This window comes from Ascaphus truei, chromosome 5 (assembly GCF_040206685.1).
Source record: "Ascaphus truei isolate aAscTru1 chromosome 5, aAscTru1.hap1, whole genome shotgun sequence".
In the NCBI taxonomy this organism is placed as follows: Eukaryota; Metazoa; Chordata; class Amphibia; order Anura; family Ascaphidae; genus Ascaphus; species Ascaphus truei.
In genome coordinates, this window is record NC_134487.1 from 135757567 (window position 1) to 135829655 (window position 72089).

General features: G+C 42.2%; 1 protein-coding gene across 1 annotated transcript; it reads left to right on the forward strand.

Moving 5' to 3' along the window:
• The first annotated feature begins 26707 nt into the window (after positions 1 to 26707).
• On the forward strand, positions 26708 to 40198 carry LOC142495425 (uncharacterized). The gene is made up of 12 exons (XM_075600914.1): positions 26708 to 26857; positions 27099 to 27331; positions 27994 to 28056; positions 29179 to 29235; positions 31943 to 31987; positions 33292 to 33357; positions 33937 to 33969; positions 34740 to 34769; positions 35894 to 35944; positions 37119 to 37151; positions 39151 to 39240; positions 40029 to 40198. Exons 1-11 carry the CDS (start codon positions 26782 to 26784, stop codon positions 39202 to 39204), a joined length of 741 nt encoding a protein of 246 aa, XP_075457029.1. The 5' UTR covers positions 26708 to 26781; the 3' UTR covers positions 39205 to 39240; positions 40029 to 40198.
• The last annotated feature ends 31891 nt before the right edge of the window (positions 40199 to 72089 follow it).

The following is a 72089-nucleotide window of genomic DNA, read 5'->3' on the forward strand; positions in this document are numbered from 1 at the left end:
CTGTGCTTGTCCTTCCCCCGGTGTGGATGTGTTTTATGGCTAGAGGTGTCAAAGGGTAACTGAAAGCAAGTGAAGAAAGTGTGTGTATGTGTATCAGTGTGAATAAAAATGAATGGAGAGCCCACAGTATAAACAGTGCTCTACACAAGGTGTGTGTGGAGTGAGAGGGATATAAATGGTGTGGGTGGGTGTGGAAATGTGAGAGTTTGTAGCACAACTAAAAGTGTGTGTGGATACTATGTGGTTCCTATTGGTGTATATGGATGGAGAAATAAGGAGTATTAGTATGTGTGAGAGACAGCTGTGTGTGCATACATATAGCACAGTATGTACAGACATGGCCTTTAGCGCTCATGGGAAGAGAGTTCGCTAGTGTCAGTAATGACTCATAAAATTTCGATCTCTGTTTAGGCCACTGCTAAGTGTCCCGAACAGTTGCATAAATTTGTATTCATGCAACCGTCTCTCTTTCGGGGTTTTAAGATTACCTTTGAGTATGGCAACCCTCAGATCATTCATCTTATGGCCAGAGTCAGAACATTTTTAGTGATTTGTCGACCACTGTATATATATATATATAAATATATATATATATATATATATATATATATATATATATATATATAGTTGCATGATGAAGCCACTGTACAAATTCATGGGTGAAGTGTGGGTATCGGGCCAGTGTGGCTTAACCCCTTAATCACCTTTGCGGTTATTATCTGATAAGGTGTTTAAGGGGTTTATTGATATCTGAATGTAATTGCAATGTATTGGCTTTGTATTGGCTATGTATTTTGTGGGCAAGACAAGGATGTTGCTGGCGACGGACACTTCGTATTGATGAGGTGAGTAGTACTTTATTTATTTTATTATGCTTGTTAATGTTTTTAATAATGGGCAATTAATCTATTATCCATATCTGGATAATAGTTATTTTGCACATTATTGTACTGTAGGTGTTGGGGGGGACTCGTGTGGGGCTGCGTTATGAACCCTGTATGAAAAAGAATAAATCATGTATTTATGGGGGGGCACAGGGGGTGGGTAATGTATTTAATAAATGGAATGATGTTTATTGTGGTCACTGTATTGTTTTTATTGTGGGTACTGGGGGTGGGGGGGTGGTGTTTCCCCAATGGTATGTGGGTAGGCCTCCCTTGTGGGTACTGGGTGAGGTTGGTTAGGCCTCACGGGGGGGGTTTAGTGTTGGAGGGTATGTAGGCATCCCAAGTGGTGGGTGAGGGTGGGTTAACCCCTTAATGACTGTAGCGGTTAATAACCGCTATGGTGATTAAGGGGTTAGGGGACATAACTTGTATGCTTTAATTTTTGTCTCTGTTTTGCAGCAGCAGAGGGGCCATGTGCAGGTGGGTAGTGGGTAGTGGGTGTGGGTGTGGTTATTTACACGGGATCCCCCTCCCCACATTTACATACAGTACACTGCACTCACAGAAACACAGGCCAGGGAGATTTACCCGACACAATAGGGGAAGGGGGGCTTACACAGATTAGTCAAAGCAGGGAAGTTTAGCAGACACAATAGGGGGAGGGTTTTTTACATAGATTACAGTGAAGGCAGGGAAGTTTAACACACACAATAGGGGGAGTTTTTTTTACATAGATTACAGTGAAGGCAGGGAAGTTTAACACACACATTAAAAATATTTATTTAATGTATTTATTGTTTATTCTGCCTTAAACCTTCATTGCCATAGCGGCTATACGCTATGGTAATGAAGCAGCATTTCTGTATTTTTAATAATATTGTGCAGGAGCAGGGGGTCCCCTGAGCATTAATTTCTGGCTCAGGGAACCCCCTGCTCACTGTACAATATTATTAAAAATACAGAAATGCTGCTTCATTACTGTAGCACATAGCCGCTAAGGTAAGGAGTGTTTATTTATATATGTGTTTTTTTCATACTGTACATGTGCAGAGGGTCTCCGGAGCAGAAACGTTTTGGTTTTAGGTCCGGGGACCCCCTGCTCCCTGAGATACAGGCCCCTTTAGGGGGTGCCGGTATCCCTCTGCTTGGTTTACAGGCCACGGTCACGTGATCGGGACCTTTAAATGCAGAGGGATACCGGCACCTCATAAAGGGGGCTGTATCTCGGGGAGCAGGGGGTCCCCGGACCTGAAACCAACGCGGTTCAGCTCCCGAGACCCCCTGCACATGTACACTATGAATACAAATGTACAGTACTGTATGTTAGGGGTTATAGGGGATGGCTTCAAAGACAACAGCTCGCAAAACGCCCCCATGTGTTTTTACACGGCATTGCAGTATTGCAGCCAGCGGGAATAAAATGCTTAAATCACAGCCGGGAAAATAGCGCAATACACTCCGGCCGAAAACGATACAAAACCTCACATCACCGGGATTTCCTGAAATTTGCGGAACTAGCCGAGTTAGAATAAAGTTGGTCGCCTCTGTAGATGTGTGTTAAATGTATTTTATTATTAGATAGATGTAAATTTTGGGCTTCTATGCTGTACTTTAGGTCATGGTGAGGATTGCTTTTGTATATTTTAATTTTTGGTGTTCTATTTTGTATGATGGTAACTTGTTCTATTTAACGGTTGCTATAGTTAATTGTGCAATTGGTATGGATGGTATTTTAATTGTTTTTGGATGAATTAATGTATGTAAATTGATTGATGGTGAATTTATTGGATTACATAGTATACTTCTTTTGATTTAATGGTATTTTCTTTGGAATATTGTATTGTTAACATTGATTTGCTGCGTCTACATGTTGCTTACATTTAATGCAGCATGTATACAATGTAAATGCTATGTTTTAAGTGGCATTTGAGGCTTTGGATTGGAATTTGATGCTTTAGATTGGATGATTACATTTGATTTGTTTAGGAAATAGCATTGTATTTCATTGAGGATGTTAGGGATAAGTGGTATTTATATTGGAGCATGTTTTTGTTAACCCTGATACATTTATTTGTATATTGGTTCATCATGTGTGTATATATATATATATTATTTTATTTTATTATTTTATTGTAATTTTTTTTTCATGATGAAGCCACTGTACAAAGGAATGCGTGAAAGGTGGGTATGTGGCCATGATGGCTTAACCCCTTAATTACATTTGCGGTTAGTATCCGATAAGGTGATTAAGGGGTTCATTGATATGTGAATGTCATTGCAATGTATTGGCAATGTAAATGTATTGGCTATGTTTTATTTTGGCAACGGACCACAAGGATGATGCTGGCGACGGGGCCTTCTTATTGATGAGGTCAGTAGAATTTTATTGATTTTACTATGCTAGTTAATGTGTTTAATAATGGCCAAATAATGTATTATCCCTATCTGGACAAGATTTATTTGGCACATTATTGTACTGTATGTGTTGGGGTGGGGGGAGTGGGTATTGGCCCCAAGGGAATGTGGGTAGGCCTCCCTTGTGGGTAGTGGGTGAGGGTGGTTAGGCCTCATGGGGTGGGGGGGGGGGTAGTGGGGTAGGGTATGTGGGTGAGGGTGGGTTAACCCCTTAATGACTGTAGCGGTTATTAACCGCTACGGTGATTAAGGGGTTAGGGGACATTACATTGGATGTTTTTATTCTTGTTTCTGTTTTGCAGAAGCGGATGGGACATGGGCAGGATGAAGATGAGGATGGCCTTCCTCGTGGCTGCCGGACATGGGTGAATGCTATACTGCACCGACACACTTTATTCAAGCAAATGCCCGATTTGTACCTGGCAGATACCTGGAATCCGCCGCTGCTCACCTCTTGCATGCTGCGTTGCGTTTGCCTTCCCAGCCATGGTTCATGCCTGGCTGACGGGGGCCTGATATGTTAAATGATAACGAGAAGAATTTACTAGGCTGCAATGTTTCGTTTGTCCACCAGATGGCATAAACTCATGACTTAAGTAATGTGTGGGCTTTGCAAGTTGTTTCGTTTACAAAAAAAGTTACTTTATCCCAGTACAGTATGCTACAGTATTGTAACTTGTCCTTGAGACTGAAGGAAGAGTTGCAAAAAATGTATCAATTTAGGCTTTACATACAGTACTGTATTAAATAAAGACAAAGATCATTTTCGCTTACACTATTCTACAGAGACATGAGTGTTCAAGTGGAGCCCGCTTTCCAAAAACCTGACAGAAGTTATGCTTATTTGATATGGGCCGCTATTAATGCAACAGAGGATAAGATGGCAACAGTTGTTCAAATTTATCAGTATTTTATCGAAAACTATGACTTTTACAGATTTTCGCCAACTCCTCATTTGTGGAAGCGGGCAATAAGGAAAAGGTTATGTAGTGACCCCTGTTTTCACCGTATTGAGCCCCAATTTGTTGGAGGGTATTGGTGTGTGTCACAGGGTTTTTCCCGTATCTATGATAATGGAGGCGGCAAAAGGCGAAGGGTCGTGTTAAAACGAAATAAGAAGCGACAGTCCCTGCCAAGCAATGCGCCAGAACAAGAACCAGAACCAGAACCAGCAGCAGCACCAGCTTATCATGATGCCCCCGCCGTCGGTGACAACTCTGAGATGGATTTCGCAGCCAGTTTTGATGAAGCTTGCATGTACCTAAGCGATTTCCCGCTGACTACAGGTGGGCTAGTCCCTCTGCAAACTATCGACGTGGGTGATGATGAAAGCTGGACTGGAAGTGGGCCGGCGCCGGCGCAAGCTGAATGGGAAATTTAGTAATACAGTATGGTGAGTACTGTATTTTTGCCGTATTATTTTGGTGGGGCTGGCTGGGTACTTCTTTAGGGGGCTGACCATTACTGTACATTAAAACTTTTCATTTTGTTTTTCCTCAGAAAAGAAAACGGCTAATGGGGGGATTTCGATGGATACAGTAATATTGTGCTGTACAGTATGCTGATGTTTTCCAGCCGAACAGTATACTGTGTAATAAACCCGAATAAATAAAACTATGCATTTATTCTACAGTACATGTTCAGTAAATTACTGCACATACTGGGGGCGAGATGTGTTTGCAGCAGAGAGAGATTTAATAATATTGTACAGTGAGCAGGGGGTTCCCTGAGCCAGAAATTAATGCTCAGGGAACCCCCCCCCCCTGCTCCTGATCAATATTATTAAAATACGGAAAATGATGCGTCATTACCATAGCGGATAGCCGCTAAGGCAATGAAGGGGTTAACCCACCGTGCCCGCTTTATTGTGTGTAGTGGGGATGGGTGAGGGGGGTATTTGGCCCTTGGTGTGAGTTTAGGACTTGCGGGAGGGGGGGGTTGCGGGTGCACTTAACCCCTTCACGACCGTAGCAGTTAATACCGCTACGGTCATGAAGGGGTTAAGCCCTCCCGCTACCCCCCCCCCCCGCAAGTCCTAAACTCACACCAAGGGCCAAATACCCCCCTCACCCTCCCGCAACCCACAACAATAAAATACACACAGCAGCCGCCAAAAAATAAATAAATAAATGACAATAAATACATTTGAAATACATTTTTATTGATAGTGTAGATGTGCAGGGGGTCTCCGGAGCTGAACCGCGTTGGTTTTAGGTCTGGGGACCCCGTGCCCCCCGAGATACAGGCCCCTTTAGGGGGTGCCGGTATCCCTCTGCGTTTAAAGGTCCCGATCACGTGACCGCGGCCTGTAAACCAAGCAGAGCAGAGGGATACAGGCACCCCCTAAAGGGGCCTGTATCTCGGGGGGCACGGGGTCCCTAGACCTGAAACCTGTGCGCTTCTGCTCTGGAGACCCTCTGCACATGTACAGTATCGGATAGCCGCTAAGGCAATGAAGGGGTTAAGGCATAATAAACAATTAATACATTCAATACATATTTTTCACGTCTGTGTTAAAACTCCCTGCCTTCTCTCTAATCTATGTAAAACCCCCTCCCCCTATTCTCGCTTTTAAAACGCCCTGCCTTCTCTCTAATCTATGTAAAAACCCCTCCCCCTATCCCCCTATTGTGTGTGTGCGTTAAGCTTCCCTGCAAGCTATGTAAAAAAACCTCCCCCTATTGTGTGTGTGTGTTAAATCTGCCTGGCCTGTGTTTCTGAGTGCTGAGTGCTCTGCGTTAAAGGCCCCGATCACGTGATCGCGGCCTGTACACCAAGCAGAGCAGAGGGATACCGGCACCCCCTAAAGGGGCCTGTATCTCGGGGGGCACGGGGGCCCCAGACCTGAAACCTGTGCGCTTCAGCTCCGGAGACCCCCTGCACATCTACACTATCAATTAAAATGTATTTCAAATGTATTTATTGTCATTTATTTATTTATTTATTTATTTAGATTTATTTATTAATTGTGCTGCTGCTGCAAGTCGTAAACTCACACCAAGGGCCAAACACCCCCCTCACCCCCAATAAAAAAAATTCACGCACAGCAGCCCCACAATTAATAAATAAATCTAAAAAAATAAATAAATAAATAAATACATGAAGAGAAATAAATATATACTGTACAGTATACACTGTGTATATATATATATATATATATATATATATATATATATATATATATATATATATATATATATATATATACATACTGTACATACATATGTGAGTGAAAAGAGAAAAAAGTTACCCGTATGGGAGCACTCAGGTATGCAATTGATATATTTGTTTATTTATTTGACACAGTGCAAAAAGGGATGAATAAACAGTACATGATTTAAAAACACTTAAAAAAGAGGCATGGACCCCTGTCACGGGTGTTACCCTTAAACACTAATGAACAGCACTAGGGAACGACACACACTGTCAACCCTAAACATGAAAAGGATAGTGACTCAAAAAACACTAGGGAGAATCAAAGTGAATCACAATAGGTTACTGGGTTCAAAGGCACCTATATAACGCTAAGGATAATGCACACTACACACCAAAAGGTAGACTTGTCAAAGTATAAATGACAGTCTCAAAGCATCACACATCTGCATTAGCATACAGTAATATAACCAATGCCTACAGCACAAATCATGTGTAGGAAAGGTGGTAAGGTGGAATGAAATCCCTAGATGTGTAGAGCAATGAAGTTAATGAATAGCATACAGTGTATAGGAAAATACCTAATGAACGCCTATTGAATAACCTACAGTAGTGTTTGTTATCAGTGTCCCTAGTGAAAAAATAAATGAAAGGTCACAGTCCAGAAAAATAGTTTGCATAAGTGCTGGGTAGCATAGTTATATACATGTATATACATACAGTATACAGTATATATACACACATGATGAACCAATAGTACAAATACATGTACTGTAGAATGGTTATCAAAATCATACTGTCCTACAGATAACGCTTCTCTATACAGACAATAATAATAATCCATTTAATAATCCTAACTTATTTTACAATATAAAACATAACATTACAATCCACACAGTACATTGCATTTACATTGTATACTCTAAATTATGCATAGCATTAAATCTATGCACCATATACAGTACTGTACAATCTGCAAATGAATGTTAACAATATGTTAATTAATATACGTAGAGTTAATAAAATTGTATTATTTTCCGATATCCGCAGTGATTCTGGTCAACCTGACAGATTTGTAGTAATACAGTATACTGCAAGACCATGTGTTGTCTACCCTTTACTACAGTATACAGTACTGTATGAATGACAATAGAGTGCTGTATACTTTATAAGGGGAATCCTTCTGATCAACTCTCTTTGATCAACACTGATAAATATCATATTTATACCCCTTTAGCATCCTACTGTATGCACCCATTTACTGTACAATGGTGATTGCGGTCGTATTCACGTACTTTATGTGAGATAAATTAACCAGTTCTTTTATTGCTGAAGTCGCCACAAAATACTTTTATTTACAAATACAGTACAATACAATGGTGAAACATTTCAAGTTAACAGCAATTCAAAACATCAACACACAATAATACATACTGTACAGTACTGTATGATTATTTATTTATAATACAGTATACAGCTCTGTACTGTATACAGTATGCAGTATACAGTACTATATTTGGGCCTTGTCTTTGGGGGTTTATTCATGCAATTATTAGGGTGACCTGCCGTTGGAAATACTGACACAGTACAATCCTACAGCTACACCACCCACCCCCTCCCTTAGAGTTTTTAATCCCTCCCTGGCCAAGCATCAATCGTCTGGCTAATCCAATCAAAGCCATTGTTTTGTTAATCTGGCCCTGGGCTGTTCAGAACAGCCACTGCTTCTAAATTACTGAAAATATACAGGATAAATATACAGTAATGTGAAATAATCCTTTCTGTGGGTCTGAGAGGGTTGAAAGTCACCAGGTCCTCATACAGTACAGTACATTCTCGAATACCTTTAGAATAAAAATACAGTATATATAAATATACAGTATAAATATTGCACAGTATACTGTAATGTTAAATAACCCATCCTGTTCTTTTTCCCTTCATACTGTAACAGTATCCTCATTGTGTCTGCGGTACAGTAGTTCATTGAGAGAGGAGAGGTTTTTTTTACATCATTACTGCTGTTTATATACTGTACATTTGACTGCACAAGCAGATTTGACGAACACAAGGCCCCCCCTCCCCCTTGGGCACCCTTTTCCTGGAACGACAAGAAAACAAAAACTTTGTTCAGTTACTGTACTGTACTGTACTGTATGTGCGTACTGTATTATGGTAGAACTACTGTACAGTAGGTGGCTGGTGCAGCTTTCTCTGGAAAGAAAAAAATGGAGCAGTTAGTAGGCAGTTACTGTAGTACTGTCAAACTAGTCTACTGTACTGTATACTGGAACTACTGTATACTCTGACTATTGGGAAAGCTAAAATCTGTGCCATACTTACCTGTATCATACTGTACTGTACAATACTACAGCACTGTACTACTTTCCTGATGCTTGTCCATTGCGCGCGATGACAATGGACAACACAGTGGCAATATGGTCTATATATTTATTGCATCGTTCCACGGTGAGTACATCGTTCCAAAAACTCATTATGGCTTTATACAACTCGTCCTTCTTGGAGGGTTTCGCCACTTTACGGATGTGGTCCTTCAGCTGATGCCAGACCATTTCGATCGGATTGAAGTCTGGCGATCTGTGATTGGAAAGAAAGGACAATTAGTTTAAGAGATACAGTACACAGTACAAACAGTGGGGAACATAAATGGGACACGGTCTACTGCACTTACTCCGCTGGCGTCTTCACCCAGTTGATGCCGCGCTCAAGGATATGCGCCGTCGACGCGGTGTGCTTGGGATCATTGTCCTGGTAAAAGCGATGACCATTGGGAAAGTCTTGTGTGATGTATCGCACTATCACGGGCACAATGTTGTCTTGGAAGAAATCTTTATCCATGATTCCTATAGCAAGAAAAGAAAAGTGCTCAATAGTACAGTACAGTGCATACGGTAAGGCAACACTAGTCAAGTACAGTGCATTAGGCGGCATTATATTTGAGAAATTGTACCTTCAAAGACGACAATGCATCCCGGTCCACGCCTAGAGATGGCACCCCACACATGCAGCTTCACAGGGTGTTTTGGCCGTGGCTTCAAAGTTATGCGGCCTTTTTTGTGGAACGCAAATCTTGCAAATCTCTCCAGCGACACAGTAGACTCATCAGTGAAGATGCAATCCTGGAAAGTCTCACCGCTGTCGATCCATGCCTAGGCCTGGAGCACTCTTTTGATTTTGTTTGCGTCCCGTATCATGGGGTACGCTCTGTAATGACAATGAATAAAAAATGTTAGCGTCACAGCGCAGTACAGTTTGCAAAACAACACTTTTACTTTAAAGTACAGTACCTCCTGTACTGTCCAGTACTAACCTCACACGTCCATATTTCCATCCAATTCTGCGTCTCATCTTCTTTATGCTGCTCTCGGATACAGTCAGATTGTGGTTTTCCTGAAGAGTGTTTTTAACCCTTAATGCGCTCCTCTCATCATTCTCCTCACTTATTCTGTCCACCAGAAGAGTAGTCTCCCTACAATGCAAAGAAATTATATTGTGTTATTAATATGCAGCAATATAAAATGTATACTGTATACTGTACATGTAATGTTGTAATATACAGTAAATATAAATATACAAAAAATGTATACTGCTGTACTATAAATATAAATAGACAAAATATACAGTATACAGTACTGTTGTAATATAAATATACTATATAAATATACTGTTGTTATATCATAATAAATACACATCATATACTGTATATTCTGTTGTCAGATGAATTGCAATATACCAAAAGTGTACAGTATACTGCTGCACAAAAAATATAAATTGACCACACATACAGTACACTACAGTATATACTGTTGTAATATAATAAATATACTATATAAATACGGTATACTGTTGTTATATCATAATAAATACACATCATATACTGTATATTCCGTTGTAAGATGAATTGCAATATACCAAAAGTTTATACTGCTGCACAAAAAATATAAATTGACCACACATACAGTACAGTACACTACAGTATATACTGTTGTAATATAATAAATATACTATATAAATACGGTATACTGTAGATGTACACTACAGTTTTCTATATTTTTTTTGGTTAAGTTTTATAAATACAGTATACTTATGCATTTGTTACCTTTGGTGCCTTTTTGCGGTCTCTGTTTTTTCCTTGTGCATGATAGCACACGGTGCTTGATGGCACAACGAGGCCAGAAGCAGTTAACCAGCGCTGGATATCTGCAATTCGTTTTCCGTTCGTGTACATCTCCTTCATTCTCATGCTGAGATCCTATGAAATCTTCTTAACAGGCATTGCTGCGAGTACTGTAGAAAGAAATACAAACACAAGAATGTGTATTCGATGTTTAGTCGATGTGTATTCAATGTGCAGTGAATCCACAAAATGGATGGTGTATTTATATGTTAATGACTCACATAACAGACCACCCACTTTCAACACCTGTACCTGGCCGCCATGCATAAAAGGTTGTACACGTTGCATAGCCCACCACTTGCTGATCTTTATCTGAGGCATTGTCCAGATACTGCATTGTGCCTCCCGCTTACATGGAGCATCCCCGGTTCTATGGACGAAAGAACCATCTCACCTCTGCTGTGCCTGCCACACTGAAAAAGAGAAAGGCAGTTACCGTTTCCAAGCCAAAGGCAAAGCGACAGGCTAAGGCCAACAAAGAAAACCTTCTGCTGACCCCAAAGGCTAAGGCTTTTAAAACACGTCAGCCTTATTATGTGAAGAAGAAATACGGTACTGTGCTCGGTACGCAAGACGAATGGCAGCCAACTCACCGAATCCGCAGACCACTTGCTCCCATAAGCTTCGACGACTCTGCTGTAGCTGTCCCGGAAATCTTCAGCCCGGCTTCTCCACCCCCATCTTCTCCGGTTCCATCTGAAGATGCTGCTGCCTCTGAAATCAACGGGTCACTGTCTCCTTTGCTCTTGGACGACTCTGCTTCTCTCCCGGAAATCCAGCGGTCACCTTCTCCATCCCTCTTCCACCACGCTGCAGCTTCTCCTGTACCGGGCATCCCCAGGTCACCTCTTCCACTCTCCATCGATGCCGCTTCTCTCCAGGGAACCCCCATCTCATCCTCCGTTGCACCCATCCCCCCAGATCTCCAGATGCCATGCACAAGCAGCTCGTTAGACCGGATCCTGAATGGGCTAAGTTTGGATCTCCCCTGGAATTCTAGTGTGCTGGCAAAGCTAGATCTGCTTCTGGAGTCGGTGCTACATATGGAGCAACGTATGGATCAACGGATGGACAAGATAGAGGCAGACATAGTGGGCATACATTATTTGCTCGGTGTTAATGCCCCTGTTTCCCCGACGCTGGAGCAGGGGGGTGACATGGATGTGATGCATGGTACCTTCGACCCCCTTCCATCACCAAGCACACCCCCTCCACCAGAAGATACAGTGTACTATGCTATTGAGGAGGACATGACAACCCCGTCAAGACCACGCCAGGAGACAACCCGGCGACCACTACCGGAGGAAAGCTTCCTCCCAGACACCCTACCATTGCCCATCGCCTCAAGTACACCCGCTCCCAAAAGACCTCCTACACCCGCTCGCATACAAACAGAGCCCGACATCTCCCTGTGCGATCTGCCACCGGCACTCAGGGAGAAGTATAGGGTGAGGAGTGCTGGTATACCACACAAGTATGCCTTGATCATATTTAAACACCATGTTCCCTACACATTGTACTGCGAGTGGGTGTTCAAAGTGAACTATGATGGGAATCGCCAAAAAAAGGCCCTTCCTGCCAATTTAAGGAAAAAGATTGTGGAAGAAATGCAGCGCTATTACCCTGTTACAGATCCTGTAATGAGAGGCGTTAGAGACTGCATTAATGGCGTTTTGCGCCATGCAAGGCATCGGCCATGGCTGGAAAATGGGGAGGACTTTCAGTGAGACCATACTGTAATATTGTGCTGTACTGTACAGTACATGTTTTACCCTATAGTACCTGCTGTACTTAAACAAAGGATACTGAATGTTGTTGTGTGTTGCACGGTTTTTGTACTGTATTTGTAAATAAAAGTTTTTGGTGGCGACTTCAGCAATAAAAGAACTGGTTAATTTATCTCACACTCAGTACTACTGTACAAACTGCTTTTTGCTGCCAGACTGCAAACCCGCAAGACCAGCAACATTGTAACAAAAGAGCAATGAGCGCGCAATTGGCGTGGGAACTTCTGTTCTAAGGCCCCTAGAAATAATATTCTTTATTTTATTTATAAACTCACATTTATAAACCCCGTCACCCACCCCCGCTAAACACAATAAAAAATAATCACACACAGCATCCCCGCAATAAATAAATAAATAAATAAATACAAATAAATACATTTGAAATACATTTTTATTTATAGTGTAGATGTGCAGGGGGTCTCTGGAGCTGAACCGCACTGGTTTCAGGTCGGGGGACCCCGTGCCCCCCGAGATACAGGCCCCTTTAGGGGGTGCCGGTATCCCTCTGCGTTAAAAGCCCCGATCACGTGATCGCGGCCTGTAAACCAAGCAGAGCAGAGGGATACCGGCACCCCCTAAAGGGGCCTGTATCTCGGGGGGCACGGGGTCCCCAGACCTGAAACCTGTGCGCTTCTGCTCTGGAGACCCTCTGCACATGTACAGTATCAATAAAACACACACATCATTAAAGAATCATTCTTTAGCTTAGCGGCTATGCGCTATGGTAAAGAAGCAGCATTTCTGTCTTTTTAATAATATTGTACAGTGAGCAGGGGGTTCCCTGAGACAGAAATCTAATCTCAGGGGACCCCCTGCTCCTGCACAATATTATTAAAAGTTCAGAAATTAGGCTTCATTAGCATAGCGTATAGCCGCTAACCATGTGTCAGGGGCTTGGGGGAGAAAGGATGTGACGTCAATGAAAACCTGTCACGTGGTACGGTAGCCAATCAGAGCGTGGGAACTTTATCCTTATTGACGTCACATCCTTTCTCCCCCAAGCCCCTGACACATGGTATACCAGAGCCAATCAGAGTAGGGATAAAGTTCCCACGCTCTGATTGGCTACCATACCATGTGTGCGCGGCCATGTGCCTTTTCATGACGTCATCTTAAAGGCAATTGAAGCAAAGCCATTCTGTTTGGCTGTGCTTTCATTCCCTTTAAGTGACGTCATAATTTTTTTTTTATCGGCCAAAACACATGGTTTTCACGGTCCAATCAGGACCGTGGGAACCATGACGCAAAATGTGACGTCATAGGCCTTTAAAAGCCTATGTCGTCTCATTTTGCAGCCAGACGCCGCGGAGGAAGGACCTCCGGAGAAGAAAAAAGACAAGGGCTTGGCCGATGATGGAAAGAAGACCACGCCCTGCCCCGCCCGGAAGGAGATAGAAGAAAGAAGAATACAGATGAAGATGTACACTATTACAAGTAGAAGACCCGTGGATTGATTTGGATTTTTAGTTTAATGTTTATTATTTTGAATGGTTTATTATTTTATGGGTTCCTGATCGTGGATTGGTTCGTGAGTAAGCTGGGCAACGGGAGTCGGTGGGGGCAAGTAATGGTAAGTGAACTACAGTAAAGAATTGTATTTTATTTAACTTGTTAATTATTTCAAAAGGTTTTTTAACATGTGTATTTTTTTTTTTTGTGGTATATCATTTCTTGCCACTGTATGTATGTATGTACAATATATATGTCTAGAGAGATATACTGTACAGTATACATTCAGGGTAAGAAATGATGATGTTTTAAAAGCTGGATTAGATGTGTTTTTAATTATTTTGTGAGTTTAAAGTATTTTAAAATTAGATAGATGTATTATTCCTTGGTATTGTATTGTGTGTTTTAGGAAGGTCAGGGATAGATAGCCTTGGTTGTACTGTAAAGGTTGTATTTTTGTCGGTACTTATATTTTTTCAAAGGCTTAATTGTTCTGCTCTATGCGTGAATCTGTTAATGGTTTCATTGTTCATGATTGAGTGTGAAATGTTTAGGGATCTAAATAATGATTGCTAATTGATTTTTGTTTACGTTGATTAATTTGCAGAATGTATACAGTATGGTGCATAGATTTTATGCATTTTGGAATGTGACTTTTTTCATTGGTTTGTGATCATATACAGTACAGTAGATTGTGAGATCAGTTAGGATTTTTAAAGGAAATTGATTTTAATGTAGTGTCTGTATGGAGACGTGTTTGGTTGTAGGGCAGTATGCTTTTGATAACCCTTCTACATTTATTTGTACTGTATATTGGTTTATCATGGGTGTGTATATAACGTGTGTATATATATATACTGTACTGTATACTGTATCTCTCTCTCTCTCTCTTTCTCTCTGTCTCTCTGTATGTATATATACAGTATACAGTATATATATATAGTTGCATGATGAAGCCACAGTACAAATTCATGGGTGAAGGGTGGGTATCGTGCCTGTGTGGCTTAACCCCTTAATTACCTTTGCGGTTATTATCCGATAAGGTGTTTAATGGGTTAATTGATATCTGAATGTACTGTACTTGCAATGTATTGCCTTGGTTTTGGCTATGTTTTGTGTGGGCAAGAGAAGGAAGGCGCTGGCATCGGACACTTCGTATTGATGAGGTCAGTAGTACTTTATTTATTTGTATATGCTAGTTAATGTTTTTAATAATGGGCAATTAATCTATTATCCATATCTGGATAATAGTTATTTTGCACATTATTGTACTGTAGGTGTTGGGGGGGAGGGTGTATGTATTGAATGTATAGGCCAGGTTTATTTTTTTTACATTCAGGGTTTGATTCCGTGGTTTTGCGTGGGGCCTATGGAGACCACCTGTGGGTATCCTCGGGTATCCTAAAGGGTATCAGGCTGGTGGTTCCATGGGTGACACATGCGGGGATGATGATGTGTGGTCCCACTTCTGTGGGGGCACCGCGGACCCGTAGTCTGCGGGCATGACGATGTGTGGTCCCACTTCTGTGGGGGCACCACGGACCCATAGTGAGCACCCGTGAGTTCCCCAGACCCCCATGGGAACCACCCGAGGCCCCGCAGACACCTGTGGGTTTGACCCGGGGCTCCCAGACATCCTTGGGCCTACCGTGGTGACCCAATTGTGGCTCACGGTGACCCAAGGAGACCACCTGGGAGCCATGGTGCTGGCAGGATCCACCAGCAGGCCTCCAGAACCTGTGAAATGCTGCTGTTAAACTGTAGGTCTGTCCAGGTGCCCTGCCAGCCCACCGGGGACTAGCGTGGGGCTGCGTTATGGACCCTTAGTGTAAAAGAATAAATCTTGTATTTATGGGGGGGGGGGCACAGGGGGTGGGTAATGTATTTAATAAATAGAATGCTGTTTATTGTGGGGCTGTGCATTGTTTTGATTGCGGGGACTGGGGGTGGGGGGTGGGGTGTTTCCCCAACGGTATGTGTGTAGGCCTCCCTTGTGGGTACTGACTGGGTGGTTAGGCCTCACGGGTGGGGGGGGGGTTAGTGTGGGAGGGTATGTAGGCATCCCGAGTAGTGGGTGGGTGAGGGTGGGTTAACCCCTTCATGACTGTAGCGGTTAATAACCGCTATGGTGATTAAGGGGTTAGGGGACATTACTTTGTATGTTTTAATTTTTGTGTCTGTTTTGCAGAAGCGGAGGGGCCATGGCCAGGATGGGGGGGGGGGGTTAACGGTATGTGGGTAGGGGGTGAGGTTGGTTAGCAATGCAGGGAGGGAGATTTACTGGTAACAGAAACATCTCTCTCCCTTCAATGTAATCTGTTTAAAGCCCCCTCCCCCCTAATGTGTGTTTCTGTAATATCTCTCTCCCTTCAATGTACAGGTACTGTAATCTGTTTAACAGAAACATTAGGGGGGAAGGGGCTTTAGGCCTTTATATCTCTCTCCCTTCATTGTAATCTGTTTAACACAAACATTCGGGGGGAATGGGCTTTAGGCCTTTATATCTCTCTCCCTTCAGTGTAATCTGCTTAACAGAAACATTAGGGGGGAGGGGGCTTTAAACAATGCTGTGTATAATGTATAAGGTTTTTTACAATTAGATAGATGTAATCCTTGGTATTGTAAGGGTTAGTTTGGTTTTAAATTGTCTTTTCTGGTTGGTACTTACAGTATATATTGATTTTGGTTTACTTGATTGGTTAAAATACTGTAGTTGACTTGTTTGGAAGTGTTTGTATTTACTGGTAGAGTAGCTTGCAATTATATTGTTAACATTCATTTGCAGAATGTACAGTACTGTATATGGTGCATAGATTTAATGCTATGCATCATTTACAGTATACAATGTAAATGCAATGTACTGTGTGGATTGTAATGTTATGTTTTATATTGTAAAATCAGTTAGGATTATTAAATGGATTATTATTATTGTCTGTATAGAGAAGCGTTATCTGTAGGACAGTATGATTTTGATAACCATTCTACAGTACATGTATTTGTACTATTGGTTCATCATGTGTGTATATATACTGTATACTGTATATATATATATATATATATATATATATATATATATATATATATATATATATATATATATATATATATATATATATACTGTATATATATATATATATATATATATACTGTATATATATATATATATATATATACTGTATATATATATATATATATATATATATATACTGTATATATATATATATATATATATATATATATATATATATACTGTATATATGTATATATATATATATATATATATATATATATATATATATATATATATATATATATATATATATATATATATATATACTGTATATATGTATATATGTATATATATATATATATATACTGTATATATATATATATATATATATATATATATATATATATATATATATATATATACACAGTGTATATATGTATACTGTATATATATATATATATATATATATATATATATATATATATATATATATATATATATATATATATATACACAGTGTATATATGTATACTGTATATATATATATATATATATATATATATATATATATATATATATATATATATATATACAGTGTATATATATACAAAGTATATACTGTACAGTATATATTTATTTCTCTTCATGTATTTATTTATTTAGATTTATTTATTAATTGTGGGGCTGCTGTGCGTGAATTTTTTTCATTGGGGGTGAGGGGGGTGTTTGGCCATTGGTGTGAGTTTACGACTTGCAGCAGCAGCACAATTAATAAATAAATCTAAATAAATAAATAAATAAATGACAATAAATACATTTGAAATACATTTTTATTGATAGTGTAGATGTGCAGGGGGTCTCCGGAGCTGAAGCGCACAGGTTTCAGGTCTGGGGACCCCGTGCCCCCCGAGATACAGGCCCCTTTAGGGGGTGCCGGTATCCCTCTGCTCTGCTTGGTTTACAGGCCGCGATCACGTGATCGGGGCCTTTAACGCAGAGCACTCAGCACTCAGAAACACAGGCCAGGCAGATTTAACACACACACACAATAGGGGGAGGTTTTTTTACATAGCTTGCAGGGAAGCTTAACGCACACACACAAAAGGGGGATAGGGGGAGGGGTTTTTACATAGATTAGAGAGAAGGCAGGGCGTTTTAAAAGCGAGAATAGGGGGAGGGGGTTTTACATAGATTAGAGAGAAGACAGGGAGTTTTAACACAGACGTGAAAAATGTGTATTGAATGTATTAATTGTTTATTATGCCTTAACCCCTTCATTGCCTTAGCGGCTATCCGCTATGGTAATGACGCAGCACTTTCCGTATTTTTAATAATATTGATCAGGAGCAGGGGGGGGGGTTCCCTGAGCATTAATTTCTGGCTCAGGGAACCCCCTGCTCACTGTACAATATTATTAAAATAATGCTTCTTTACCATAGCGCATAGACGCTAAGGTAAAGAACGAGTGTTTATTTATACTGTATATTGTATGTTTTTTATTGATACTGTACTGTACATGTGCAGAGGGTCTCCAGAGCAGAAGCGCACAGGTTTCAGGTCTGGGGACCCCGTGCCCCCCGAGATACAGGCCCCTTTAGGGGGTGCCGGTATCCCTCTGCTCTGCTTGGTTTACAGGCCGCGATCACGTGATCGGGGCTTTTAACGCAGAGGGATACCGGCACCCCCTAAAGGGGCCTGTATCTCGGGGGGCACGGGGTCCCCAGACCTAAAACCAACGCGGTTCAGCTCCGGAGACCCCCTGCACATCTACACTATCAATAAAAATGTATTTCAAATGTATTTATTGTCATTTATTTATTTATTTTTTGGCGGCTGCTGTGTGTATTTTATTGTTGTGGGTTGCGGGAGGGTGGGTGAATGGGGTATTCGCCCCATCGTTGGGGAGGGCTTGCGGGGGGGGGGTAGCGGGAGGGCTTAACCCCTTCATGACCGTAGCGGTATTAACTGCTACGGTCGTGAAGGGGTTAAGTGCACCCGCAACCCCCCCCCCTCCCGCAAGTCCTAAACTCACACCAAGGGCCAAATACCCCCCTCACCCATCCCCACTACACACAATAAAGCGGGCACGGTGGGTTAACCCCTTCATTGCCTTAGCGGCTATCCGCTATGGTAATGACGCAGCATTTTCCGTATTTTTAATAATATTGATCAGGAGCAGGGGGGGGGGGTTCCCTGAGCATTAATTTCTGGCTCAGGGAACCCCCTGCTCACTGTACAATATTATTAAAATAATGCTTCTTTACCATAGCGCATAGACGCTAAGGTAAAGAACGAGTGTTTATTTATACTGTATATTGTATGTGTTTTATTGATACTGTACATGTGCAGAGGGTCTCCAGAGCAGAAGCGCACAGGTTTCAGGTCTGGGGACCCCGTGCCCCCCGAGATACAGGCCCCTTTAGGGGGTTCCGGTATCCCTCTGCTCTGCTTGGTTTACAGGCTGCGGTCACGTGATCGGGACCTTTAAACGCAGAGGGATACCGGCACCCCCTAAAGGGGCCTGTATCTCGGGGGGCACGGGGTCCCCAGAACTGAAACATGTGCGCTTCAGCTCCGGAGACCCCCTGCACATCTACACTATCAATAAAAATGTATTTCATATAATTTTTAATGTGCGGATGTTTGCGCAGAGAGAGAGCAGCGGATCTCTCTCTGCTGCAAACACATCTCGCCCCCGCCGCCCATACAGTAGTATCATTTATGTATGTGCATATACAGTACAGTACAGTACTGTACAGTACTGTATGTTAGGGCTTACAGGGGTTGTTGTTATACAGTATATATATATCACGAGCTTGAGACAAAAGGTGGCACTGAGTGCTCATTTGCATGTCATTTCCCAAAATCCCTTGCTGCAGTGGAAGTGCTGTATGCTGGGTGACCATGGGGAAAGACAGGGTTGCAGACCTGTCTAAGACATGCAAATGAACATACAGTAATATTTACAGTTGCTATATATATATATATATACTGTACAGTATACAGTATACAGTATACTGCATTACAATTCATTATAGGGGACGGCTTCACAGAGAACAGCTCGCAAGCGCCACCATGTGTATTTTGACGGCATTGCAGTATTGTAAGCAGCCGGAATAAAAAGCTTAAATTCCTGCCGGAAAATAACGCAATGCACTCTGGCAGAAAACTATCAGAAACCTGAATACACCCGAGTATACCCGAATTCGCGGGACTAGCCGTGCTCGAATAAAGTGTGTCGCCAGTGTATGTATTTAATGTATTTATTGTTCTTCATGTATTTTAAATGGGCACATTCACTATTATCCATTTGTGGATAATAGTAATGTTGCCCATGACAGTATTGTATGTTGTGTATTGCAATGTTTATTGGGGGCAATTGTCCCCAATAAACATGCTATTATGTGTTAACCCCTTCATTGCCTTAGCGGCTATCCGCTATGGTAATGAAGCAGCATTAATGTATTTTAATAATATTTTGCGGTAGCAGGGGGTCCCCAGAGCTGTACCGCATTGATTTCTGGCTCAGAGGCCCCCTGCTTCCCGAGTTACAGGCCCCGGTTTGGGGCATCGGTTACAGTGTCGACGCCATCTTTATTGCGGGCACGTAGCGTATGGGACGCTATAAACATGGCGGCGACACTTCCCACCCGATCACACATACCGGGGCCTGTAACTCGGGAAGCAGGGGGTCCCTGGTCCACAAAGCAATGCGGTTCAGCTCAGGGGACCCCCTGCTCACTGTACAGTATTATTAAAAATATATTCATGCTGCTTCGTTACCATAGCAGATAGCCGCAAAGGTAAGGAATGAGTGTTTATTGATATGTGTTTTATTCATACTGTAGATGTGCAGAGGGTCTTCGGAGCTGAACCGCTTTGGTTTTAGGTCTGGGGACCCCTGCTTCCCGAGATACAGGCCCCTTTAGGGGGTGCCAGTATCCCTCTGCTTTGTTTACATTCCACGGTCACGTGATCGGGACCTTGAAATGCAGAGGGATACCGGCACCTCATAAAGGGGCCTGTATCTCAGGAAGCAGGGGGTCCCCGGACCTAAAAACAATGCGGTTCAGTTCCGGAGACCCCCTGCACATGTACACTTTGAATAAAATTGTATATAAAATCATTTTTAATATGCCGATGTTTGCGCCGAGAGAGCAACGGATCTCTCTCTGCTGCAAACACAACTCAGCAGGAGACGGCTTCTCGGCAGCTTCTCGCCAGTCAGCCGTCTCGCCACCGGTTACTCGCTATTATATCAAATGGTGGTGGCGCACTCATTCTCCAGGGATCCGCCTCTTACAGCATACAGCTTAAGACGGCAAAAACATCGCTAATTGCAAAACTGGCTAATGCATTTTTCCTTGCCTAGTGCATACACCCCTTAGTGTCCATTAAATCATTAACAGATCTCTGTGGATTTACCTCTTAGGGCTGGGACCCGCTGTGGCCGGCGGCACGGGCGGCCACGTGAGCGTTCCCCACCAGCAGGGGAATCCTCCCAAGCAGGTCCCAGTCCCCCCTCGCTGACGGCTCACTACGCGCTGTGACGCGTCAGCCGCCAGGGGATGCAAGAAAATTGTGATCCCGAGCGGTGACTCGTCATGTGGTGTGCTGATGAGCCAATCAGCGGCGGGGGCGGGAGCGGGAGCTGTCATCAGGCAGCTTCCTACACAAGGTGTGTGTGTGTTCGTTTGTGGCAGAAGGGGGAGGGAGCTGCTTACCTTACAGCAGCCCGCAGCAGCTTCGTCCTGCAGCCCGAGCCCAGGGAGGGGGGGGGGAGAGTAGCGTGTCCCTCCGCTCAAACCATGCCCCCCCTTCCCACTCCCGCCCCCTCCCGCTCTGGCACTCGCTCCCTACAGACCGCATATCGCGGTCTGTGTCTGTCAGCGGCCCACCTGTCTGCAGTGCGGGCGCGCTGACTGAGCGAGCGGGACCTTAGCCTTTGTAGAGACAGATTATTTCTATCAGCAGACTAGCCTCACTTAAAACAGAGGGTACAAACACCCCTAAGCAAGCTCCATCCTCCGTGTTTTAGTAACAGATTTCACTATATCTGTACAAACTACGGAGCATGCACAGTGAATAGCTTAACGAAAAGGAAAAAAAGGGGGAGCAAAGGATTAGAGGAGATGGACCTATATTAGCAATTCTAAGATGACTTCATAGCATATCTAGCTGTTTAATAAAGGTGGGGTGACGAAATGACAGTCGATTGTAATCAAATACTCACACGGCCCTGTATGAGCACATATGTGTAGAGATATCTTGCTTCCGGTAGCCACTTCTATTCACAAATGACTGATATTGTTCAGATGAAAAGGGGGGGGGGGTTAGAAAAAATAATCATAAACTACTTACACGGCCATGTGTAAGCTCAATCCTGGGAGAGAATAATGTGGGGTTGTTTAATGGACCCGTCCGTGGTGTTTCCCGTAGCAACGTGTAATCAGCTGCTGGCGGGCAAAGTAATGGCTGGCGGTTCCCCTTCCCTCACGCGTTCCAATCCTCCCCCCTCCCCGATTCAGGAAACGGGGATACGTGGGGGACAATGATAGCAGGGCGTCAGTGACAGTCTTCAATCAAAAATGAACATTTTATTAAACATATGAACAGAAAATAAACTCACAAAATACTGTTTAAAACACCCCGTGGCACTCCGATCAGCGTGGCTGCAGGTCGCCTTCCAGCTGCGCTGTCTTCCGCGTCCGGGTTCAGAAGTGATGGAAACTTCTGACGCGGCTGTGACTGCAGTCTGCTCCCACTTGCTACGGAGGCCTCCAACGTCCAAAAAGATGTGTAGAATCAGAGCAACGCGTTTCGCCGTTCTTGACGGCTTCCTCAGGCTCAAAATGTGCCTGAGGAAGCCGTCAAGAACGGCGAAATCGACTGCCATTTCGTCACCCCACCTTTATTAAACAGCTAGATATGCTATGAAGTCATCTTAGAATTGCTAATATAGGTCCATCTCCTCTAATCCTTTGCTCCCCCTTTTTTTCCTTTTCGTTCTCCTATACCATGAGGGTTTGGATACCCCTCTCTGGGGTTGAGCAGAGGAACTCATCGCAAGTTACGGATTCCACTGTGAAAGACTACATCCATTGGTTTTGGGATAAGAATTTTACTTTATTCTCTACCCTGTACTAATACCCTAAGGTAAGCGCCCGGTTTTTTGTCTGCATTTCACAGTGAATAGCTTACTGTACCACGCTATTCACCTACTACAGTGCAGGGAAAATGTCACCACGCATTGCCTTCAGATTAAAGCTGTATACTTACACCGGAATTGACATCACTCTCTTAGAGCTCCACTATTCACACTCTTTATATTGCAATTATATGTACTCCGTTGGTAATCCCATAGACTTCGTGAAATACCAGTGTATTTGCAGCAGGCAGCAGACCTGCTTCACTTTCGGCAGAGAGCATTATACCCCTATACAGGCGCTATTCACTGCGTATTGAGCAACAGCTTCATTATTTTCTACCCACTATGGAAGATGTACAGCTAATAGACCCCCACGATTTTTACCTACCTTAGTTTAGGTAAACATCCTTAAGCATTGCTCTCATCCTGAAGTCTGTATACTTATACAGTTATTGAGCTTATGTATACTCACCTGGAGACCTATCTTCGTCATAACATAGTTATACTACCCTATAAAGTACATACCACGAAGATGGGCATACAGACATAGGATTTATAATATACGTTAGGAGTATCTCTGGTACACACTTGTTCTCATGATACCTTCACAGGAGACTCGCGTTTCTACTAAACAGTATACGCAGTAAGACTGAATTTACAGAGTACACCACAAGAGCTAACATCTACTGTGCCTAAGCTCTACAGAACATTGACACAGTGAATATCGATACTGAGTGACTCTAGCTATTAGACGTATACCCTAATAGAGGATATACATCATTTTTAAGTACACTTCAATTAATAAACTGTTTTTTATATACATTTTTTTCACCCCTGACCCCATTATTATATAAAGGTCAGCAGTGCGCCTACATCAGGGATCTTTTTGTACCCCCTCCAGGTACACCTTTATGTTCACATATACACTCACTTGGTAATATATGTTTTAAGTAATTCATTAAAAGTTATATCTTAATTAAGTTGGTGTGCAGTTAAGTGAATTCCTTTAGGAATCCAAACATTTTGTACTCCTTCATTTTGCTGATTAACTTTTCAGTTCACAGTTTTCACCCACTGTATGATTATCAATTTATATTAATCTAATCATTAACTCAATTAGTATGATTTTGTGATCACTCCCTATCCCCTCCCTTTCCCTTCATTTCCCCCCATGACTGAAGAAATGATGATGTTCCTCTAATACTCTAACCCAACAAACTGTCCTCTTATTCCCTCACATCCCTAATCAGATCTTTGCCACACTAAGTCTGACCTTAACGCACCATTTTCATCTCTCTCACCTACGGTTTATATTGCCCTCTTTCTTAAACATGTATTCATCGGTCCCTATTCTAAAGAAAGCCTCTCTCAACTCGGCCTCTAACTACCGCATCTCTTGTCTCCACTTTGCCTCTAAGCTACTTGAGCAGCTTTTACCTAACCACTTGATTCAATTTCTCTCTTCAATGCACTGCTCGCCTCTGCAATCTGGCTTCTGACCTTAACACTCCACTGAGGCAGCACTTACAAAAGTGATCAATTACTTACGGCAAAGTTTAAGGTTAATGTATCCTTATTTATTCTCCTTACAGTATATCTCTCTGCATCTCCTTCTCCTTCTCAGCCCTGTTCTGGTTGAAGTGCAACCTACTGTATCTAACTGCTCCTTCAGTGTTTCCCACTCTGGTGTCTCTTCCTCTCCACTCTCACTCTCTGTTGGGTGCCACTGCTCGTCTTTTGTTGAAATACTACACTTGTTTGGCTTTCAGTATAATCTCTGTGCTGATGACACACAAATATCTCTCTTCTCCCATGAACTGTCCCTTTCGCTCCAGTTTCATGTTAACAACAGTCTCTCTGCGATCTCTTTCTAAATGTCCCACTACAACCTGAAACTTAACATGTCCAAAACCGAACTCCTAATATTTCCTCCTTCCACTATCAGCTCTACACCCAAACTCTACCTCAAACTTTACACCAAATCTTTTCAACATTCCAAGCTGTCTAGGATTCAACTTTGACTCTCCTTTATTTCTCACATTCAGCCTCTGACTATATTTACTCCAGTCAATCTAAAATGCTGTTGCAAGACTCATCTACCTCATATACTTCCACAAACACCAACAATGGGAGGGAGATGGCAGTCGGGACAACTTGATCCCTGAAGTTAGACCCAAAGTCTGAGACCAGCCAGCTATGCCCCTACTCTGGGCCTACAAGAGCTCACCAGAATTCCCCCACCGGAACAGGAAGTCTCCCCCCACCCCCATCACCACATTGACAGTCTGCCAGCACCCACCTCTCAAGAATTTATTCCTTGGCCCCCAGGAATGCTGTACATCGGCATCTAAACATCACCTACCAGTATTTAATTTTAAATCCTTGCTCTGACATACAAAACCCTTAACGATGCTGCCTCCCTTTACATCTCCATTCTGCTTATGACCTATGCCTCTCTACTTCTCTCTACCTCTCTCATAACCTCCTCTTACTCCTTCCTAAAAGAATCTACCGTACTTCATCAAAACACAATAACAGAAAATATCTGACTGAAGAGGAGATTCAATAACAATTAATGCAAAGTATCGTACTCCACCAGGTCAACGGCAATTAACGCTGGATAAGGGTGCAATAACCCACACAGATACTTAGTGAAACCTGGCATGAATTTCACAAATGTTTGCATACAGACTGAGAAGTACATATTTTTTGACCTTGCAAGATTGGCGAATAGCCTTCACTTAAATATTTCACTGACTAACAATTTTCTTAAAAAGTTGAACTTCTGCAAAGCCAAACAGTACATTTGAACATTTGTACCGAATCACACATTTGCTTTTCTGAACAATTGAGAAAAATAGAATGATGTCCCTCCCTGCACAAAGATCCCCAGAAAGGATCATAACTTCTGCAAAACAAGTGGATACTACAGTTTCCTAATAATGGCAATTTTAATCTTTTTTTGTAAAAAGAAACTTAAAAATAAGTTTCATGAAAACAACGTTCATTCTACTCATCATTAATTTAAATGTATTTAATTGTTGTAATGTCCTCTTGCTGCCATTTTGAAAATCCAGCCCCTTTTAAACTTCTGTAGTTGATTTATGGAGATATTAGTTGCTGATATTTTGCCTCCCTGGCTGCTGACATTTACATTCATTGAGACTGCAGAGTTTACCATGATAAACAGGTGAAAACTGAGCAACAATTCAAGTTTTGAAAACATGAAAAGCTGTAAATATGGTAGATCAGCAAAACATGAACTATCAGGTTATGTTATGACTTTACCTTTGTTTGTTTGTTTGTTTGTTGGGGGGGGGGACTGCTGCTGCTTTAATGTTGGGGACAAATAATTTATCTCAACTAAATAAAATATCGATTTCCAAGCTATTTAGCACCAAAACATAACTCGTTTCTTAATATTAATAATTTTTTTCTTCTTATCCCTTGATTCAAGGACATGTTGAAGGATATTGTAGATAATCTTACAACAAACTGTAAAGTATATTGCTAATCAGTGTCTTATGTGGAAAGAACAATAAACAAGAAGAAATACATGGTGCAAGGTGTTCTATCTCCACAAAAAAAACTGGAATGATAAATCTGAAATATTGGCACATTTAGAATGCCCTTTCCACCTTGTTACAGTATAAATAAAGTAGCTCTGGATAGTTAAGTTCGCACAGATCTTGAATTAAGTGTTGCAGTTCCCTGCTTGATACCAGACCAACGCCACCATGAAAATTGCTATTGCCTTCCTGCTGGTGTCTCTAAACTGCTGCCTTGGTGGTACTATACCTGCAGAAAAAAAAGGTTAGCAAAATTTACTTATAAGGTCCGAGAAAAAGACACTATGGGGCTAGTCATTAAACTGTGACAGTGCCAATTGGGGTACTATCGCATGGAAACTTCCATTCAAGTCAATTGGAGTTTCCATTCAATAGTCATCTAATTGTCACTATCACAGTGTAATGAATAATATCCTATGTGTAATATTGTTTTTATTTAATTAAAATGTGTTATTCAGTTTGTATTTAACATATTTGTGTTGTAGATGAACCAGCTGCCCCTGTGCCGAAAGTGCCACAACCAGAGCCAAAGGTTCCACAACCAGAGCCAAAAGTGCCACAATCAGTGCCAAAAGTGCCACAACCAGAGCCAAAAGTGCCACAATCAGTGCCAAAAGTGCCACAACCAGTGCCAAAAGTGCCACAATCAGTGCCAAAAGTGCCACAACCAGTGCCACAACCAGAGCCAAAAGTTGACTGCCTTACACAGCTATTGAAAGTATGTACAATATATCTTATATCTGTACCCGTGTCATATATCTCTCGCTAATAACATACAAATATGTATCAACACATCTATTTAAAAATGTATTTCAATAATTTGTAAGAAAACTGTAGGAATTCTGTAATGGTGAAAGAATAATGTATATTAATGCACAACAGCTGCATAGCTATAAATATTACTTTACCGCACATCCCAACAGCTCATAATCTAGTCGCCTTTGGCAAGAAACACATTACTTTTAAAATGTGGCTCTCTTTGGTGATGAGGATAACAATGAAATTCAATTTTTCCTCTAATGCTTCTGGTAAATCTAGTACTGCATATAGCATAACAAATAAAGACGCTTAGCTCCATCAGACCCCTAACAGTGCTTTGAGACATTAATTGGCCTAAGGTGTCTTACAGAGTCAAATGGTAAATGTAACCCTTAATCTAGGTCCAAATTCTTATCAGATCTCTACTTTTGCCCCATCCACAAGAAGATTGCACAAAGCTACCATTCTGTCTTCTGCCAGGGTCATAAAATAAAAAATAAAACTCCATGCATCGGAATTAAACAAGTACAAATAAATCTCTGAGCCATACTACTTCTACAGATTTATTTCAAATGTCTTTTTACCTAAAACATCAAATCTGTGTTTGGGAATTTTTCACAGAAAGATGCTTCAGTACTTCTTCAGAACTTGGGAAACCTTCTCTGTAATTACAAAGTAGCACAGGTAAGAAAGTATTTTTTTTTACTTTACAGTCATCCCAATACGGTGTTTTACATATTGCCCATATACTGACTACAAAGTTGAGGTGAAGCAATCATAAGGATAAAGGATTTATTACATTACAAGGAATATATGTAGACATTCCGAAATGTTTACTAACATCACCCAATAGTTGCACATTTTCTCATGTTTAATAACTTTCCTCCTGGACATTCAGGACCATTTCCAAATAATAATAACAGTTTTTCAAAACCACTTCTGAAAAAGAATGAAAAAGAGAGAGCTTGTTCTAGATACATCCAACAAAAATGTATTTATTCATTCTTTATCATCCAGTGTTCTGCTTTTGGTAATGCTGTTCATTTCTGAAATGCAGAGAAGAAATGAAACAAGATATAGTTTATGCCATAATAGTGGACTGAGAGATACAGCTGCGGGTGGGACAAGCAATAGAACATGAGGGAAATACAAAACAGAAATGAGAAGGAGTTAAGAGAAGAGACAAAGAGGTCTATTTATTAAAGTCTTGAGGCTGCAAAAGTGTATAAAAACAAAGTGTAAAAGTGTAAAAAAACATATTCATCAAGGAAAAGGAATCCTATTGAAATCAATGGGAGTTTTTCCTTTTATTAATCAATTAATTTGCTTTGCCCCAGGTTTGCAGCTGGGAGACTTTTCTAAATAACCCCCTAAGAATCAAGCTTCTGGAAACTGTATTAAAACAGAGCACTCAATTTTTGTTTGCTTGTGTCTCTGCCAAATGCTCAATATTTGTTAACCTACAGTATTGTATATTTGATGCAAGGAAGTTTACAAGAAGTCAGACTTGGTACTGTTGCCAGCAAATTTGCACTCACAGAAATCCGAGAACAAGCGAGATCTCCAGCAGATCCCAGTACATAGTGTGATAAATAAAATGACAATAACCCCAATTAGCAAAATAACAAACACGCAATGAGGTAAAATATATCTTGATACATTGACTGCCGGAGGAAAGATCTAAAGTTGTTGCAGGAGAATAGAATTGTCTGCATTACGCTACAGGTTTTTTAATAATATAACCCCTGTTTACACAAGCCTTTGTACGGTACAACTATAATTGCTGTATTTGTTTTATTATTTCAGAAAGAACAAAATATAGCCATGTTCATTGCTTTCCTAAACCAAGTAAACAACGTTCTGGTGAGAGTGACTTTCTTCCCTTTTTACCTTGAACTATTTTGCTATCTACTTTTTGTGTAATTGCATTATATTTGATATTATAAAGCAGGTTATTTTGCAAGTTATAGTTTTTATACTTTTTCACCGTCAGTAGCCCATCAACGGCAGAGGAACATACAGAATAACTTAACTTTAATAGCACAGATATTTTTTAATACCATTGCCACGAGAACAATATACTTTATGTGTGAGAGAAGGGCAACTCACAAGACAAGTGGCCATAGGAATGACAGAATAATGGGAATATAAATGATACTGTGATAATGCCTATCAGAGTGCTACAACACATAAACTATTGACTTGAATGAGCACTTTCACAGTATAATAAATAACCCCATATGTTTCAGATCCAAAGAGCTCCATTAACTCAGGGTTCATAACATTCAATACCATTGAACCATTACCTTAGCACTGCTTCATGTTAGCTTAACATGACTTGCGTCTGTCTTACCTAAAGATGGCCTTACTTTAGCTCCCTCTAGAGCCTTAAACATGGGTTTTAGAGGAGAGGATGGGAAAGGGAGAGATATGCTAATAGGGGTCATTTAAATATACTTTGCATATTCTATTGGCATACAGTATATCCCTGTTATATCAGGTATGCTCCTTTTTGTGCATAATTGTCTGTCCACGTGTTGTTTAAAGGTGGGATTGAGGTAATTTATATAGCACTTCAGACTCTAGTAAAACAGGACTTCTCTCTCCCCCTCACCCTCTCTCTCTCCCAGATTTCTGGGTCTGGATGGAGCCACGGTCACATTTGGGTATAACCTAAGAATTGCATTGTTAACTCTCTGCATTAACTATTAGGAGCTCTGTGGAAAGGCAATGTTACAGGGAACACCTCTTTTGAATATTATTACCACTAAAGTTTGTTATGGCTGAAAGCAGACATTAACACTGCATTAGTGAGCTTCGAAAATACCTTTTAGCACTTAATGGTACTTTAACTTAAGTTAACGCTGTGCTAAGTCAATAATGGAGCTTAGTCGATCCGTCCAGTAAGAGTGGTAGGAATAAGGGAAATGTTATGGGTTCCTGTTCAGGGGTAAATTTGTGTATTAATTCAGTAGCATGTTCTGAGAAAATTGCCTACACTAAAATAGTATTCAATGTGAATTCTAGATTTCAACAGAAAATGGCATAACTCCATTCCTAACTTTAATTTAATATGTAACAAAAATGAAACAAGAGGAGAAATCTTCAAGCAATAATTTTAATTTAAGCACTTCATTGCTAACAGCAGTCAATAATATAAATAAAATAACATATCATAATCCATTCCAGGATCAATGCAGGGTTCTACTATCTGCAAGAGTTATTATATTTAGAATGGGCAACTCACCCATGTGAAGCAGAAAAATGTCCAAATAAAACAACACCAACTAGTCTCAAAATTTAACCCAAAAGGGCACGTTGCTCATAACTCTTCAATTCAATTTAGTTTACAGAATGTCCGCAACAATTTTATTTGCTAATCTTCCCCTCAAAGGGGTTTGAATACCTGTTTGAGACTAATTTTGGTTATTGTTTTTACATTAACAATGGCAATTGATTTATTGTTATTGAAATGTCTATTTAAGGAGGTAAAAGGTGAGTTAACCCTGATGAAGACACAATGTAGTTGAAACTGGTTGGGATAGGATTGTAGTGTGCCCTATACCAGAATGTGGTTTTTACTATACAGAATAAAGGATTCCTTTTCTAATCTACTCTAGTTTCATTTGGGATTTTTTCTGCACCACATGGGTGAGAAATATGACTGTTATTGATAATAGCGCCCTGATCATGTAATGAATTAGAATCTATTATTTTGTTTATAACTTTAATTTAATCAAATATCTTAAGATATTGGTTATAATTTAAAAAGGACTCAATAAACAAAAAAGACATTGATTTCAGTCATAATTTTTTTGAAAACTTTCTTTTAAAAAACATCTGGCATTGTATAATAAATCGAATATTTTTTTAGAGAGAAGTGAAAGATACAGTAGGGATGGGAGAATTAATACAGAGCCATCAAATGTTTATGTTTCTGCATACAGTATAGAATAATTCTGAATTCTCAAAATGTGTAAGTTACTGTAATGATAGAACACAATGGGGATTGTTTATTAAACTGCAAAAGTGACACTAGATTATGTTCCATTTCAAACCATTTCAATCAAGGCAAAAAAAAAACTTCTGAATGTTGGGCAAACAAGAATGGTTATTTACTCAACTCTTCCGGGTGCAAACAAAAAATTGCACCATTTTTAGCAAAGGAAAAATTCCAATTGTTTTCAATTGGATACATTTTCTTTGATAAATACAGTGATATTTTGTTTAACTGTTTTTTTGCCCCAGTATTGCAGCTGGAGACCCCTCGGTGGTGCATATGTATCAATGCAAAAGTGGTGCAGTTTCAATGCAAAACCCGGCACCACATGTATCAAAGAATTAAAGGAAATGATTAGGATTTTTTAAATACATCCGGAGCAATGATGTTGCCCCATTATTGCCCCCACTTTCCCAAGGATACAGCACATATGCCCCAGTGTGTGTTTAGATCTAGCTAGTTCGGAATGACATCATGCAATATAAGAAGTGTGAAATGCATCTTTCTGTATTCATTTCCGGGTTTAACCTGCAGCATGTTTTTCATTTTATTTCTCTGTTTTTCTTTTAGAAAGAAGTTGGTTGCTCACTGAATAACCTTCTGGGCACAAAAGTGGTACAGACATGTTATGTTTCACTGTCTTTTTAATGCTTACACAAAGCTTAGTGTGTTCAGTAGATTGCCAAAATTATGTTACGGAATATCTACAGTACAACCTATTTGTAAAGTAATTAATATTGCACCTGATGACAAGCAGCGTTTTACACCATAAGCCTATCTATTGTATGCAAGAGAGGAGACTACATGGTCTGCTGAAAATAATATTTAGACAGTACAAAGAATGAGTCACTTGTGAGGATGTACTATATACACAATTGTTTAAACAATGAGGAGTTCTGAATATTAGGTACAGTAGAGTTTGTGTTTGGGCTTACAGTATAATAACGTCATTGCTGCAGAGATGTGGTGCCAAGAAGTGTTACTGAACGGTTAATATTCCTATTTTCACCACTTCACACTGTGTTATTTAAAAAAGGTGTGATTAAGAAAAAGGATGTAAAAAATGCAATACATATAGGCGAGGTGGGTATTTACAAAAGGGAAAAAAAGACATAATCCTAGAAAACAGTCTAAGAATCCTGGAGTACCTTATGCGTCCAAGCTGCTCTTAATGCACTGATGTCTACGTTTGTGTGCAGTGCATAAGGCTGTGCTCCAGCAACATCAAGACATTCACATTGTAAAAAGGAGTCGTGTTTAGGGGCATGTCTATAGTTCAGCTTTGCTGTGGCATATAAAAAATACATAGTACATTGTTACATCTTTATTTAACGTTCACACCAATGTTTGCCTATTTTTTTGGCCATCAACGCAGAGATGGCGGTAGTGGTCCAATTATCTAAAATGCATTAGATTAGCTTCATACAATCATGGCAACAATTTAAACTAATTTATTAGTTAAAACATAAATTCGAGATAAGCGCACTGCTAATGTTATGTTACATAGATGCGTGCCACAGCATGTACATGTGTACACTAAAACTGCCTCTAAGTCTGCCCCATCTGCCCCATTTGCCAAAATCTGCCCCATTTGACTCAACTATATACTGAATGTTCTTTAGGGAAACTCAGTTCTGTGCTTTGGATATTTAAAGCAAGAGGGTAGCCGAGCACACCAGAAACAGGGGAAAGAAACACTGGTTAAGCTAGGTGTTAAACCATTAAGCAAATCCATAAAAGAAAATGATTGTATTTAAAGTTTACTTTTGAATGCATATCCTTACTCTCAAGATAATTCAGGAATCCTCTTGTATTAAGAATGAGCTAAAGGTTCATGTAGCTGCCAACCACACATAGGATCTTTATGCTAGTAATGTTTTATATGTGCATTTTAACTATTATTTGTCTTTCTCTCCCAGGTAATTAATAGCCAAGATGCTGAACAACTGGCTGACCAAGTTGCCCTCATCTTGTTCCAATTTGTGGTAAACAAATAGCACTACATATGTATAACATTTCATGGCTATACTTTTTTTTATGCTGGTTCATACCCAATACTTATAAAATATAAATGGCGATGTGGTTCTGATCTCTTGTTTTCAAGGACATCAGGACCTTTTTACAATTTGAAGTACTGCCCATATTTACTAAGCAGTGCAATTTCATAAGACACCTTCCAGCATCGAAAGACAACTTGTAGCTCATTTCATTGAAACATCCATAGGTTTTGTCCAAGCATTGGAAGGTCTCTTATGAAACAGCATTTCTTTAAACAAATAAAGCTGCCAGGGTAACATGATTAAATCAAATAGGACTGATATGTGCCATAAAATCCCAATGCAAATCTAATGGAGGAGTTGATTGCTTTAGTCTAATAGAGAAATGTATAAATCCTTGTTGTTTTAGTAGTAGATGCTAAGGTTTGAGATGGTGATTAGAGTTTCCATGACTGTTTTGTAAAAAGGAGATACAGCACAAGTTTACATTAACACATTCATTCTCAGCAATATTGTATTTTGGTGGAAAGTTTGTTTATCTGATCTGATTTTGTATTTCGTGTTTAGGAAAACATCATTGCAAAAGTGGTCAAAGTATTGGTAAGAAAAATCTCACATATATGTTTAAATTTTCTGTCTCCCAAAACAGAGATTGGTTTGGTATTTTCACAAATTAACATGTTTAAGTGTTTTCATAAATTCACCCATTGGGAGAGCTGGGGTAATGTATATTCCTCTTAAATCTATAAGCAAATGATTTTTCATAAATAAATAAAATACCAAAATATCATCACTGATGCTTAAACTACTGTACATGACACCCAGCATTTCTTTCCCTTCAATTGTGACCAGCGGCGGATTTATTGTTTTGCCACCCAAAGGCTCATACTGGTAGCGGGGCCTGCCCTCCTCCTGTTGCATAGCAGCTTCATGACGTCACAGTGTCATGGCAATGCGTCGTCATTTCATGTCGCAGTATAATTTGATATTGTACTGCCATGATAATGCAACGCTGCAGGAAAGGGGCTGCTCTGGAGAAGGTAAGAACCCCTCTCAACACACACATGCCCACATTTCCTCCTCAAAAAATTGCCGCTTTAGGCTAAAGCCTAGTCAGCCTTGTGGGAAATCCGCCTCTGCTTGTAACAATCGTCCCTTTGTTCATGTCTTGGAGTTAATACATTCTCTAAGTTAGATTTTGTCTAGAAAATGCAAATAATTTAAATGAGCACTTAGCCCCTGTACATGTGAGAGAATAGTATCTGTTTGGGCCAGCTCGTGGATACATGTTGACATGAAGTATAATTGAGCGAGATAGATGGTGAAAGCTATGTCTAATAAATACTAATTACAGTATCTTCTACAATTAGGATGAGCTTCCACTAATTGGTGACCTAATGGTAAGTAAATCTCTTCTATTTGTTTAGTTAATTTTCTCCAAAAAAAAACTCCATCCAAAATGTTTACACAAATTACATTAACTCATTGTGACAGGTGACATGGATTTAAGTAATTATCCCTGAAGAACAGGGCATTACTGGCCAATAATGCCCTGGCTGGAAGAGTTGAAGGCCCGAGGCGAAGCCAAGGGACTTTAACCCAGCCAGGGCATGATTGGCTAGTAATGCCCTGTTCTGAGGGGATTATTACTATTATAGGCTAAATGTAGACTTTTTTCATAAATAATAGACACTTTTGTATAGTTATATAGATTTTTTTATTAAAATAAAATGGTAAATAGATGAATCCACCTCTATATACTCTTACACTGCAGATATCTATATCCACACACTGCCGCCCCCTCTGTGTACACACACATACACACACATACACACACACACAACACAGCACCTCTACACACACAGCAACTCTAAACACACAAGCACACCACACACACACACACTGGAGCTCTACACACACAACACAGCACCTCTACACTCACATCACAGCACCTCTACACACACAACACAGTACCTCTACACACACAAACTGCTGCTACACACACATCTGCTGCTACACTCATAAACACTGCTGCTGCTGCCGACACACACACACACACACACACACACACACACACACACACACACACACACACACACACACACACATACACACACACACAGAAACTACAGCCAGAAACAAATTGCAGACAGGCACTCACTTGCTTTGCAGACTCTCTCTCCTGCACCCCACCAATTCAACTGAATCTGCTCAGTTCACGGAGCAAGAGGAGGAGTCAACCCGTGGCTGATACTTCTTAACCAATCCCCTGCCCTGTCTCAGAGCTGTTCCTACTTTTAGACCAATCCCCTGTCCTGTCTCAGCTGTTCTGAAAGCTGATTGGCTGGAAATAATCACATTGAAATCAACACTTTGCCAGCAGCTAAAATTCCGAGCATTACTGATTGGATAATGCCCGGAATTTTAACCAGAGGGCAGGAATTTCAATAATGCCGGAATTTGACTGCTTTAGCCTATAATTAAGCATAACATATGTTGAATATGTATCTATGCCTTGTTGTAGAATGATGTTCCCCTTACTGAAGACATCAGGGATCTTGCATGTGGTGTGCTGGTAAGAAAATACATTGTTAAATTATTTAAATTTCCTCATGCTAGGGAGATTGCAAAGTGACAGTTGGGGAAATGGGATTATGTAGCAGATTGAAACACAGCTGGGAAGGGATATCGAAGGGTATACAATTCCAGAGACAGTTTAAGACCCTCTGAGGCCCCTATAAACCAAGACTTTTTGGGGACATTCCTCAAGGTAGCCCTCCTCCTGCAGCATTGCAGCTTTATAACATTGCGACGTCATGTGATGTTGCGGCGTCATGGCAACACGTCACCATGTGATGTTGTGGCGTCATGGCAATGCGTCACCATGTGACACTGTGGTGTCATTTGATATCGGATCGCCATGACAATGCAACACTGCAGAAGAAGGGAAGAGACAACCCTCTTACACAGACACACACCTTTCCATGGGTGAGGTCTGGGAACTCTGCAGCTCTGTCCTCCAGTCAGTGGATGTTTGGTCCCTGTGCCGTCAGGAGAAGGGAGAGTAGGGCAGACAGTGATGGCCGGGCTGCTGCATGGGGAGCCGGGGAGTAGCAGCACCTGCAACCTATGGGGCCCCCTAACCTTGGATGCCCATAGGGACGTGACTAGTGTGTAGTCACTGCACAAATTTCTAGATTTAAATATTAAATATTTCTCTATAAAGGGTTAACAATTCAACCCTTATCCCTTCTCATTTAATATAAAATGTAATCTAATATTCTGTATTACCATTAAGGTTGGTTTGCAAAGTATCTTGTAAATACAATATAATATGTTGAGATTCATTTAATGTCAGAATAGGGGCACCTATAATATGCAGTAAAGTATAAAAATAAACTGACACAATCTGTTTAAGATGTCTTTAACCCTTTTGTTGCCCTTATTATGTACACAATTTGGCAAAGGCACCTACATTCTGGGAACCACTGTGTCATGCCAGATGTATCATGTTATTTTTTCATATTACTAGGGAGGGGGATGGTAATTCCTGAACTTGATCAAATTGGAAGTGGAGACAAATCCACTTCAATTTGCATCAGCTGGGGGCTAGCCGGGACCATGTGATTGCTATCGAAACTATCACATATGCACGATCCTGCAAGCCAAATGGAACTTGGAGGCTGCCGGATATCCGGTGTTGTAAGGGTTAAGTACTTAACATTTTTTCTTTGTTTCTTCATGTATAGGAAGATGTTCTTGCAAAAGTATCTAGAGTACTGGTAAGAGGAAATCCCCATCTCTTTAAGCTTTCTCCTTAAGAACTGTCAGTGCTTGCAAAGCAGTTTCTAACCATTGCATTTCTTCATTATAATATGTTTAAATGACTGTAGGGCAATATACTGTACAGTAGCTTAGTTAAAACTAAATTTTAATACAAGAAACTCATATTAAAGCAGAGGTTTCACACAGAGGTTTGCAAAATGCAGATATTTTCCCTATGTCTGTACGTACTCCCCCCCCTCCCCCCTGCAGTTTAGTTCAACAGTGGTTCTGAAACTATGATCCCTGAGCCACTGGTAGAGATGGGCAGTATTTTTTTCCCGAATTTGGATCCCTAGCGGATCGGCTGGTTCCTTTGGTCTGTGGATTTCAGCAGATCAATCTCAAAAAGGGCAATTTGGATTTTGCAGAATTGTTATTATTATTACCAATACACTTGCCAGATTCTGCAACCCATGGACGGATTCTTAGACTCCAATCCACGGATTCAGTAATCTTAAGAATCCGCCAATGGATTGCTCAGTCAGCAGATTGGATTCTACAAATCCATCCACGGGTTGTGTCAATGGCGGTTTTTGTGGAATCCACAAGGTTTAAAAACAGACCAAATCTGTTGGCAGATTTTACACCTTGCAACGGATTTTGGGTTGAAAATGCGAAAAATTCCGGTAAACGGATGTGGGTGTATTCGCTCATCTCTAGCCAGGGGTGATTCCTGAAGACTTTAGCGGTGGTCTTCGGAGCCTTCAGAAAGCTCTCTCCTACAGTCAATGCAATTCCTATCACTGATATACAGTATCATTGATTTTTACATACATATCCAGTAATTTTTAAATATATTTTACATGTATATATTGATGAACAAAGTTCACATTAAAGTGGTCCATGACCTGAAAAAGTGCAAGAATTGATATTTTGTAATGGTTAAGTCATCTCATTGTTTTTATTATTCATTTCATGTATTAACTAAAGAGTTCTTGCTAGTCTAATCCATGTAATTAAAGAGTTTTCAAGTTAAAATTATTCTATTTAAGTATTTAGCTAGTTTTGTCTTTATCCTTAAAACAGGCAGCTTTTGCAATGGAATGTTTATGCAAATTCGTTTTTGGTAGCAATATTGTTGCATATATAGGGCCTTATGCAGAGAGCATCGTTATTTCGAAATTCGCCATTTTTTGTACAATTTCGCGCAGAAACCGGCAGAAAATGGCGAGTTCCGAAAAACGCGCCATTTTGTTTTTTCAATTGCTAAATCTCGCCTCGCGGCTGGCGAGAACCTCCATCTCGCCATTTTTAAAACTCTCCGAATGCAGAGAGGTGCGAACGGCATAAAGCGGCTGTTCGCGCCAAAAAATGCCGCGATTCTCGCATTTTTGCCGCGCCAGGAAAAGATGGCAAGATGGCGCTCGCCGCCTATAGTAAAGGGGAAAAAAAGGCGCGAATTTGTTTTTACACGTTTCTGAAGCGCGCATCTCGCCAATTTAAACTCGCCACACGCATCCATGTTAAACATAGCAGAATTCGCACTTTTCTGCATATGGAGAATAAAACTCTCCAAAAAAGCTACTTTTTATGAAATTCGCCAATTTTAAAATTCTATGCTCTCTGCATGAGGCCCATAGTTTGTATTGAATATGTAAACTCCTGATTTTTATCCATGTCGCTTTTTCAATGATTTACACATATTTTTTAATACTTTAATGAAAGTGAATCCTAGTATACATAATCAAAACTGCCCCACATTTTCATTATTGGCAAAACAGCTCATTCTGTAAACATGACAAGAATATTCAAGCAACAGTGTGGTATCAGATAACGAAGAGTGTAAGGGCATACATGGTGTTGGACAATTACGCCCAAAATAATGGGTTAATATGAAATAGCCCACCCATTTTCCATACCCAAAACGGTCTTATACATTGTTTTCTATTGTTCTTTGTGCTTATTTGTCTAGTCCTTTCTAGTGTCCTGATTCCTAATCTTTTATAACCTCTCCAGAATATTGTGGCAGAAGTTACAGGAGGTCTCACAAAGATCATTGACGGGCTGTAGAAAGACATTAAGTGATAGCAAGCCCAGCAGTGAACTGTAAGTGATATTTAAATAATGATAATAAACAGATGGTTATTAGCCACTTTGTTATATATTATAATATGTACTGGGGCATATAAAGAACCACAAATTGGCAGTATGGTATTTGTTTCCCACAAAGAGAGTAAATTACATATTGTGTCTTCCTTTATGTCAATGTATTCAGCTGCTCTCTGTCAAGTGTGCTCCTCTTGCAGTGACTTCCTCTGGGAGTAGTTATAGGAGCAGTAAAGAGTAAAGTAAACATATGCGGGGCAACATTATAATACAATGTAACAAGTGTTCTTTTACACCTTTTTCTGTGTGTCAATTAAATATACTGGGTCTGAAGCAGCAGTAAACTCTGAGCGTAAAAGATCAACTTCAGATGAACAAAACATATACATTTGGCAATGGTTCAAAGTGAATTTGCTCTGCATCAAGGACCAAATTGTATCATATTGATACACCTCCCACATTATGATTTACTTTGTAGTGTAATTTGTTTTGACAGTATCTTGACCAATAGCACAGGCCACATTTAAATATAAACATAATATTAAAACATACACACAAAAAAACAGTAGCACAACACCTCAAAAATGCTAGTGAATCTATAGGATCACTGTTACTTCTAAGTGACAATTATCTGTTAAGAATTATGCTGTTTGTTCCAGCCTGTAACATACTGTATTAAAAATACCTAATGTCAAATTTCAAGATTGGTTTCTTTAAATTCTGCTTCAAACTTTATTAGGAGCAGTGCCATGTACTACAATATTCATTATTTTATGTTTTTTTTTCAGGCAACACCAAGATAACTGGTGATTCTTCATTCATTACTCTTCTCGTCTTTCATGCAAGGGACTTTCTCCCTTTCTGCACATCACATACAGTACAACTTATGCATTTGGGACTCCTGATGTTCAATTTCTTGTAACTCTATAATAATATAATAAATCACATGCCTGGCAAATATTTGACTTGAGTTATATATCTTGTGATGGGGGATTTCTAATTATCAATAGGGAAATGTAAAAGCAGCACATTTTATAAATAATGTTTTCATATAATTTAATATAAGGGATGTCAGTATTATCCAAGCTGAAGGAGCAGCTCAATGAGTAAAGGCATTGACTCTGAAAACAACGATACTGAGTTTGAATCAGGGAGCCTGGTTACAATCCTAGTGTCAGTTCAGTCCTTGTGACTTTGGGCAAATCACTTTATCTCTTTGTGCCTCATGCACCAAAAGATACACTATAAAGTCTATGGGGCAGTGACGCTGCGTATACTGTCAGTGCTATACAAAAACAAATTATCATTAAGCAGCAGCATTCTCAGTACTAAAAGATCCATTGCTGTATGCAGTGAGGAAGAAGCTCCCTTTATATGTTGTTGGGGAATATTAGCCACAAGTCATGAGAGAGCACTGGAGTACAATATAAGGCATGACTGTAATTTTACCACAGTTAGGGGGAGATTCACTTACGTAACTAAAGGAACTACCGGTACTGCCGTTACATGTCTTGTTACCAGAAGGCCTGAGCCTCCGCCACTGGGAGCCTGGAGTGGTCGCTGGTTCGCTTTGGTGCAGTGCCTCCACCTGTGAGAGATCCCAGTGTAGTGGGATGAGCCCCTAACAGGAACCAATACTAACAGTGATACACACACAGGTATGCAATAACGGGTTTTACTTAACATATATCTCAAGAGCCGGTACCACACAGTAAATGTACTTATAACACGGCATACATTACACCAGAGGAGTGTCCCCAAAGTACATTGGGTGCTAGGTACCAATACCCTGATGTCCTTCCCAAATGTCAGGCCCACCCAAAAGTGTATGGAGTATCGCTACCTCATTAACCGCTGGTGCACTTGAGTGTGGTACCTGCCCGGGAACTCCAGTACCCGGGTGCCGCTGAATAATAAACAGGGATCCGCTGATCCAGTTACGTCGTCGTCCGCCTCTACGTGGGGTGAACTCCGGTTGGAGGATCTCACCTTTAAGAGTCTATGTGTAGGTCTGGTCCCAGACCAAACACCGCAATTCACCATGCGGCATCTTCACTGATGCTTATCACTATCAGGTTACTGGGGAAATGTCCCTAGCTGGGGCCTTTCCCTGAAGCAGCCACAATCTAAATGTGAGTGGGGCCTATCTGTGACCTAAGGGGCAATCTGGGCCTAGTCTGGGAGTCACTGACACCCAGACCCTACCTTCCCCTTCTGTGTCCTGGCTCCAACTGCCAGTGTGCGGTCTAAGCATGCCAAATGTATCCAACTGTCTTAAGGGAATCTGAGGAACCCTATTGGTTATTACTGCACACTTGGTCTGGCCGCACCAGGGGATCCTGTGATATGTAGTTCCCACGCAGAGCATTGTTTAAGATGGCTTCCGTATTATCAGGCCAATGCGCATGCGCACCTCTCCTCAAATGACCGCTGCATCTTGGGGGTCCTCTTCACATGCGCGAGTGCTTCTACGCATGCATAACTATCCACAATGGTGGTGCCCTTTCTAGGCATCAGCCACGGAGCTCCAGAGCAATGGAGCTCCCTCTCTCTGCATGCAGCTGTCCCGCAGTGTACTTTCCGCCCCCTTCCCTACCCGGCACTGAGGTAAGAGGCTCAGCTACATCAACATAAATACCTTCCAAACAACTAGTACATGCAAACAACTAGTTAGATGGCTAAGGGGAAAGGGTGATCGCCAAGTGATCTGTAATAATACTTTTTACCATTTTCTTTAATTTACTTTGATATGTTGCACAAAAAGCACATTTGTAGTGTAGCAAATTAGATTATTCAAGTTGATTTGTAATATGAAGTAAATTCACCAGGCCCAATATTTATTTTTAACCTGGGATATGTTTTATTTGAGTTGTAGTTTGAAAAGTTTAATTTGAATTTCTGAGAAATAAATATTGTCCCTTAATTGTATGTGTTTTTAAGCCGTTTTTATACCTCATTCTCCTACTTAATATTCACAAGTTTATGTTTACATTTTATAATACGTATATAAACACATCATTTTAACAATGGTTGTAAAGGATGTCTGGACATTTTCAATGGTGTTTTGGTATTGGTCATAAAACATAATTGTGTTTTGTTTTGACGTGGTTTTGGTTATAAAAACAGTGTTTTTGACTTGTATTTGTTCAAATCTATTTGTTTCATTTCAGTGTTGGATTTGATTTTGATTTTTTAACAAATTATGGACAAATCATATAAAGCATAAATAAATTCTTAAACTAATTATAAAATCATAAAAACAATTTGGAAACTGAAAACTTGAAATAACTTCAAAAAGATATTTTGAGAAACATATCAATTTTCAACTCCCGCGTTACTAATCAGCAATGAGGCTTGCCTTACTCTTTATGTACTCTACAAGGTTAATTTAAAAAGTACACAAATCCCCAGGGTCACCTTCTTCCAGGATCCACCTTCCATTTCCTGCCCTGGTAGCCCAACATCAAGGGGTATTTTCAGCCATGGAATGCCCATCACCCTAGATGTTCAACCCAACTCAAACGACTGCTGCATCTTGGTTTTGGTCAACTGAAGGCATGACCGGGGTGTGTAGGCCGAACCTTAATTCATGTATACAGGAGCAAGGTGTGGCGCTCAACACGGTTAAATGAAATTCAATATAATAAAACTCTTATACGCGATTAAAGTGAATCAATGTGAAACACAAAAATACTGTGAAACAATATGCGTGATATATGTGTAAATCACTAATGCTTAAGATATAAATGAAACCAAGTGATAATAGTGAAATTCTTAGAATTCTTAGAAAGTCTTAGAATAAATATTGTCAGTTTACTCCTCCACTCGAAACCCTGGAACAGGATATGTTTCAGATATCCTCCACAGTCATTATCCAAAAAGCAGGGGAGCGGGGGATGTATCATCAAAAGGAGAGAGAGAAAAATGACATTGAACAGGTTTGCAGAAAACAGTGGGCCTGGGGATGAATGAAACCTCCAATGGTTATACTCACAGATGACAGGAGTAACAAGGGCATATCCCAAAACTGTGGCAAATATGGGTGGATGTGCACATGGTTCAGCAGGACCCAGGGAAAAGAATAGAGATCAGAATAGTGCACATGGTACTATTAAAATTGTATTTATCACAAATAGACCACTTACAAATGAAGGCTTAAATAAGGGTAGTCAATATAAAACATGTTACGATAATATAGATGCCATCGTGACTCCCGGGAGATTGGTGAGTCGCCCTCTCACCCACTCCAAGCCTCTACTGATTCCGCTGTTGTGTCTTCTGGGCTCCAAAATTCGGTGACGCAATGATGCGGATGATGTAGACGGCACTTCTCCCAGCACTGGTCCTCCACTCCGGATAGTTCTGCTTCAGACGCCAGATTTAACGCATTTCACATGACTCACTCGCTCTCATCTGACTGTCCTGCGCCATCGTAACTTAAGATGTCCCACCTGGCCGTTGCTGTCTCACACACAGCGCGGGGATGTCATGCGGACGTCATGGTTACCACATGCACTATTCTGGTCTTTCTTCATTTCCTTGGGTCCTACTGAACAAAATACACATCCACCCATATTTGCCACAGTTTAGGGATATGCCGTTATTACTCCTGTCATCTGTGAGTTTAACCATTGGAAGTTTCATTCATCCCCAGACCAACCTTAATTTATCCCAGGAAATAATTTTATCTCTTATTTAACTGTTTATCGTGATCAGTAAATGGCATTTGTATTTGAAGATTTTCCCCACACACAAAGACATAACCCAATCAACTAGGAGATAAGAGGAATCAAGTAGACTAGACAGAAGACAATATGACAGAAGATAGTGAGACTAAAAGTACAAATTACATGAAAAAAGATCTTTGAAGTTTTAAAGACAACATTTTTAAGATGGAGGCCTATGACTCAATTTATTGAGTTGTTCCTCAATATAAATCCTAGGTCCAACCTTTTAGATCTCCCACTGATATGGATCTTTCTCTCATTTTTATGTGTATCATTTACAGATAGAGGCTTTTGGGTACTTTTTTTGACACACATTGAAAGACATCAACTACCTCAACCAGAAGGAAAAAGTAAGTCAGGTGACAGGAAGGGGACAGCTGGAGACACGGATGTGGCATTTATAAACCCAGTACCATGGACTTCAACCATTGAAAGAGTGCCAGAAAAAAACAGAATACAAGTGCGCAACTAATAAACTCTATTGTGCAGAAATATTAACCCATATAACACCTATGTCATAATGAAATCAAAACAACCTCTAAATTGTAAGTGGGCGTCTGCAGCTGTATGTAAGGAGTGACTCAACACCCCTGAGGCAACTGAAACACAGAAAAACAAAAGCTCAGACGCATATAGTTATGTAGGTTCCAAAAAATATATATATTAAAATGGTAAGATATCTGTGTACATCAGATCAGAATAAATTAGGCATTTCATGTACAGTGACATGTGTTACCCGCAACGCAACAGCCACAGAACCGCAACAACCATGAGATCAGCTGATGTCCGCTTGTCCTTCTCTAAGGAAATCCTTGAAGGGAGATGTAAGCAGCTTCCGTACTTGAGAAACCCTCCGATCGCCTCTCTGTGTCTGGGTAGATCGTCCTTAGATGTTGCGACCGTTGGAGCCACCGCCAGACTCGTTCCTCAAGAGTCCCGTATGTATTTATGACTGCCCGTAAAGTGATGATGGCCGTAAAGTAAGATTTTGCGTCACTCAGGACATCCAAACAGTCTCAAAATTGCTTCGGCACACAGACTGAGATATGAATAACCATAGGGGCTAAAATATTATCCAAAGCATTTCGTAGCGTAAGCTACTTCCTCAGGGATCCCTTAGAGAAGGACAAGCGGACATCAGCTGATCCCGTGGTCGTTGCGGTTCTGTGGCTGTTGAGGTGCCGGGTAACACGTCACTGTAAATGAAATGCCTAATTGAAAGAGTGCCAGCTGCTGACCCTGAAAGTTTAATTCCATCGATAGTACTAACAGTGAAATGGTGTTCTCTCTTATTTTGCAGTATATACCACCAAAAAGGGCCTTTTTGGTTTAGGACAAGGAGAATTGCAAACACAATCAAATACATAACACCCTCAACCACGAGTTATATACAATAGTTATACTGGTGGCAGGAGTGGGCAGTTGGAGACACAGGAGGGGTTATTTGTTTACAAACCACTGAGTACCATGGCCTTCCAATCATGGAAACACTACCTCCAGTTGAAGTTTAACCAATCTTTACCACTATACCAGGAAAATGGTGCTCTCTCTTATTTTGAAGCCTGTCCCACACATAAAATGGCTTTTGTGTTTGAATATTTTCCCCACACACAGAAAGACAACCACTTCAACCAGGAAAGGAGGAAGATATTAACACAGAAGACAGTAAAACAGAAAACAGCAAGGCAGAAGAGAGTAAGACAGCTACCACTCAATGTTCTTTTGTTGTTTCATAATGTGAATCCCAGGTCCTTTGATTCTCTCACAGATGTGAGGCTCTCCCTAATTTTCAAGCGTATCACACTCAGAACCACAATTCTTTCAAGGCCTCAAGCTGTTGTAACTACATAGGAAATGTTTCTTTTAACTGTTTATTGGCTTCAAGGTTGAAACAAACAAGATTCAGGGGGTTACAGTGGTTAGATTACAGACAGACAGAATGGCTTCTTATTTGATAGACTTAAAGGCTGATGCCTTTAACTGAACTCAAAGTCAACTGGTGGCTTAAGATCCGAATAAACGGAGTGCTGATCCCACTGTTAAATTCAGGAAATACCTAATAATTATACTGAAGGAAGTCTTTGGAAACCAAGTTCTCAACAAACAAGAATATGATTGTATTCTTGTTCAAGCTCCACTAATGGCCACCTTTTATCACCTCCCAAAGGTGCATAAGAACAGAGTCCTCAACCAGGCACTTTTTCCTTCCTCTCTATGTGACACAAAAGACAACCTACATTTTTTTTAAAAGGAGTAGACTAGGCCCATAAAACTCACATTAGCATGGGGGCCAATTCTTAAATCCACCTGGAAAATGCATTGCCGCAGCATAAGAGCAGCAGACAGAAAACATCAAATAGTTACTATAACCTGAGTTTCCACTTTTCTAGAGCTTTTCTTAAAAATATGTAAACATCCCTGTTATCTCTCTTCCCACTCCTCCTATCTCTCCAATATCACCCCTTCAGTCTCTTCCCATCCCCCCTCTCTTTCCATACCCTCTCTGTCTCTCCCCCCCTATCCTTTCTCTTTCCCAAGCCCCCTCCCTTTCTCTCTTCCTCTCTCTCCACAACCCCCTCTCAATATGTACTTTCTCTCTCCATATGCTCTCTCGCAACCCATACCATCTCTCTCCGCAATCCTCTCCCTCTCCCCAATTGTCTCTCTCTCCCAATATCAGGATTTATGGATTTTATCTCTATAAAAGCCAAAGTTTTAGTAGTTTGCTCGTCCGGAGCATTCAGGTATGTGTTAACACAATGCCAAGAAGGAAAGACATCTGCAATGATCTTATAGAAGCAATTGTTGCTGCCCATCAATCTGGGAAGGGTTATAAGGCCAATTCCAAACAACTAAAGTCCATCATTCTACAGTGAGAAAGATTATTCAAAAGGGGAAAACATTCAAGACAGTTGCCAATCTTCCCAGGAGTGGACGTCCCAGCAAATTCACCCCAAGGTCAGACCGTGCAATGCTCAGAGAAATTGCAAAAAAAACAAGAGTTACACCTCAGACTCTACAGGCCTCAGATAGCATGTTAAATGTTAAAATTCATGACAGTACAATTAGAAAAAAGACTGAACAAGTATGGTTTGTTTGGAAGGGTTGCCAGGAGAAAGCCTCTTCTCTCTAAAAAGAACATGGCAGCACGGCATAGGTTTGCAAAGTTGCATCTGAACAAACCACAAGACTTCTGGAACAATGTACTTTGGACAGACGAGACCAAAGTGGAGATGCTTGGCCATAATGTACAGCACCACGTTTGACAAAAACCAAACCACAGCATATCAGCACAAACACCTCATACCAACTGTCAAGCACGGTGGTGGAGGGGTGATGATATGGGCATGTTTTGCAACCACAGGACCTGGGAACCTTGCAGTCATTGAGTCGACCATGAACTCCTCTGTATACCAAAGTATTCTAGAGTCTAATGTGAGGCCATATGTCTGACAGCTAAAGCTTGGCCAAAATTGGGTCATGCAACAGGACAATGATCCCAAGCACACCAGCAAATCTACAACAGAATGGCTGAAAAAGAAAAGAATCAAGGTGTTGCAATGACCCAGTCAAAGTCCAGACCTCAACCCAATTGAAATGCTGTGGCTGGACCTTAAGAGAGCTGTGCATAAACAAATGCCCACAAACCTCAATGATCTGAAGCAACGTTGTAAAGAAGAGTGGGCAAAATTCCTCCACAACAATGTGGAGACTGAAAGTCATACAGAAAATAATAATAATAATAATAATTAAACAATTGAAAACGATTACTTCAAGTTATTGCTGCTAAAGGTGGTTCTACAAGCTATTGAATCATAAGGTATACTTAGTTTCTCACACATGGCTTCTCCATTTTGGCTTTATTTTTGTTAGATAAATCATGACACAGTGTAATATGTCATGTTTTGTTGTTTATCAGAGGTTGTATTTACCTAATTTTAAGACCTGCTAAGGAATGATGATTGTTATTATGTCCTGATATGTAAAACCATAGAATTCAAAGAGGGTGTACGCTCTTTTTCACACAAGTGTACAATGGTTCCAAAAGCTGGGAAGTGATGATCTCCTCAGTGGGCAGAGGTACCAAAGCTCCGCTGCCTTGGCAACTGCCAGACTTTTGCTCCTTGTGACAGCAGACACATGAACATCTTCTGCATACAAGCAGATAAAGTGCCTTAGGTCGTTGCCAAGCAAGATATCGGTCCAGTATAGGTAACACACTGACATCCATCACCCCTCGACTGGCATCCCAGTCAAGGAGTACTTGGGCAACTTTTAGGGACCTTAGCACACCATCTGGCATTGTCACCTGCATGCCCATCCCTGGGAGCAGGTGCTCTTGGCTGACCATATAAGGTCGCACCAGAGTTACCATAGCCTTGGTGTCCATCAGGCTGGCCACCTGCTGATCTCCTATGGTCACCGGGTGCAAGCGCCTCCACCGCACATCATTGACCTGCAGCCCGACTGCTGCAACATGATGCCTGTCTGTGTCCTCCGACGCTCTGCTGCTGGCTGCTGAAGGGTCCGCCGCCTTGGTCCACTGCTGTACCTGCTTCACAACTGTCTGCTGCTCTGCTGTTGGTGACAATCCCAATTAGATGATCGGCTTAGCTGCTGGAGTACGTTGCCCTGATTTGGGTTACTCCCATGGGGAAGGTTGGGGCAATATAGCCTCAGATGTCCAGTCCGGTTGCATTGATAGCACCGGCGCCCATGCACAAATACTGCAGACTTTACCCGGGGGAGATGGGGTTAGAAACCGCAACGACCGACCATTGAGGTAGTCGGAGTGGGGTTAGAGGCACGGATGGCTAGCTGGGCAAACTGGATCCGCTGCTCCGCCATGGAGTCCAGACCAAGGGTCACAAAGAGGGCTAAAAACTCACCTTGAGAGGTAGCTGCAGGCACTGGGGAAACCGCGGGTGGTTCACTGGGTCCCCCTTCCTTCTCCTCCTCCTTGGTGTGGGGTTCTGCTTCTTCCTATGCAGCCCCCTCTACCACCAGCTCGATAGGATGGGCACTGACTGTTTGCAGTCCATAGCTCTCACACCGGGCTACAACTGTAGCTCGGTCCCAGGTTCTGTACCGTCATGCTCGAAGGGACATCTTCAGGAGATTTCACACTAACTCTTGAGACAAGAAACAGTGTGATTCCCTGCTTTGTGTAACATGGGTCTGACAACACTTGTTCTGAGATCTTGAAACTTCAAGACCGTCTTTGAGCTATGATTCCCCGCAAGAAATCCTAGTAAAGACTAGCAAACCCACCTCTGCCACCAGAAAAAAGCCTATCACGGGAGACCAGTACGTTTAACACCTTTTCCTTCAGGGTTCAATTCACTAGGCAGGAAAAGGTAGTGAAATAAAATAAGGTTTATTCTGGTGAGACCAACAGGCACACAATGATACACAAAATACAGAAGAATACACACTTAACTGGGTGTCTGGGGGGAGTCTCTAGCCTCAACTAGAAACGTCACTGTACCTTACTCGAGCAAGGCAAACTCAAAACTTGGTCTCAACTAGGCATGCTTCTCTGGCAAACTTTGTGCCAAGTGCTTTGCTATTTGGAGCAAAGCACTTTTGAAAAGCCCGCCTGAGCCTAACCGACAGAAGCCTGAGATCATATGGTTCTCTGATCAGCCAGTCCCCTTACATACAGTAGACCTCGCTTGTCTATGTTTAACATGGAAGAGGGACTGGTGACCAATCACAGCGCGGATCATAGATGTACCAGCCAATCAGAGCTGGGGCTCATCTGGCTGCACACGTCAGAGGAGGAGGTGTGTCAGGATGCCAGCAAGCGGGAAATTGGAACATGCCAATGGGAATCATGCCTACAGCAACGGATTCTCAATGCCAGCCCCATACCGCCTGCTGGGTAGGCTCCACCGATTCTGGGCGAGCAAAGTGTATCCCCCGAGGAGAGTCCTTGTTCCCAGACCGGTACTCCACCCATCCCCATTCACCAAATGTTCTAACACCTCTCTACTTACCTTCTCCTTTTTAATCCCCGATCTCTATGCAGACATCCTGGCTACCTCATGGATTACCAGGACTGTCTCAATTGACAATGATACACAATTTAAAGCGTAACATTTTTACTCTAACCTACATTAGGCTCAGCACTGTAACTGTTACAATAATTAGTGCAGGCTGAAAATACCATATTCTAAGGGGACAATATAAGGGGAACAATAAGCAGACGCATACACGCAGACCAGATGTGGTCTGCGGGTAAAATGGGGGGACAACCGGTAACTCTGCCCCTCGACCTTGTACATAAGTTTTAATCACATTTCCACCCAAATAACGCCTGTTCCCAAAATCCCATGTTTATTACATGACAGGAAAGTTTATAACACAACAGGGCAGTTTATAGCATACACAGTGTCTGCAGCTTATGGTGCTTCTCATCTACCGGGGACCCATGGTTTTCAGGAGTAACCAGTCGGCTTCACCTTTATTAGGAATACTGGATAACCCTACTGTCACAAGATACTTGGCCCAGGATGTGTTAGGCCTACCGGTGGGTAGCAGGAGGGCTTAACCCTTTCATTACATAGCGGTTACCACAGCAAAGGTAATGAAGGTGTTAACTCCACCAGCAATCTTCCCGGTTGGCATACCACCCACCCTGGGCCAAGTACTCCAATTCACCCACCCCCTTTACCACCAATAAATTAGGTACTGTGGCTTACACCCTTCATTGCCTTAACGGCTAGCCTTGCTGATCTATGTTTAACATGGAAGAGGGAATGGCAACCAATGAGAGCATGGATCATAGCTGTACCTGCCAATATGAGCTGGGGGCTCATCTAGCTGCATGCGTCAGAGGAGGAGGTGTGTCAGGACGCCGGCAAGCGGGAAATTTGAACAGGCCAATGGGAATCATGCCTACCGCAATGGATTCCCAATGCCAGCCCCATACCGCCCGCTGGGTACGCTCCACCGATTCAGGGTGAACAAAGTGTATCCCCCATGGGGAGTCCTTGTTCCCAGACCCGGTACTCTGCCCTTGCCCACTCACCAAACATTCTAACACATCTTGACTTCCCTTCTCCTCTTTAATCCCTGATCTCTATGCAGACATCATGGCTAACTCACGGATTACCAGGACCGTCTGTATTGACACGAATACACAATTTAAAACATAACATTTTTTTCTCTAACCTAGGCTCGGGACAACAACTGTAACAATAATTAGTGCCGGCTTATACTGTAATACCATATTGTAAGGGGAAGATATAAGAGGAACAATATGCAGATGCGTACACGCAAACCAGATGTGGTCTGCGGGTAAAATGGGGGGACAACCGGTAACTTTGCCCCCCGACCTAGTACATAAGTTTTAATCACATTTCCACCCAAATAACTCCCATTCTAAAAATCCCAAGTTTATTACATGACAGGAAAGTTTATAACACAACAGGGCAGGTGTGACGGTGAGGGGGTAACCAGGCTCAATAATAAAGGTTAAGCCCACTTAGTTGCCCCTGATCTGTGTTTTGGGGTGCTCTTGGGGTGCTCTTGGACCTGACTGTCGGATATGCATTATTGTGACTGTGTATAAATTATGCAACAATAAAGAATGTTTGTGTTTTTGCCTTTCCAGGAGTGCCAGCAAGCAGAGATTTCTAGGCTAGGAGTTTCAGGGTGGGTTTAGCAGAGAAAGTATTTTCAGATTATGGCTATGTAGTGGTGTCCCCGAGTTATGAGATACCCCAAAGTTGTACCCGGGAATCAGGTAAGATTCTCGGATACATTGAAGCACTGTGCTCTGGTCAAAATCCTACCCTGGGAACGTTCTGCGACTAACCACCAGGATTTCCTGCTTTAGCACAGACCAGAAAGGTAAAAAGGGTATCCCCAGAATGGTACAGGGGTCCCTAGTATGGGGGAATGTCCAGTTCATGCCCAAGTCACCATGGCCCTTGTATAGGGTTTGGGGGTTGCTCCAGCTATGAGGAAAAGCTGTGAGGTTTTTATTTGTGTGCCAAATGTAAAGTCAGGTTTGTACAGTGTGGCAGAGATAAGGCAAGTAAGAATAAAGAGTATATCTTCTTATTCTATCCCTTACACCAGAAATGGGGACTTAGACATTTTAGCACAAGATACAGTGTAAAGGTATAGTCTATTAAAGGATTAGATTTAGAGGCGCATGCGCGATGGCAAGGGAGGTAGATGCTTAGGCTGAGAGCTCCCGTCCCCGCCACGCGAAATATATAATTATTTGAAATACTAAATACATCTTCAAACTCAAAAGTGCCAAATATCGCTAGGTGAATACCACAGGATGGCTCCACAATCAACAAAAAAGAAACAGACCGGCGACTTACACAAATATATGAGCCGGACGGCAACGAAGGGGGCCGAGGCAGAAATGGCGCCGGGCTCTGCCGCGGGCTCTGAATCGGAGCATGAAGAGGAGGTGGAGGACACAGCGGGTCAGCTGCCGGTCAGAAGATGCGATTTCGACCGGCTATATAATAGCATGAAATCGCTCTTCCGTGCTGAAATACAAGAACTAAAAAAAGAGGTCCAGGCCTTGGGGAACGAACCGGAGCACTAGAGGACAGTATGGCGGCCACTACTACCACCGCGAGGAAGGCCGAGAAACGGGCAAACCATCTACAGGCCCAGATCACAGAACTGGCCGACAGACAAGAGGACTCCGAAAACAGAGACCGCAGGAGTAACCTCCGCTTCAGAGGAATAACAGAAGACATCACAGAAATAAAGGACTTTGTCTCCCGCTGGCTGTCTGCTTTAATACCGGAGGTCCCGGTGGCGGAGTTGGCGATGGACCGCTGCCATCGGGCCCTCCGGAGCCGCCCAACAACCAACGACCAGCCGCGAGATGTGATAGTGAGGATGCACTATTACAGCACCCGGGAGGCAGCATTGCAAAAAGCAAGGGGCCCAGGGACCTGCAACTTTGAGGGGACCTCAATCCAGCTATACCAGGACCTATCCCCCATTACCCTGGCCCGACGAAGGAAACTACTGCCGGTAACTAAATTACTGCGGGACCGGGCGATCAGATACAGATGGACCTTCCCATTCGGACTCCTGGTCCTGAAGAATGGGAGGGCCATCTCTATGAAGGAGCCTGAGGACGCCCCGGAGTTCCTCCGCAAACTGGGACTAGAAGAGGGCCCTGCACCGGCTTCCAGGAAGGCCCAGAGCCCCACAACAGAATGGCAATAGGCCACCAGTTCCAAAAAACATAAAGACCGGGCAGCGGAGGGAGAAGAAGACTGAACTTAGGAGTGTTGGCGGTTTTCCTTTTTTGGCTATGGTTGAGCCACTGTTCAAGTTCTACATAGGGCCACCCTGAGGACGTTGAAATCTGAAAAAACAAGCCTTTCACCAACTCCTAATGACCCCGGGACTATTATATCAACGATAACAGACACTACAGATACCTGTACCACTTACCGTACCTGCGGATCCAGATGTTGAACATTCCGCGAACCCGGAAATCAGCCGTGACACGCACACCATAGAAGATGGCGTCGCCACGCCGTGTGGCAGGCCCTCCATCACTCACCGGATGAAGAAGGGTGAGACGCGGGAAGAGCTGAAGAGAGACATCCGCTTCCTCCGACGTCCGGCGACAGAATGGCGGCAACCGGAAAGACGTTGGCGGAAGAAGAGGAGCGGCCATCTTGGTAGAGGCAACTCACTCCCGGCACCGTTAGTGCAGACTACGAGGCCCGCTGCAGGCAGATTACCACTTCTGGAACAACAGAAAGAGACTGTCACACCGATAGAAGGAACTCCGGACACACAGCTAATGAATAAAAGTTTGAATTAAGCAGCAGACCCCCTCAACCCCCCAATACCCCACCCCTCCCACATACCCTAATCCCGCATACCACACCCTCGTACCCCAATCCCCCCCCTTATACATCCTATGCAAATACCAGGCCACCATCTCACCTCCCCTCCCTAGGGCTCCCGGTCTATTTCACTCCCCTCCTCCACCCCCCATCACCTCATCCCTTTTCCCTTCCTCCCGTACTCATAACTCCCTCCCCCCCCATACCCCATCCCCCCCACATCAAAACCCATGCTTTGTCTCCCCCCCCCCTTCCCATTCATACTGCACCCTTACACACTATAACAATACCCCCCCCCCCACCTCCCCCCCCCCCTCATGCCCCCAGACCACTTTCCCTTCCCTCCCCTTCCCCTACCCCCCCCCACCACGACCCTTTACCCCCCCCCACTCCTCCTCCCCAATATTCCCAGCTCACGTTCCCCTCCCACCCAGCTCCCCCATCCCCCCCCCTACTACGGCCTAATACTCCCCCTCCCCCCCTCCCACCCCCCCTTCTCCTCCCCCCCAGTATTCCCAACTCACGTTCCCATCACACCCAGTCCCCCTCCCCCCCACCATCTACCCCTCCAAGATCCCCTACCACCTGGACCCTGCCTTCCCTTACATGTTCCCCCCCCCTCCTTCCTCCCCTCTTCCCCCCAGTCCTCAAGTCACCAGTTCGGGGACACAACTATTTGAGAGATCCTGGACAATAGGATGACTGCATATGAAGTGCTCTATGGTGTACTAATTCATTGTCCCAGGCTCTAAGGTCACAGATGTAGGAGGGAGACTATATCTGGACACGTTAGCAAACAAGCCTCTGGTGGATAACCCTATAGGGAGCAACACTAAGCCTAGATACGACCAGAAAATATAAAAGCAAACGTCCCCCACCTCAAACCCCCCCCCCCTCCCCACTCCCCCCCCAATCCTTCCCTCTCCCTCTCCTTCCCCCCCTTCCCTCACCCCCCCCGCGCACCTCCATGTTAAGAGAGTGTTTGACAAACTTTCCTGCCAAGATACCTACAGGGCTTACAGATTGCTCAGATAAAGACAACACATAATTGCAGGTACACACTAAAGGGGGAAAAAACACAAAAATGGCCCTCAATGATGAAAGGTGAAGGGGGAGAGACCTAATATTCTCTTAACTAGGGAAATGGCACAAGTTTGAGTTGAAAATGTTTATAGCAATGTTTATTATGTTTTTTCTGTGTTCAAAGGCGGGGACGGGCAGCACTACGCCCGCCGTCGCCATGGGACTCCAGGCGGGAATCTGGGGCTTATCCCCAGGGAGACCCGCACAAGACCCCACTGGCCCGGTGCATTTGGGCAGGGAGCCACCTCCCTCTGAGAGGGGCGAAAGGACCCAGACCGGACCCCCAGAAGGGGCAACTTTGGTACCCAATGGGGATCGACCCCTTGGGCTCACCAAACCCTATATGTGTTGTTGTCTTAATGTCCCTCATGTTCTCCCTATCTATGTTCCCTATTGATCTCCCCGCTCCAAGGCCAATAACACCTGTGATCACAAGACGTGCAACCATCGCCTCCAAACACTCCGCCAACGCGGAACCATTGCCACCGCAGCGACTCGCATAAGAAGCACCAATGGGTAAGGACCTCACAGTCATATCACACAATGTAAAGGGCTTTAACAGTCCACAAAAACGACGTTTGGCCATGACAGATTACAAACGACTGAATCCTGACGTTATCCTTATACAAGAGACACACTTTTCCCGACGTAACTCCCCTAAATACTTAGATAGCAGATACCAGACCTGGGTGGCTGCCTCAGCCAATAAGAAAAAAAGAGGAGTCGCAATCCTGTTGCACAATCGCATATCAATAGATATAAAATCCACTAAGAAAGACGCACACGGCCGGTTTATAATAATGGTTGGGACCATTCAGGGCCAACCAATCACCATAGCAAACATTTATGCCCCTAGCGACCGCGTAGTTTCATTCTTTGACAGATTCTTCACGATCCTACACAAGATAGCACAAGGTGCAATAATACTAGGAGGGGACTTCAACCATACACTTGACCCACATACAGATAGATGCACCCAGGGCGGACAGAAAAATCCACAGGGTAGAGCTGCCTGGATCAGAGGCCTCAGGGCCAATAATCTGGTTGATATCTGGCGTGAGCAACACCCAGGGGATAGAGAATACACATTTTATTCCCACCCGCACGACCATTACAGCAGAATAGACTACCTCTTTGTGACCAATAGAATGGTTTCGCAGATCTCCCACACGGGAATCCATGATATTTCATGGTCCGATCACGCACCAGTAGAGCTGCGGTGCACCGATTTTACACTGAACAGGCCGGGAGCGACCTGGAAACTCAATGAGTTTTTACTTAAAATCCCCGAGGTGGAACAATCAATTGGGGGAAAGATCAGGGATTACTTCAATGAGAACACGGGTAGCGTGGCATACCAGTCTACCCTATGGGAGGCCCATAAGGCGACATTACGAGGAGAATTTATAGGGATCGCAAGTAGGCGGAAGAAAGAAAGGGAAAAAAAAATCCTCACTTTACAATCTGACCTAAAATCCCTCTCCGCTCTACACAAACAACATAAACAAACACAGACCCTTAAGGCATGGCTGGACGCCAAAACACAACTCAACTTACTGATGGCCTCCCGAGCTGAGAAGGAGCTGACTTGGTCCAAACGGAAATTTTATGAACGCGCCAACAAACCAGATACCCCGCTTGCCCGCAAACTTCGAAACGCGAGTAGTAATTTCCATATACAGTACAGTCAATTCGAACCAACAAAGGTGGCCTAACTTCTGACCCTAGACAAATTGTAGAAGAGTTTAAAACATATTATGAGACCCTATATGATGGGGCAAAGGTCTCCCATTGTGAGGCCATGCGTAGGCAACTGAAGACATTTTTGAAGGAGGCGATCTTACCCAAATTGAGCAGAAAGGAAAGGGAAGCGCTACAGGAAGATTTTACAGATGAGGAAATATCAGAGGTAATCAAATCACTGAAGCCGTCGAAGGCCCCAGGCCCAGACGGCTTCTCTAACCTATATTACAAAAAATATCGGAAATTGTTAGTCCCTCATCTGACTAAACTATTTAACTCATTCCTAGAGGGTGCCCCTATACCCGGCCAAATGCTTCAAGCGTCCATTTCAGTGATCCCAAAACCAGGGAAGGACCCAGCTGACTGTGAGTTATCACCCGATTTCATTGATCAATTCCGACACAAACCTTTGGCAAACCGCCTAAATACGGTCATGCCTAAGCTGGTCCAGCTGGTCCAGTAGTGATCAAGTAGGGTTCATCTGCGGGAGGCAAGCGGCAGATAACACCAGACGGATCATAGATTTAATTGATGTGGCCCAAAAACATAATATCCCGTCTATGGCTCTTAGTTTAGACGCCGAAAAAGCCTTTGATCGAATTGATTGGCCCTACTGCTGTGGCAGAGTTTATTCGAGCATTTGCCCGTTCTCTGCCGCAGCAGTAGCCTGGCGCGCGCCCGAGAGTGACGGGCGCGCGCCGAAGCAGCGGAAGAGCGCCCTCCGATCGGGGCGCTCTCCCTACCGCTGCCGGGTCCGCCGGGTCCCCCGGAACCCCCTGCCGCTGTCCCGCGATCGCGGGACACCAGGGCTCCCTCGGGGAGCCCCTGGACGCGCGTGCAGGGGGCGCACGCTCCCGATGACGCGTGACCGTGCGTCTATGACGCGCGGCACGCCGAGGGGCTGCGACTAGCAAGCCGGGAGATTTCCCGGCTTGCGGTACCGACCACACTCGGATAAAGTGTGTCGGTACTGTACCTCACAGAGACGCTTGGGGAGTTTGGGGTGGAAGGGAGAATGCTGGGCACCATTCTAGCTCTGTATAATGAACCGAAGGCGAAGATCAGGCACCAGGGCTTCCCTTCGGAAGAATTCCCGATACGGAGCGGCACCAGACAGGGTTGCCCCCTGTCTCCATTATTATTCGCACTATGCATTGAGCCCTTGGCGGCACATATTCGTAATAACCCAGATATAACAGGTATCCAAATTCAAGACCAGTCACATAAAGTGGCCCTGTATGCTGATGACATTATTTTAATGTTGTCAAAGCCCCTTACCTCTCTGCCGAACGTCTTTAGCCTACTAGACTCATTTAACAAGATCTCGGGGTTCAAAATTAACCAAACAAAGTCAGAAGCACTAAATTTAAACCTGCCAAAGGCCACAGCAAAACTCATAGAACTAAATTTTTATTTCAAATGGCAAGCCTCCTCTATTAAATACCTAGTGGAAAACATTACCAAAGAATATAGAGCCCTCTATACACTGGCGACACACTTTATTTGAGCTCGGCTAGTCCAGCGAATTCGGGTATACTCGAGTGTATTCAGGTTTCTGATCGTTTTCTGCCAGAGTGCATTGCGTTATTTCCCGGCAGGGATTTAAGCTTTTTATTCCGGCTTGCTGAAATACTGCAATGCCGTGAAAATACACATGGTGGCGCTTGCGAGCTGTTCTCTGTGAAGCCGTCCCCTATAATGAATTGTAATGCAGTATATATACTGTATATATATATATACTGTATAACAACAACCCCTATAAGCCCTAACATACAGTACTGTACACATACAGTACAGTACTGTATATGCATATACATAAATGATACTACTGTATGGGCGGCGGGGGCGTGATGTGTTTGCAGCAGAGAGAGATCCGCTGCTCTCTCTCTGCGCAAACATCGGCACAATAAAAATTATTTTAAATACATTTTTATTGATAGTGTACATGTGCAGGGGGTCTCCGGAGCTGAATCGCATTGGTTTCAGGTCTGGGGACCCCCGGCCCCCCGAGATACAGCCCCCTTTAGGGGGTGCCGGTATCCCTCTGCGTTTAAAGGCCCCGATCACGTGACCGCAGCCTGTTAAACCAAGCAGAGGGATACCGGCACCCCCTAAAGGGGCCTGTATCTCGGGGGGCAGGGGGGGAGGGAGGGGGGGGTTGCGGGTGCACTTAACCCCTTCACGACCGTAGCAGTTAATACCGCTACGGTCATGAAGGGGTTAAGCCCTCCCGCTAACCCCCCCCCCCCGCAAGCCCTAAACAACCATCGTTGGGGCTAATACCCCATTCACTCACCCTCCCGCTACCCACAATAAAAAAATACACACACACAGCAGCCGCCAAAAAATAAATAAATAAATCTAAATAAATAAATAAATAAATGACAATAAATACATTTGAAATACATTTTTATTGATAGTGTAGATGTGCAGGGGGTCTCCGGAGCTGAATCGTGTTGGTTTTAGGTCTGGGGACCCCCTGCCCCCCGAGATACAGCCCCCTTTAGGGGGTGCCGGTATCCCTCTGCTTGGTTTAAAGGGCCCGATCACGTGATCGCGGCCTGTAAACCAAGCAGAGCAGAGGGATACTGGCACCCCCTAAAGGGGCCTGTATCTCGGGGGGCAGGGGGTCCCCAGACCTGAAACCTGTGCGCTTCAGCTCCGGAGACCCTCTGCACATCTACACTATCAATAAAAATGTATTTTAAATGTATTTATTTATATTCATTTATTTATTTATTTATTTAGATTTATTTATTAATTGTGCTGCTGCAGCAAGTCCTAAACTCACACCAAGGGCCATACACCCCCCTCACCCCCCAATAAAAAAAATTCACGCACAGCAGCCCCACAATTAATAAATAAATCTAAATAAATAAATAAATACATGAAGAGAAATAAATATATACTGTACAGTATATACTGTATATATACTGGATATATATATACAGTATATATATAATAACTATCCCTATACATATACAGTATATACTGTGTTTATATATACTGTATACATATATATACATATATATATATATATATATATATATATATATATATATATATATATATATATATATATATATATATACACAGTATACAGTATACAGTATACAGTATATACACACAGATGATGAACCAATATACAAATACATGTAGAATGGTTATCAAAATCATACTGTCCTACAAATAACGCTTCTCTATACAGACAATAATAATAATAATCCATTTAATAATCCTAACTGATTTTACAATATAAAACATAACATTCCAATCCACACAGTACATTGCATTTACATTGTATACTGTAAATGATGCATAGCATAAAATCTATGCACCATATACATTCTGCAAATGAATGTTAACAATATAATTGCAAGCTACTCTACCAGTAAATACAAACACTTCCAAACAAGTCAAATATTTTAACCAATCAAGTAAACAAAAATCAATATATACTGTAAGTACCAACCAGAAAACACAATTTAAAACCAAAGCTAACCCTTACAATACCAAGGATTACATCTATTTAATTGTAAAAAACCTTATACAGTACATTATACACAGCATTGTTTAAAGCCCCCTCCCCCCTAATGTTTCTGTTAAACAGATTACACTGAAGGGAGAGAGATATAAAGGCCTAAAGCCCCTTCCCCCCTAATGTTTCTGTTAAACAGATTACACTGAAGGGAGAGAGATATAAAGGCCTAAAGCCCCTTCCCCCCTAATGTTTCTGTTAAACAGATTACACTGAAGGGAGAGAGATATAAAGGCCTAAAGCCGTACCAGTAAATCTCCCTCCCTGCATTGATGTCGTGCAGTGTATGTAAATGTGGGGAGGGGGGGGGACCCAATGTGCATACTGTGAGGTCTAACCACCCTCACCCCCTACCCACATACAACTGTACCGTTACCCCCCCCCATCCTGGCCATGGCCCCTCCGCTTCTGCAAAACAGACACAAAAATGAAAACATACAAAGTAATGTCCCCTAACCCCTTAATCACCATAGCGGTTATTAACCGCTACAGTCATGAAGGGGTTAACCCACCCTCACCCACCATTTTTATTGATAGTGTAGATGTGCATGGGGTCTCCGGAGCTGAATCGCGTTGGTTTTAGGTCTGGGGACCCCCTGCTCCCCGAGATACAGGCCCGAGATACAGGCCCCAGACCTGAAACCTGTGCGTTCTGCTCTGGAGACCCTCTGCACATCTACACTATCAATAAAAATGTATTTTAAATGTATATATTTATATTCATTTATTTATTTAGATTTATTTATTAATTGTGCTGCTGCTGCAAGTCCTAAACTCACACCAAGGGCCAAACACCCCCCTCACCCCCAATAAAAAAAATTCACGCACAGCAGCTCCACAATTAATAAATAAATCTAAATAAATAAATACATGAAGAGAAATAAATATATACTGTACTGTAAGTGCCCGCTTTATTGTGTGTAGCGGGGGTGGGTGACGGGGTTTATAAATGTGAGTTTATAAATAAAATAAAGAATATTATTTCTAGGGGCCCTAGAACAGAAGTTCCCACGCCAATTTCGCGCTCATTGCTCTTTTTTTACAATGTTGCTGGTCTTGCGGCTTTGCAGTCTGCAAGCAAAAAGCAGTTTGTAGTACTGAGTGTGAGATAAATTATTTATCAGTGTTGATCAAAGAGAGTTGATCAGAAGGATTCCCCTTATACTGTATACAGCACTCTATTGTCATTCATACAGTACAGTATAGTAAAGGGTAGACAACAAATGGTCTTGCAGTATATTACTACAAATCTGTCAGGTTGACCAGAATCACTGCGGATATCGGAAAATAATACAATTTTATTAATTCTATGTAGAATTAATAAAATTGTATTATTTTCCGATATCCGCAGTGATTCTGGTCAACCTGACAGATTTGTAGTAATACAGTATACTGCAAGACCATTTGTTGTCTACCCTTTACTATACTGTATGAATGACAATAGAGTGCTGTATACTTTATAAGGGGAATCCTTCTGATCAACTCTCTTTGATCAACACTGATAAATATCATATTTATACCCCTTTAGCACCTGTCGTTCCATCCTATGCACCCATTTACAATGGTGATTGCGGTCGTATTCACGTACTTTATGTGAGATAAATTAACCAGTTCTTTTATTGCTGAAGTCGCCACAAAAAACTTTTATTTACAAATACAGTACAATACAATGGTGAAACATTTCAAGTTAACAGCAATTCAAAACCTCAACACACAATAATACATACTGTACAGTAATGTATGATTATTTATTTATAATACAGTATACAGCTCTGTACTGTATATGCAGTATACAGTATACTGTACTATATTTGGGCCTTGTCTTTGGGGGTTTATTCAGGCAATTATTAGGGTGACCTGCCGTTGGAAATACTGACACAGTACAGTCCCAGTTATTTCAGCCACCCCACCCCATCCCTTAGAGTTTTTAATCCCTCCCTGGCCAAGCATCAATCGTCTGGCTAATCCAATCCAAGCCATTGTCTTGTTAATCTGGCCCTGGGCTGGCTACGGTAACAAGATTCAGCAGGAGGCCAGCCAGCGTATGATCCCACCATCCCCCTCCCTTAGAGGGAGGCCTGCCTGCTTTGGAAAAATCCCCTCTCGAATTGGAAATGTAAATCTGATGTGCATCCGTTTGCTTACAGTAACTGTTCTGTTCAGAACAGCCACTGCTTCTAAATTACTGAAAATATACAGGATAAATATAAAGTAATGTGAAATAATCTGTTCTGTGGGTCTGAGAGGGTTGAAAGTCACCAGGTCCTCATACAGTACAGTACATTCTCGAATACCTTTAGAATAAAAATACAGTATATATAAATATAAAGTATAAATATTGCACAGTATAATGTTAAATAACCCATCCTGTTCTTTTTCCCTTCATACTGTAACAGTATCCTCATTGTGTCTGCGGTACAGTAGTTCATTGAGAGAGGAGAGGTTTTGTGTACATCATTACTGCTGTTTATATACTGTACATTTGACTGCACAAGCAGATTTGACGAACACAAGGCCCCCCCTCCCCCCTGGTGCACCCTTTTTCCTGGAACGACAAGAAAACAGAAACTTTGTTCAGTTACTGTACTGTACTGTATGTGCGTACTGTATTAAGGAAGAACTACTGTACAGTAGGTGGCTGGTGCAGCTTTCTCTGGAAAGAAAAAAATGGAGCAGTTAGTAGGCAGTTACTGTAGTACTGTCAAACTAGTCTACTGTACTGTATACTGGAACTACTGTATACTCTGACTATTGGGAAAGAAAAAATCTGTGCCATACTTACCTGTATCATACTGTACTTACTGTACAATACTACAGCACTGTACTACTTTCCTGATGCTTGCCCATTGCGCGCGATGACAATGGGCAACACAGTGGCAATATGGTCTATATATTTATTGCATCGTTCCACGGTGAATACATCGTTCCAAAAACTCATTATGGCTTTATACAACTCGTCCTTCTTGGAGGGTTTCGCCACTTTACGGATGTGGTCCTTCAGCTGATGCCAGACCATTTCGATCGGATTGAAGTCTGGCGATCTGTGATTGGAAAGAAAGGACAATTAGTTTAAGAGATACAGTACACAGTAAAAACAGTGGGGAACATAAATGGGACACGGTCTACTGCACTTACTCCGCTGGCGTCTTCACCCAGTTGATGCCGCGCTCAAGGATATGCGCCGTCGACGCGGTGTGCTTGGGATCATTGTCCTGGTAAAAGCGATGACCATTGGGAAAGTCTTGTGTGATGTATCGCACTATCACGGGCACAATGTTGTCTTGGAAGAAATCTTTATTCATGATTCCTATAGCAAGAAAAGAAAAGTGCTCAATAGTACAGTACAGTGCATACGGTAAGGCAACACTAGTCAAGTACAGTGCATTAGGCGGCATTATATTTGAGAAATTGTACCTTCAAAGACGACAATGCATCCCGGTCCACGCCTAGAGATGGCACCCCACACATGCAGCTTCACAGGGTGTTTTGGCCGCGGCTTCAAAGTTATGCGGCCTTTTTTGTGGAACGCAAATCTTGCAAATCTCTCCAGCGACACAGTAGACTCATCAGTGAAGATGCAATCCTGGAAAGTCTCACCGCTGTCGATCCATGCTTGGGCCTGTAGCACTCTTTAGATTTTGTTTGCGTCCCGTATCATGGGGTACGCTCTGTAATGACAATGAATAAAAAAATTTAGCGTCACAGCGCAGTACAGTTTGCAAAACAACACTTTTACTTTACAGTACCTCCTGTACTGTCCAGTACTAACCTCACACGTCCATATTTCCATCCAATTCTGCGTCTCATCTTCTTTATGCTGCTCTCGGATACAGTCAGATTGGGCTTTTCCTGCAGAGTGTTTTTAACCCTTAATGCGCTCCTCTCATCATTCTCCTCACTTATTCTGTCCACCAGAAGAGTAGTCTCCCTACAATGCAAAGAAATTATATTGTGTTATTAATATGCAGCAATATAAAATGTATACTGTATACTGTACATGTAATGTTGTAATATACAGTAAATATACAAAAAATGTATACTGCTGTACTATAAATATAAATAGACAAAATATACAGTATACAGTACTGTTGTAATATAAATATACTATATAAATATACTGTTGTTATATCATAATAAATACACATCATATACTGTATATTCCGTTGTAAGATGAATTGCAATATACCAAAAGTGTATACTGCTGCACAAAAAATATAAATTGACCACACATACACTATATACTGTTGTAATATAATAAATATACTATATAAATACGGTTGTTATATCATAATAAATACACATCATATACTGTATATTCCGTTGTAAGATGAATTGCAATATACCAAAAGTGTATACTGCTGCACAAAAAATATAAATTGACCACAGATACACTATATACTGTTGTAATATAATAAATATACTATATAAATACGGTATACTGTTATATCATAATAAATACACATCATATACTGTATATTCCGTTGTAAGATGAATTGCAATATACCAAAAGTGTATACTGCTGCACAAAAAATATAAATTGACCACACATACACTATAAACTGTTGTAATATAATAAATATACTATATAAATACGGTATACTGTTGTTATATCATAATAAATACACATCATATACTGTATATTCCGTTGTAAGATGAATTGCAATATACCAAAAGTGTATACTGCTGCACAAAAAATATAAATTGACCACACATACAGTACACTACAGTATATACTGTTGTAATATAAATATACTATATAAATACGGTATACTGTAGATGTACACTACAGTTTTCTATATTTTTTTTGGTTAAGTTTTATAAATATACTTACGCATTTGTTACCTTTGGTGCCTTTTTGCGGTCTCTGTTTTTTCCTTGTGCATGATAGCACACGGTGTTTGATGGCACAATGAGGCCAGAAGCAGTTAACCAGCACTGGATATCTGCAATTCGTTTTCCGCTCGTGTACATCTCCTTCATTCTCATGCTGAGATCCTTTGAAATCTTCTTAACAGGCATTGCTGCGAGTAGAAAGAAATACAAACACAAGAATGTATATTCGATGTTTAGTCGATGTGTATTCAATGTGCAGTGAATCCACAAAATGGATGGTGTATTTATATGTTAATGACTCACATTACAGACCACCCACTTTCAACACCTGTACCTGGCTGCCATGCATAAAAGGTTGTACACGTTGCATAGCCCACCACTTGCTGATCTTTATCTGAGCCATTGTCCAGATACTGCATTGTGCCTCCCGCTTACATGGAGCAGCCCCGGTTCTATGGACGCAAGAACCATCTCACCTCTGCTGTGCCTGCCACACTGAAAAAGAGAAAGGCAGTTACCGTTTCCAAGCCAAAGGCAAAGCGACAGGCTAAGGCCAATAAAGAAAACCTTCTGCTGACCCCAAAGGCTAAGGGTTTTAAAACACGTCAGCCTTATTATGTGAAGAAGAAATACGGTACTGTGCTCGGTACGCAAGACGAATGGCAGCCAACTCACCGAATCCGCAGACCACTTGCTCCCATAAGCTTCGACGACTCTGCTGTAGCTGTCCCGCAAATCTTCAGCCCGGCTTCTCCACCCCCATCTTCTCCGGTTCCATCTGAAGATGCTGCTGCCTCTGAAATCCACGGGTCACTGTCTCCTTTGCTCTTGGACGACTCTGCTTCTCTCCCAGAAATCTAGCGGTCACCTTCTCCATCCCTCTTCGACGACGCTGCAGCTTCTCCTGTACCTGGCATCACCAGGTCACCTCCTCCACTCTCCATCGATGCCGCTTCTCTCCAGGGAACCCCCATCTCATCCTCCGTTGCACCCATCCCCCCAGATCTCCAGATGCCATGCACAAGCAGCTCGTTAGACCGGATCCTGAATGGGCTAACTGTGGATCTCCCCGGGAATTCTATTGTGCTGGCAAAGCTAGATCTGCTTCTGGAATCAGTGCTACATATGGAGCAACGGATGCTACAAATGGAGCAACGGATGGATCAACAGATGCTACATATGGAGCAACGGATGGATCGACGGATGGACAAGACATAGCTGACATAGCGGGCATACATTATTTGCTCGGTGTTAATGCCCCTGTTTCCCCGACGCTGGAGCAGGGGGGTGACATGGATGTGATGCATGGTACCTTCGACCCCCTTCCATCACCAAGCACACCCCCTCCACCAGAAGATGCAGTGTACTATGCTATTGAGGAGGACATGACAACCCCGTCAAGACCACGCCAGGAGACAACCCAGCGACCACTACCGGAGGAAAGCTTCCTCCCAGACACCCTACCATTGCCCGTCGCCTCAAGTACACCCGCTCCCAAAAGACCTCCTACACCCGCTCGCATAGAAACAGTGCCCGACATCTCCCTGTGCGATCTGCCACCGGCGCTGAGGGAGAAGTATAGGGTGAGGAGTGCTGGTATACCACACAAGTATGCCTTGATCATATTTAAACACCATGTTCCCTACACATTGTACTGCGAGTGGGTGTTCAAAGTAAATTACGATGGGAATCACCATAAAAAGGCCCTTCCTGCTAATTTAAGGAAAAAGATTATGGAAGAAATGCAGCGCTATTACCCTGTTACAGATCCTGTAATGAGAGGCGTTAGAGACTGCATTAATGGCGTTTTGCGCCATGCAAGGCATCGGCCATGGATGGAAAATGGGGAGGACTTTCAGTGAGACCATACTGTAATATCGTGCTGTACTGTACAGTACATGTTTTGCCCTACAGTACTTGCTGTACTTAAACAAAGGATACTGTATGTTGTTGTGTGTTGCACGGTTTTTGTACTGTATTTGTAAATAAAAGTTTTTGGTGGCGACTTCAGCAATAAAAGAACTGGTTAATTTATCTCACACTCAGTACTACAAACTGCTTTTTGCTGCCAGACTGCAAAGCCGAAAGACCAGCAACATTGTAACAAAAGAGCAATGAGCGCGCAATTGGCGTGGGAACTTCTGTTCTAAGGCCCCTAGAAATAATATTCTTTATTTTATTTATAAACTCACATTTATAAACCCCGTCACCCACTCCCGCTACACACAATAAAAAATAATCACACACAGCATCCCCGCAATAAATAAATAAATAAATACAAATAAATACATTTGAAATACATTTTTATTCCTAGTGTAGATGTGCAGGGGGTCTCGGGAGCTGAACCGCACTGGTTTCAGGTCGGGAGACCTCCTGCCCCCCGAGATACAGCCCCCTTTATGAGGTGCCGGTATCCCTCTGCGTTTATGGCCCCGATCACGTGATCGCGGCCTGTTAAACCAAGCAGAGCAGAGGGATACCGGCACCCCCTAAAGAGGCCTGTATCTCGGGGAGCAGGGGGTCCCCAGACCTGAAACCTGTGCGCTTCTGCTCTGGAGACCCCCTGCACATCTACACTGTGAATAAAACACACACATCATTAAAGAATCATTCTTTACCTTAGCGGCTATGCGCTATGGTAAAGAAGCAGCATTTCTGTATTTTTAATAATATTGTACAGTGAGCAGGGGGTTCCCTGAGACAGAAATCTAATCTCAGGGGACCCCCTGCTCCTGCACAATATTATTAAAAGTTCAGAAATGCTGCGTCATTACCATAGCGTATAGCCGCTAAGGTAATGAAGGGGTTAAGGCATAATAACCAATAAATACATTCAATACACTACCCACTACCCATGGCAACCTCCGCTGCTGCTGCTGCTGTACAGTAAAACAGAGAAAAAAATTAACACTTTCAAAGTAATGTCCCCTAACCCCTAAATCACCATAGCGGTTATTAACCGCTACAGTCATGAAGGGGTTAACCCACCCTCACCCACCACTCGGGACGCCTACTGTACATACCCTCCCACTCTAACCCCCCACCCCGTGAGGCCTAACCATCCTCAACCCTCACCCACTAACTACCCACAAGGGAGGCCTACCCACATACCGTTGGGGAACCCCCCCCACCCCCCACCCCCAGTCCCCGCAATCAAAACAATGCACAGCCCCACAATAAACAGCATTCTACTTATTAAATACATTACCCACCCCCTGTGCCCCCCTATAAATACAAGATTTATTCTTTTACATTCGGGGTCCATAACGTAGCCCCACGCTAGTCCCCGGTGGGCTGGCAGGGCACCTGGACAGACCTACAGTTTACCAGCAGCATTCCACAGGTTCTAGAGGCCTGCTGGTGGATCCTGCCAGCACCATGGCGCCCAGGTGGTCTCCTTGGGTCACCGTGAGCCACAATTGGGTCCCCACGGTAGGCCCAAGGATGTCTGGGAGCCCCGGGTCAAAACCACAGGTGTCTGCGGGGCCTCGGGTGGTTCCCATGGGGGTCTGGGGAACTCACGGGTGCTCACTACGGGTCCGAGGTGCCCCCACAGAAGTGGGACCACACATCATCATCCCCGCACCTACGGGTCGGCGGTGCCCCCACAGAAGTGGGACCACACATCGTCATCCCTGCAGACTACGGGTCCGCAGTGCCCCCACAGAAGTGGGACCACACATCATCATCCCCGCATGTGTCACCCGTGGAACCACCAGCCTGATACCCTTCGGATACCCGAGAATACCTGAGGTGGTCTCCAGAGGTCCCACGCAAAACCACGGAAGTAACCCTGAATGTAAAAAAAATAAACCTGGCCTACAGTATACATTCAATACATACACCCTCCCCCCCATCACCTACAGTACAATAATGTGCAAAATAACTATTATCCAGATATGGATAATAGATTAATTGCCCATTATTAAAAACATTAACTAGCATATACAAATAAATAAAGTACTACTAACCTCATCAATACGAAGTGTCCGACGCCAGCGCCTTCCTTCTCTTGCCCACACAATACATAGCCAAAACCAAGGCAATACATTGCAAGTACATTCAGATATCAATTAACCCCTTAAACACCTTATCAAATAATAACCGCAAAGGTAATTAAGGGGTTAAGCCACACAGGCACGATACCCACCCTTCACCCATGAATTTGTACTGTGGCTTCATCATGCAACTATATATATATACTGTATACTGTATAAATACATACAGAGAGACAGAGAGAAAGAGAGAGAGAGAGATACTGCTGCGGCCAAGTTTATTCGAGCATTTGCCCGTTCTTGGCCGCAGCAGTAGCCTGGCGCGCGCCCGAGGGTGACGGGCGAGCGCCGAAGCAGCGGAAGAGCGCCCTCCGATCGGGGCGCTCTCCCTACCGCTGCCGGGTCCGCCGGGTCCCCCGGAACCCCCTGCCGCCATCCCGCGTTCGCGGGACACCAGGGCTCCCTCGGGGAGCCCTGGACGCGCGTGCAGGGGGCGCAGGCTCCCGAAGACGCATGACCGCACGTCTATGACGCGCGGCACGCCGAGGGGCGGCCACTAGCAAGCCGGGAAATCTCCCGGCTTGCGGATCTGGCCGCAGTGTAATAAACTGTGTCGCCACTGTACAGTATACAGTACAGTATATATATATACACACGTTATATACACACCCATGATAAACCAATATACAGTACAAATAAATGTAGAAGGGTTATCAAAAGCACTGTCCTACAACCAAACACTTCTCCATACATACACACTAAATTAAAATCAATTTCCTTTAATATTCATAACTGATCTCTCAATCTAAATCATCACTAAACCTCTGAAAAGCCATTTAAACAACTTACATTCCAATATAAATGATGCCTCAATATCTATGCACCATACAGTATACATTATGCAAATTAATCAAACGTAAACAAAAATCAATTAGCAATCATTATTTACATCCCTAAACAATTCACACTCAATCACGAACAATGAAACCATTAACAGATTCACGCCTAGAGCAGAACAATTAAGCCTTTGAAAAAATATAAGTACCGACAAAAATACAACCAAGGCTATCTATCCCTGACCTTCCTCAAACACACAATACAATACCAAGGAATACATCTACTGTATCTAATTTTAAAATACTTTAAACTCACAAAATAATTAAAAACACATCTAATCCAGCTTTTAAAACATCATCATTTCTTACCCTGAATGTATACTGTACAGTATATATCTCTAGACATATATACTGTACATACATACATACAGTGGCAAGAAATGATATACAACAAAAAAAAAAAAAATACACATGTTAAAAAACCTTTTGAAAAAATTAACAAGTTAAATAAAATACATTTCTTTACTGTAGTTCACTTACCATTACTTGCCCCCACCGATTCCCGTTGCGCAGCTTACTCACGAACCAATCCACGATCAGGAACCCATAAAATAATAAACCATTCCCTTTAAGTGACGTCATCATTTTTTTTTTGTCGGCCAAAACACATGGTTTTCACGGTCCAATCAGGACCGTGGGAACCATGACGCAAAATGTGACGTCATAGGCCTTTAAAAGCCTATGTCGTCTCATTTTGCAGCCAAACGCCGCGGAGGAAGGACCTCCGGAGAAGAAAAAAGACAAGGGCGTGGCCGATGATGGAAAGAAGACCACGCCCTGCCCCGCCCGGAAGGAGATAGAAGAAAGAAGAATACAGATGAAGATGGATTACAAGTAGAAGACCCGTGGATTGATTTGGATTTTTAGATTCATGTTTATTATTTTGAATGGTTTATTATTTTATGGGTAAGTGAACTAGAGTAAAGAAATGTATTTTATTTAAATTGTTAATTTTTTCAAAAGGATTTTTAACATGTGTATTTTTTTTTTTGTGGTATATCATTTCTTGCCACTGTATGTATGTATGTACAGTATACTGTATATGTCTAGAGAGATATACTGTACAGTATACATTCAGGGTAAGAAATTATGATGTTTTAAAAGCTGGATTAGATGTGTTTTTAATTATTTTGTGAGTTTAAAGTATTTTAAAATTAGATACAGTAGATGTATTCCTTGGTATTGTATTGTGTGTTTGAGGAAGGTCAGGGATAGATAGCCTTGGTTGTATTTTTGTCGGTACTTATATTTTTTCAAAGGCTTAATTGTTCTGCTCTAGGCGTGAATCTGTTAATGGTTTCATTATTCGTGATTGAGTGTGAATTGTTTAGGGATGTAAATAATGATTGCTAATTGATTTTTGTTTACGTTTGATTAATTTGCAGAATGTATATGGTGCATAGATTTTATGCATGCATCATATATATTGGAATGTGAGTTTTTTCATTGGTTTGTGATCATATACAGTAGATTGTGAGATCAGTTAGGATTTTTAAAGGAAATTGATTTTAATGTAGTGTCTGTATGGAGAAGTGTTTGGTTGTAGGGCAGTATGCTTTTGATAACCCTTCTACATTTATTTGTACTGTATATTGGTTTATCATGGGTGTGTACAGGTATATAATGTGTGTGTATATATATATATATATACTGTATATATATCTCTCTCTCTCTCTTTCTCTCTGTCTCTCTGTATGTATATATATACAGTATATATATATAGTTGCATGATGAAGCCACAGTACAAATTCATGGGTGAAGGGTGGGTATCGTGCCTGTGTGGCTTAACCCCTTAATTACCTTTGCGGTTATTATTTGATAAGGTGTTTAAGGGGTTAATTGATATCTGAATGTACTTGCAATGTATTGGCTTGGTATTGGCTATGTCTTGTGTGGGCAAGAGATGGAAGGAAGGCGCTGGCGACGGACACTTCATATTGATGAGGTCAGTAGTACTTTATTTATTTGTATATGCTAGTTAATGTTTTTAATAATGGGCAATTAATCTATTATCCATATCTGGATAATAGTTATTTTGCACATTATTGTACTGTAGGTGTTGGGGGGGATGGTGTATGTATTGAATGTATACTGTAGGCCAGGTTTATTTTTTTTACATTCAGGGTTACTTCCGTGGTTTTGCGTGGGACCTCTGGAGACCACCTCGGGTATTCTCGGGTATCCCA

Bases quoted from the DNA above. Each gene is read 5' to 3' on its own strand.
- LOC142495425 (XM_075600914.1), top strand. From the start codon at position 26,782: ATGAAAATTGCTATTGCCTTCCTGCTGGTGTCTCTAAACTGCTGCCTT. The intron at 28,057-29,178 runs GTAAGAAAGTAT...TTATTATTTCAG, and splicing joins GTAATTACAAAGTAGCACAG to AAAGAACAAAATATAGCCAT. The intron at 37,152-39,150 runs GTAAGAGGAAAT...TAACCTCTCCAG, and splicing joins CAAAAGTATCTAGAGTACTG to AATATTGTGGCAGAAGTTAC.